This window comes from Sminthopsis crassicaudata, chromosome 2 (assembly GCF_048593235.1).
Source record: "Sminthopsis crassicaudata isolate SCR6 chromosome 2, ASM4859323v1, whole genome shotgun sequence".
Lineage (NCBI taxonomy): Eukaryota > Metazoa > Chordata > Mammalia > Dasyuromorphia > Dasyuridae > Sminthopsis > Sminthopsis crassicaudata.
Window position 1 is genome coordinate 629587015 of NC_133618.1, and position 72089 is coordinate 629659103.

Sequence of the window (72089 nt, forward strand, 5' to 3'; positions counted from 1 at the left end):
TTGAAAAGTGCAAACTAGTAAGGCTTTTGTAAGGATATTTTATGGATCTTCCTCTGAAACCTAACATTGCAACTGAGGATATGAATTAGAGGATGACTGGAGCATGGGTTGCACATAAATGCCTATAAGACAACACCTATTATGTAATGACATACAAGGTAGTCTATTTGCTTCTCTTGTCTTTGGAAATTAAGATCCATTTTAATCAAAAGGTGAAATGTTTCCTTCCTTCAAGAAGATTCCAGCAAAAAAAAATCAGAATTTTGAATCCAGAAGGTAATGCCAACTGGCTAATTTTTCCAGTCAAGTTTGTGTTCTTTTCTTTAACGAGGAGGAAAGCATAGTTTATAAAATGGTGGAAGGTTGGTGAATGCAACCTTTTTGGTCTTGATGCTGATTTCATTTGGATCTCCAACTGATTTGAGAGTGAAGTTCTGTAGAATTGTGGTAAAGAACAAAAACAACTCCATTCTTGCCAGGCCCTCTCCAAGACAAGACCTTTTTCCTGAAAAGAAATAAAAATTTACATAGAAAACTTCACATGATATGATAGTGTCAACCAAAGTGAAACAGACTCATGGGACCTAGACATTTGTGGGGGGAAAGAGAAGGATGCAGATATGCAGAAATGAAATCTATGATTGTGACATATATTTCAATCATTAACTGTCATTAGGGGCAGAAAGGAATTCCCTCTTCATACCATTCTTTCCACTGTGAGCCCTTGTGCAGAAGATCATGCAATGGAGTCATAGTTCCATAAAGAAGAAGATAAGTGAGCAGCCATAAGGCTCAGTTCATATGATAAGAACTGGCAGAAGAAGCCAGAGCATAGGAAGACTAGAAAAGAAAGTGTGCCACATGCCATTGTGGGCTGTCCTCAGAAGGACCACTGGGAGGAAGCTCAGTAAGTGGAGGGTTAGAGAGGGAACAGGATTCCCCCATTAGAGTGAGAGGTGCAGGTGGGAAGGGTTTCTTTTTACCAATGGAAAAAGGCATGAAGTAGTCACTTTTTTTGAATTTCCCATTCTTATCCAGGAAGTGTTGAGGGTCAAACCGTTCAGGGTTGGGAAACTCTTTGCTGTCAAACAAGACTGGGAAGAGAAGTGGGAAGATTGTTGTGCCCTAAAGGGAAGAAATTTGAGTCAATTATAATCATGAATACTCTTGCTATGTTAATCCCAAAGACCCTCTTGGGACAGCTCCCTCTTGCCTCTAATACAAAATGCACACTCCTTTTGTATTGTGGCCATTGGGATATTTAGTTATTGAGAATTTGCACAGGTTCTAGTCTAGCTTTTCACATTGATATCTGCGTTATTGTCCCATCATACCTTCCTCATGGTTCTTGCCTAAACTGGTCCAACTGCTATTTCCCATCCACAATGCTCCCTCTCTGCTCTTCATGCCTTTATAATAGTTATAACCCATTGCTAGAAGGCACACCTTGCTCACTTCATCCTTTGAGAATCCCTAGTTTTCTTCACAGATTGACTTTGGGTATCACCAAGGAAGCTTTGACTAAGACTAAAACTCTTTGTGCTCCCTCTCCCCTCAGTTCCATGATCTATGCCCTGTGTTTTCACCTAATGCCTGTGCAACTCTGGGCAAAATAGGAGAAATGCCCGTGTCCCTGGCAATGATGAAAGAAAGTAGGAACATTCCAGACTTCCTGCCCAGGGAGTTTCTTCAACAGAAAGTCATTCTGTCAATCAAATCACAACTTGGATCTGAAGAAGAGAAATGATCCTTTGACTGGAATAAGTTGTGCTTCCTCCAAGAGAAGTCAAGGTTCATAACACTCAAATAACTTTCAATTCTTGTCTGGTGTCAGCAGAATGTGGCCCAGCAATCCTTACACAGGAGATTCTTTCTGAAACCTGAGGATCTGAACTCAACAATGCACTCATTGGGGCATATTAAATGTGAAAGTAGCTGGAATGCTCCCTTCTTTCTTTGAGGGAGAATAATTCTGCTGATCCTATGGTAGGAAAGCTCAATCTAATTCAAATTTACCCAATCAATGTTTTTAGTAACCCTGAAAAGCAGCATTTGGGAATTTAGATCTAGGATTTAATCTTTACTCCATCATTTTTAAATGACCATAGGCAATTCATCTGACTTGAAACTCAGTGTGCCCACCTGCACAATGGGACAGATAATAATATTTCCCCAATGCACTTCATGGTCTAAGAAAAAATGAAGAAATGGAAATTATTTTGAGCAATCTTTCCATTATTTTTCCTGTACATTTGCTTTCTGTGCTGTTGCTGTGGTGATTGAGAGGCAGGAAGAAATAAATTAAGAAATACCTTTTTCTCATTCTTCATTCAGCACTGTATCTAAGTTAGCTGTATCTAACAGAAGACTTCCTATAAGAATGGGACTTGATTTTCTCATGTCTAAAATGAGATCACTGAATCAGATTACATTTGAGATGTCTTCCAAGACTAGATCCATTCCCCCATGATTACTGACCTTGGGGAGGAAATATTGTTGCAACTGGATGTCCTGAGTCACTGAATGAGACAGGTTGAGGGAGGAGGTTAGCAATCTTTGCACTTCGTGTATTACAGCATCCAAATAGGGCATATCTTGTCTGTCCTTTATGGATGGAGCTCGATTATGTCCAATCACACGATCAATTTCCTCATGAATTTTTGCTGCAGGAAAAAACACAGGAATAATCACTGGACTCCCAGATCTTCTCAGAATGTCCAACAGAGCGTGTGTGGAGTGTCTGCCTGATCATATGATCTGCAATGATTCTCAGAGGGGCTCAGGGTTCTGTTTCTCCTCAGGCTTTAGCAGCAGCAATGGGATAATCCTCTGTGCCTCAGTGCATAGGAATCAGGAAGAACTATGTTTGTATTCATTTTTATACATCATCTGTGTCAATTCAGCAAAGTCATCAAGCTTTTCTAAGCCTGATTTTCCTCAGCTGAAAAATGGGCATCATAAACTATGTGTCTTCCGAGATTCTCTATACCTCAAAACCTGTATTTTTTGATTTGTACAATGGATATAATATCTGAATCTCCTTTAGAGGACATCAGATGACATAATATGTCAACTGATGTGCAAACCTTACATCCTTTATATTTGATGCCATTTAGTATTCTGAAAGAAAGTAGATGTCTTCATTTGAATTTGATAGTGCTAGAGATGACATTATCATCTTGATTTAAATCCTTCACCATATATATATATATATATATATATATATATATATATATATATATATATATATATATATATAAGCTTCTGGAACAAAGGATTTTGGCCTTTGAATGACTCATTTTTACCTATGGCCATCAGTGCCTATTATGATATTTCTATAATAGAGATATTATATTATATGCAATATATATCAAAATATGATAGAAACTATATCTGACTGTTGTATGGTTATCTATCTATAGATATAGATAAATGCATGGGACCTAGATAGGGCCATATAGCTGGTAACTGTTAAGTATTAGAGGCTTGATTTGAATTCAGTTTCTCCAGACTCCAGGCCCCCCATTGTCCTATTAATTGTACCATCTAATTCCTCAATAATCGTATTTCTAATGGAATGAACAAAGGTTCAGCAAAATTATGCTTGAGAACCTCCTATAAAGGAGAACTCCTTACCTCCAGGGCAGCTAAATAGCTAAATGAGCTTTGGGAGAACTTTCATGGTTAGCAAGTCTTTCCCTAAATGAAGTTTCCATTTGTCAGTTTGTAACTTCTCTCCCTGGTACCTAGTTCTGCTCCTGCAGAACCAGCACTAGTACTGCTATAAGTATTTTGAGGAAAGGTGGTTTTTCATTTTATTCTTTTTTTGTATTAAGCATAAAGTGCACAGGAGGAATTTTATACATGTTAAAGTGAATTGAATTCCTCTGACAAAACTTCACATATTTAAATAACTAGGTCTTGCCCAAATGTTCTATACTACTGTCTGACCTGTTGCGCTCTTGCGCAAGTCATACAAACTTAAAAGTGGGAAATTGGAATTAACTCTTGAACACAGTATAGAGCTGGGAAAGTAAGTCTGCTCTATAAGCATGGCAATTCTTGTACTTTACCTTGGACCTCAGGATGCTTCAGAATCAGCAGCAGGCCATATCTTAGAGTGCTGCTGGTTGTTTCTGTTCCAGCAACAAATAAGTTTGCTCCAGTCATTACTATCCAAGTCAAATTCAGACTGGGGATTATCTTTTTCCTAGAGCAGAGGTACAAATACATAAGAAATATGTGAGTACATAAGTACATGTCCTCGGAACCCTCCACCACTTCATTGCCAGTAGAGAGTCACAGACAGTGGGGGAATTCTGGCGAGCTTTAAGACCCTTCAGTTCAGAGGGAACCTGCTGACAATGTCTGCTTTGGAGGCCCATCTGCCCTAAGGGCTCTCGGCTTTCTTGAGAAACTAGTATATACTGGGCACATGGGTATTAGAGTATATAAAGGGGAAAGATCTTGGAATAAACGGACTCCATATTTTCACCATCCTTGTGGGTCTCCTGCCTTCTTCACTCCTCCACTAAGAGACAGTTAATTTTGGCACCTCAGCTTGGGGGCTCTAGAAAGCATGCTACAATAGCCAACTCCAAGAGACTAGAACTTGCCTAACACCTTAGGCTTCTACTCTCTAGCCATAGGTTTGCCCTTTTCAGGGAACTTTCTTCCCTTCAAACAATATGGCATAATGGATAGAACACTAGACTTTGAATCAGGAAGAACTGGATCTAAATTTAGCATCAGCTAAGATGCATGTATATGGCCATGGAGAAGTTTTTTAATTCCTTATATGTAACAGGAAAGAGCTGGATCCTTTTCAGTTCTCTATTTAATATCAATGATGTATAAGGTGTGGAAAGGGCCTAATCAAGTAATTCATGCAAAACTGTAATGAACTGGCAAGTTACCCTTTATGCTGATATTTTCACTCTCAAACAGGACAGCATCTTAATAAAACAAGCAGCAGAAGAAGAAATTTCAGATTTTCAAAATGTGAAATTGAGAGAAAATTTTTGCAACAGAGAATACAGAATTTCAAATGTTGTAAGGAAAGTGAATTTCATCCAGTCAACCTGTGAGTGAGCAGAAAATTCCTTTTTACAATCTTCCTTAAGTGGTCATCTAGCCACACCTTGAGGTTCATTAAGCCCTGGACATTATCCCTTTCATGAAGAAATGAATGAGTCTCTATTATTTCAAAGCATTATTATGCATCCTCTTTCCTGGGAGTGTGGAAGCAAAAGTATTCTGATGGATCAGATTTTAAATTATGTGTCTGCAGAAATCCCTTCCAACTCACAGATGCTGTGAAATTTGATGAAATATGCAAGCTCATTGGATTTAGAGTTTGGAAGAATCTTGGAGATCACAACAATGTTATACAAAGGAAATAGAGGCCTAGAAAAATCAAATGATTTTCCCCCCATGATCACACAAGAGAAAATCGAAATGGGTGGATGATGGAATATAGGAGAACACTTAATACCAGGTGACCTGAAATATAAATCAAGCTCCCAAAGTGTAATTTTTTTAAAGGCTGAGGCAAACTTTGGGCAACAGACAATTTCTACCCAGCTCAACTAGCATGGAGTGGAGAAATGAGCGAATTATTTAGACCTGGATATTAAAAAAGTGAATATAGATGATGTAATCAAGAATAACTATACAAACATCTCTAATAAAACAGAAAACAATGCAGTAAACATTACAGGAATCTCACAAATAAAGGCACAATACCATAGAGATAGGTAGATAGCACAATGGATGGAGCATTGGACTTGGAGTTAGGAAGATCTGAGTTCAAATCTAACTGCAAACTTCTCTAACTTTGTGACTCTGAGCCAGTTATTTCATTTCTGTATGAATCTATTTTCTCATCTCTAAAATGGTAACAATAATAGCAACTACCTCCTATTTTAGAAGTATTGAAGCCTGATATAAATACTATAGCTATTATTATTATAATTGTGTTTCACAAAGAAAAAAGAATTAAAAAAAGAAAAAAAGGATGAAGAGTGAGCTAAACAACCTGTCTCAAAAGTTAAAAAGTGAATAAACAATTAAGAACATATAATAGATAATTTATCTAAAACTATAAATTCTTTTAAGATAAAACTTAGATATTTGGTACTAGAAAATAAAGAAATTTTGACATAAAATGTAAAGATAACAATATTGGAAGAACATATTGGCTCTCTACAAACCAAAAGAATGTAAAAGTAATAGAAAATTAAAATAGGAAATTAAGTACCTAATATTTAAATAATGGAAAATGCATAATTGTTAAAAAAAATTGAGGGCAAAGTATAGATATATAGAATTCAGAGGCTATCCAAGAGAAAGAAGCATCAAGTCTAACACTTTAGTGCTCAAAAATTAGATGTTAAACATTAAAGAAGTATTTTTGGGCAAAGAAAGTCCTACACCTCTTCAGGACTACTCCTCTCTGAAAAATCAGAGATTAGAAAACATCAAAATCAAAGTAGATTAGGTTGTATTCATAAGTAAGTTATCCTATAAATATGAGCTTGATCATATATGAAAGAAGATTGGCTTATATACATCAATGTTGTAAAAATGAACAATTGTGAAAGAATAATCAACTCATCAGTTCAAGTGCAGATGATAAAGAATGCTATCTGCCTTCAGAAAGAGACAATTGTTGGATTACTGTGCAAAATGGGACACATATTTTTTGATGTTTATTTGATGAAATTTATTCTTCTTGATTGTGATTATGTGATAATGAGGATTTTATCTCATCTTCACTGGGTGGGAGGAAATAAATATTTCATTTTTAAAAAGTATCTTGGAAGAGAGAAAAAAGTGTTTTTCAGGCATTTCCTAAAAGGAATCTCAGTGAGTAAGATATTTGACTTGGAAAACTTCAAACTAGACAAGCATAAAGTAAATACATTAATTAGGAAGATTAAACAGTGGAATCAATACTCATGCTTTTATGTCAATTCACTATTTAAAAAACCCATTGGCTCTGAACCACTGAAAGAAAGGTAAAAAATAAAGAGGCAGATGGAACAAAGTAACATTATATCTAGGTAGGGAGTTAAAGGAGTCTTGATATTAACCTGGAATAAAGTTTCTAGTGAACATTTTAATAAAATATATTTAATTCTGTGCTGTTTAACATCTTTATCCACATGTTACATCCCTCAGTTGACAAATATGCAAGATATCTCCACTAAATGTGAGGTAGAGTGCTAGGTTGTAGTGACATAAAGGCAAAGGACAAAAATAAGACAGAGTTTACATCCTATTGGAAGTCTAGAACACATTTAGAGATAAGCATGTGTGAGATGTATACAAAATAATTACCCTGAGATCTCTGGGTGGGACAGGAACAATAGAAGCAATAAAGGAAGGCTCCTTGAAGAAGTTAGCAGCTGAGTGTAGAAGAATATTATGGATACTAAGAGTTGAGGAAAGAGAATGACAGAATTCCAGGCATGGGAGCCAAACTGCATAAGGGCAAAGAGGGAAAAAAAATGGAATACTTTTTATTGGAAACAGCAAGCAGGCCAGTTTGGCTGCAGCATAGAGGCTGTGAGAGGGGAAATGCAACACCAGTCTAGAAAGAAAGAATGCCGCTACATAGTGAAGGGTGCTAAAAGCCAAATACATGAATTTGCATTGTATCTGAAAGCCCTAAAGCATCTTGCTCATGGAAAGGATTCAATGATTCTCACACTTTATGCATCTTAAATTCGCAGATTTGTGAAGAAAGGACTGAGAATCTTGATGCTTGGAGAACTGTTAACGGTGAGTTATTTTCTGGATGAGTGATGATGCTGAACCAAAATAGGATGGCTGTGCTATTAATAAAGGGCAGAATAGAGTTAATGATTGCTGCTATGACTGGGAGATTGGGGAGGGAAGGGCAAAAGACATTTATTTTCTACTCTTCCCAACTATACTCCCCTTCCCCAATGACATGAGTTATTGGACAGCTCAGATCCAATGGGAAAAAGCATTGCTTGCTCAACATTTCCCAAATGATTATTCCTTCTAGACAAATGTAGATTATTGGATGAGACTATGAAGGAAAGAAGGAAAGACGCATTTATCAGGCACATGCTATGTGCCATGTTCTGTACAAATATACCATTTGATCTTTATAATGACTCTGGGAAGTAAAGGGTATTGTTATTTTCACTTCAGAGTTGAAAGAATAGAGGCAGACAGATATGAAGTGACTTAATCAGGATTATACTGTTATAAAGTGTCTGACTCCATATTTGAATATAAGTCTTTCTGACTTCAGGCTCAATACTCTATCCATGGCATTCCCAGCTCCCTCTATCAGTCTGAGTGGAACTATGTACAATGGGAATATAGCTTGAGGATTAAATGCAATGTTGGACTGATATCCTAGAACAACCTGAGTAAAATTTTATGATCAGGGGAAAGAATAGGATACTATAAGTCCTTTATTTATTTTCTGAATTTATTTGCACATTTTTTGGGGGCTTTCATATCTTTTTCATTTTTTCTGTGGAGCAAGCACCTAGTTATAACTATCATTTATAATAGTAGCTAGCATGTATATGCTTACAGGTTTGTGGTCTGTTGCTGTTCAGTTATTTCAGTCATGTCTGATCCTTCCTAAATCCATTTAATCTTTTCTTGGCAAAGACATTTGGAGTGGTTGGCCTTTCCTTCTCCAGTGGATCCATTTTCAGGCAATCAGAAGTTAAATGACTTACATATGATCACTCTGATTAACAGTGTCTGAGAATGGATTTGAATTTGGGTCTTTCTTAATCCAGGCCCAGTGTTCAATTCACTGAGCCATGTGCTACCTGTATTTTAAAGTTAACAATATGCTTTGCAAACATATCATTTTATCCTCACAATCACCCTGGGAAATAAATGCTATGATCCTCAATTTAAAGATGAGGAAACTGAGGGAGTCAATGGTGATATAATTTGCCCAGGACTACATAGCTAGTATCTGAAGTCTCATGTCATTTTTTCCTATTTAGAGCTTGCTTTGTTATATATTTTTTTGTGTATTATCTCTCCCATTTAATTGTAAGCTCCTTGTGCTCAGGGACTATCTTTTGCCTCTGTTGTGTCTTCAGCACTATCTGGCACATAATAGGGTCTTGCTAAATATTTGTTGATTGATACTCCAATATAATATCTTCTTCCAAAAAGGAAAGCCTAGATCATGTAGTCAACTTCTAGCAATTCAGAACTCTTCTAATTTCCCTTACAATGTTCATAGAAGAGATGAATAGAAAGCCAATGGACACCTTAGGGAAAATGGATGCCTTGATATTTTCTAATCATCCTTCCAATGGTTTTCTGTGGAATTATGTGTGTGAAGATACTCTCATAGGGATATATATTAGCCTTAAACTATCCTTCAGTTGTGGCTTGACACTTTATAATAATAAATAGCTATAGTTGAAAAGTTGCAGTTGTTTGTCCCCACTTGTTTCCCACCACCTCTTATTAATTAGCATTTAAGTATCTCTTTTAAAGGAAATTTATTCTTTTGATTCTGGGTTAGATTTCCACAATTAAAATGTAACCCTGGATATAATGGGGAAAATGGGAAAAAGACCACGCTAGGGGGGGTTCAGAGGTGTGGGGGCTTTGGGGATTTCTGCATTCAGGCTATTTAATCTGGTGCTTTGCAATTTATGCTTTGCTCTCCTTTTGCTGACAAATACCTCATCAGGTACAAATGCTCTTTCCCATGAGAATGTAATAAACCAAGGCTTTTTCTTACTCAGAGACTCTCTGATTTTTTATGATCAATATTGTCCCACATAGTTTGAAGAGTGTGACTTGTAAGAATCTTGAAATATCAGTTTTGTTCAAAGAGCAAGGTGCTTCCCCATGCACCCTACCTGCTGCATTTTGGAGAGGTAGCAGTCAATGAAATCTTGAGGGTTGGTGGGGTCTAGTATTTTTTGATGTTCCTTCACTCTTTCCAAAATGAAATGTTGCATTTCTTCCACATTTAAAAAAACTTTTTTATGTTTTCCAGGGAGGTACACTCTGAATCTTGGTAAAAAGTTGTAGAGCTACATCGCCCCCCCCCCCCCCAAATCCAAGCAAACACATGTGAGTTTAGTCATAAAGAGACAACTCTACATTTCTAATTATAAACTATTCTATTCTATTTATTTTTATTGACAAAGAGTGTTTCCTCTCTTGTCTTCTCTATACACTGAACAAAAAAGAAAAATAAACCCCTTGAAACATGTATACATAGTCAAGCAAAACAAAGTCCCTCCCTGGCAATAGCCAGAAAAACATTTTATGTTTTGAGTCCATCATCTCTCTATCAGAAGAGTAGCATGTTTCATTTTGGTTCCTCTGGAATCATGGTGGGTTTTTATATCAATTGAATTACATTAGCCTTGCATGATATTTATCTTTCCATTGTTTTTGTCATTGTACAAATTGGTTCTACTCGCTTTTTTTTGGCAGCCATTTGTAAAGTCTTCCCATGTGTACAACTGTACCTCTCATCATTTCTTAAAATATAAAATTCTATTATATTCATATCCCAGAATTTATTTAGTTATTCCCAATTAATGAAAAGCCTCTTAGTTTCCAGTACTTTGAAAATTTTCAGTTCTTTTTTGATTTTTTTTTTTTTTGGTATACTGACCAAATAATGGTATCGCTAGTTCATAAGACAGATATGATTTACTAACTTGAGAGTGACAGATCTAAATTGCTTTCCAGGTTATCTGAACAATCCAAAGCTACACCAACAGTTTTTCAATATGCTAGTTTTCCCACAACAAATTTTTTGACATTTACCATTATTTAAATACATCTTGAAATACTTGTGAGAAAAAATTAAGACTTTCCTACTTCTTTGAGAATGCTATTTTAGACCAATGTTTTCACACAATCTTTACAGTAAAATAGCAGTGTGTGTGTGTGTGTGTGTGTGTGTGTGTGTGTGTTCTGAAAGCATCCATTCAAAAAAGATTTACTTTTGATTTGAAAAAAAGGGAGAATTTCTACCAGCTATCAATAAACAAAACATCTTATCCTATTTGGACAGAATAAATTTCAAGATAATATACAATATACAATAGAACTAGGAAAATCAGAAGCCATTCAATTTCAGAAAGTAGCAGTCTCATTTCTCTGACATGGATCAGAGAGCGAAACCTGGAGAGGAGACAATGCTTGTTTGTCCTCTGGTCATGGGACACCTCCAGTTATGATTAATAAAGTATAATATAGTTAAATTCTAGTAAGACTGGTGATTATGACTGGGGAGCGGGGCAACTAATTAGAGACTAGAACATGTAAGGGCAGTTTGGCACTTGAAGTGAGAGGAAGAGGCACTTAGTGGGTAGAAGGAGAAGGAATAAGGATCCTTCATTCTGGTCCTTAGTTTTGGTTTCAATGAATGACATCTTTGATCCTACACACCAATCCTTTGTAGAGACTAACCCATAATACTTCCAAAATCTGTAGGTTACTTGCCTAAGCTTTTGCCAGCTATCCTCCCTAATCCTTTAAGAATGATTTGGACAAGCTCTTTGTTAATAACTACTTTACTTACTCACATCTATGAGCATTATCATACTTGGAATATCCTAAAATCTAATCAGGCAATTCTCTCTATTTCTTAAATATTTGTGTTGCCTAGAAATAGTTCACAGAATACTGGGAAAAGACTATCTCATTTCAGAGCCAAAGATATTACATGATGTTATTGTCCTTGAGTGCATAATTTATGAAGTGTGTGTGTTCCTGTGTAGTGAAAACCTTGCTAAGAGTTGAGAGTCTATGGTATATTGGTCCTGTTGCTGAAACTGAGCAAATAGCAATGTAATATGAAGACATTATTGGTTTTACCTGTGCCCATCGTGAATTAAAGAGCTGAAAATTTTCATTTAACAATTTCATCAGATATAGAAATTTCTCATCATTGGACTTGAATCGATCATGGAAGAGGATAGAACAGATCACATTACATGGGGCACAGCCAAGGATGAAGGTGGGATCAGTGGGCTAACCTATCATAGAGTAAAGTGAACAAAAGGGAAAGAAAACAAGTTTAACAAAAATGTTCCAATTATGTAGAAACTGGACATTTCTTCTCCCCATGCCATGTTTATTTCCTATAATGTTATTCCTCCTGGACAATTTCCTTTACCCATGTAGAAAACTACACTAACTTGTGATATTAGAGTATAGGAAGAGAGAAGGGAGTGTTCTGGCCCAGCACAGTAATTGCCTTTTCAGTGGACAGAGGCAAACATATAGAATGACTGTCAAAGTAAATAGTATATAAGCCTATGGATTCCATTGGACTTCCTATCCCCAGGGAGAAAAACAAAAACAAAAAACAAAAAAACAAAAAACAACCCTTTGTTTTCCTGAGTTCTTCCACCAGACATTGAGCTTCTTCTTGAACTCTTTCTTCAATGCTTCTTTTTCCCATCCCAAAGTTCCTTAGGGTAATAAGGGAAAATCTACGCATTTGTTTCCAACTCTCTCCATCATTGAAAACAATTCTTAGACAAAAGAGAAGAACAGGACATTGGTCCTTCTAACACTGAAGGTGGTGGAGAGCACAATGTACATGGTGGCTGTGGGATTTTGGCCTAATTCATTGATCAAATTTAATTTTTCCATTGAAACCAAAATGCAATGCTGCTACATTTAGTCCAAGTACTACCACATGAAGGCTTTGTCTTAAGTGCTGAAAATAGACATTAAAAATCAAACCATTTTCTATGCTCAGAATTGAAGTATTCCATTCTACTAGATATATTCTGATAAACCCTTTTGCTTTTCAGTCACTCTTTTGAATAAATTAAACTTACTTTTCTTTTGAACACATCTTCAAATATCGGAACATTTCCTCTGTCCACAAAACCATCTCCTTGATCAATTAGAGCTTCTTTCATTATTTTATATCCATGTAGTACCACAATACGCTGACTGCCGAAATAAAGAGTATAGATGGGGCCATATTTTTCAGTCAGCTGTGAAAAGAATGCCAAGAAAGAAGAAACATTCAGTGTAAACATTTAGAATTTTGGACTTTACCCCCATAACTACCTCATGATGTTCCATGTGCATGTGTACATATGTGTACCTATATGTTAGGTTCTTACTAAGTGCTAAGTCGGTACTTAACAATTCTCAGACTTCTGGGGAGGAGTTTACATGTTTAAGAGGAGCAAGTTCATTGGTTGAAGTATTTTTCCCACAAGCCCCTGAGTTATCCCACACCTATTCTCTGGGAGGATAAAGAAGACAACATTGAGCAAGGAAGGGGACTCTACTCTATGTCAGAGTTGGGACGGCTCTCTACAGGAAGAAGAATCTGGCCGGGAGATTGAGTTGAGACAACAGATCTCCTCCCAGAGAGCAATTGGCAGTTTCTGGAGACAAGAGAACATTACATTTTGGCATCCACAACGTGGGGCAAGGACTTTTGCTTATCCTGACAAGGACTTATTCTGAGCCCTTCAGAGGAGCTAGCCCGGACCTTTGCATTTTGGCGCCTGAACAGGGACTGACAAGATCCTGATTCCAGTGGAAAAGCCTCTGATCCAGATTTCAGTAGAAAAGTCTCTCTGACCCAGAAGTGTGAGTAACAAGGAAACTTTGTTAAACTTTTGTTAAACTTTGTTTAACTTTGTTAAAGAGCTAAAGTAGAATTTTAGTGAAATGGGACAAATGCCTTATGTTCAAGGAAAATGTTTAGGGAGCATTATCAAGGTTATGAAAAGCCAAGGATTGATTATAATTTTGGAGTAGATTACTGAACTTTTAAAAACTGTGCAGGTCATATGTCCTTGTTTTTCTCTGGAAAAAGAATTGGATCCAGATGAGTGGAAATTAGTAGGAGAGCAATTAGGTGAACACTACAATTCCAAACCAAACTTAATTTCCAAAGATACACTTCATACCTACAATTTAATCCACATGGCTTTAAACATTGTTATTCTAAAGGAAAAAAAGAAGGAGCAAAATGGGGAGGTGTCAACTAAACTAGGTGAAAAGGATGAATCAGATAACAATGAAGTTAAATACAATTCTGAGCAACAGGAGCATTTCCCATCTCCTCCCTCAATTAACCCTTCAGGGGTGGAGCAAAAAGGATGAGGGGAAAAGGCAGAAGTACAAACAGAATTGCCTATTAAGCATCCTATGACAAGAAGAAAAAGCATTGGTTAAAGCTAAAAGAGAAGGACAGGATATAAGTGATATACATGCATATCCTGTGATTGAAGATATTGACTCTGTAGGTCAAAAAAGGAGAAGATATACACCTTTAGATTTGAATAACATTAAAGATTTGAAAAAAAGTTGTACCCTTTATGGGGCTACATCAGCTTATGTTAAAATGTTACCAGATGGTTTGTCTTATGAAGGCCTAACCCCGAATGACTGGAAATCCATAGCAAGGACATGTTCAGAAAGTGGATAAAACCTGTTGTGGCTTGCGGAGTTTCATGAATTATGTAACATCCAAGTCAGATGCAATTTGGAAACAGGAGTTAATACACAATTCACTTTTGAACACTTAGCTGGTGAAGGTCTGTATGGAGAGAATTCAGAACAGATTAATTATCCCATGACAGTGTATGAGTAAATTGCTAAGGCTGCAATAAAAGCTTGGGGTTCCCTCCCCAGACAGAAAGAAAGGGGAGAGGCTTTCACTAAAATAGAGCAAGGTCGGACTTCCGGCCAAGATGGCGGCGTGGAGGCAGACAGCTGCTTGAGCTCCTCGTTTTCTCTCAGAACTTACTTCATGACAAGCCTCTGACTTAATGCTTGACCCAGAAAGAAATCCACAAATTATCACCAAGAGAAGACATCCTTGAAAGTCGCCAGAAAAGGTCTGTGTTTGTTCGGGGGAGGGTCAATCAGACTGGGCGCAGACTGAGGGCAGACAGCCAGAGCAAGACAGGCAGCTCACACAGCTCAGACCGGAGGGGGAGGGGTGTGATCTCTGCCATTTCTGTGAAAGGGCTTTTGCCCCAGTGTGGATGCTCCGTCTTGGCAGCAAGCCAGGAGCGGTGGAGAGGGTGTAAACACCGGAGGTGAAGATTAAAACCCCAGAAAGCCAGCCTCTCTCAGACCCCGGCCACCCCCAACCCCCACCTGGACTGACTCAGTGCGTTCTCGGAGCCTCAGAGCCCAGACTCAATACAGTCATTGCTGTTCTGTTAGTGGCTCTCTGCTGCCCTACCCCCAGTCTGTAGAGGAAGCCCATTAATAACATCCAGCCCCATCCCCCGCAAAACAGACCAATTGTTTCTCTTGTCAGTTTGTTTTCTTTGATTCCTACTCTGACAAAATGAACAAAAAATTCAAAAGGGCTCTAACCATTGACAGCTTCTGTGTGGAGAGGGAGCAGACTTCAAATGCTGAGGAGACTAGGAACAGACTGTCCCCAGATGTATCCCCTGGGAGGGATATAAGCTGCTCCTCAATACAAAAGAACCTCATAGAGGAAATCAAAAAGGCTCTCACAAGAGAGCTGGAAGAGAAATGGGAAAAGGAAAGGGAAGCTTGGCAAGAGAGCCTGGAGAAGTCATCCCATGCATTCAAAGACAGAATGGATAAAGAAATCAAATCATTGAGAAACAAGATTAGTGAGCTAGAAAAGGTAAACAACTCCAAGGAAAACAGGATTAGTGAGCTGGAAAAGGTAAACAACTCTAAGGAAAACAGGATTAGAGAGCTGGAAAAAGAAATCAGCTCTCTAAAAAATAAAATGGATAAAATGGAAAAAAATTCCATAGAAGATAAAAACTCAATTGGACAATTACAAAGAGATATAAAAAAAGTGAGTGAAGAAAATACATCATTAAAAATTAGACTGGAACAAGTAGAAATGAATGACTCAAGGAGAAACCAAGAGGGAGTCAAGCAAAACCAGAGAAATGAAACAATTGAAAAGACTGTCAAGTACCTTACCAGAAAGACAACAGACCTGGAAAACAGATCCAGGAGAGACAATTTGAGAATAATCGGACTCCCTGAAAAATGGGAGGAAAAAAAGAGCTTGGACACCATTTTCGAGGAAATTATCAAAGAGAACTGCCCAGACGTTTTGGAAACAGAGGGTAAAATAGACATTGAGAAAATTCATCGATCACCTACTGAAAGGGACCCTAAAATCAAAACGCCAAGAAATATAGTGACCAAGTTCAAGAACCATCAGACAAAGGAAAAGATATTGGAAGCTGCTAGAAAAAAACAATTCAGATATGGAGGATCCACAATAAGGATAACACAGGATCTAGCAGCGTCCACATTAAAAGAACGCAGGGCCTGGAACATGATATTCCGAAAGGCTAAGGAACTTGGTATGCAGCCAAGAATAACTTACCCAGCAAGAATGAGCATCGTTTTCCAGGGAAGAAGATGGACATTTAACGAAATAAATGAATTCCATCTATTTTTGATGAAAAAACCAGACCTACATAAGAGGTTTGATCTTCAAATACAGAACTCAAGAGACTTCTAAAAAAGGTAAAAAGAAATCTTGAGAACTATACTTCTGTCAAAAAAATATGTAAAGAACATATGTACAATTTGTCTTAGAAAATAGAGGTGGAAAGGAGATTATATCATAAAAAAGTACAAAGTGGTGGTACTACATCTCATGAAGAGGCAAAGGTAACCTATTATATCTGAGAGAAAGAAAGGAGGGAGATGAACATAGCGTGTATCAATAGACATATTCGATTTATGGTGAAACTTCTTCCACTTCATTGAAAAGTGAAAGGGAAGGAGTAAGCTAAGGGGAAGGGAATACAGTAATTTCGAGGAAAAGGGGTAAAATAAGGGGAGGATCTTTAAGGTGGGGGAGGGATCCTAAAAAGGGAGGGCTGTGAAAAGCAAGTGGTGTTTACCAGTTTAATACTGGATAGGAGGGTAAAAGGCAAGGAAAGGGGAAAAGCATAAGCAGGGGTTAATAGGATGGCAAGCAATATAGAATTAGTCCTTCTAACCATAAATGTGAATGGGGCAAACTGCCTCATAAAGAGGAAGCAGTTAGCAGACTGGATTAAAAGTCAGAATCCTACTATATGTTGTTTACAGGAAACACACTTGAAACAGGGTGAGAAATTCAAACTAAAAGTAAAAGGGTGGAGCAGAATCTATTATGCTTCAGGCAAAACCAAAAAAGCAGGAGTAGCCATCCTCATCTCAGATCAAGCAAAAACAAAAATTGATCTAATTAAAAGAGATAAGGAAGGGCATTATATCCTGCTAAAGGGAAGCATCAATAGTGAAGCAGTATCAATATTAAACATGTATGCACCAAGTGGTGCAGCATCTAAATTCTTAAAAGAGAAATTAAGAGAGCTGCAAGAGGAAATAGATAGCAAAACTATAATAGCGGGAGATCTCAACCTTGCACTATCAGAATTAGATAAATCAAACCACAAAATAAATAAGAAAGAAGTCAAAGAGGTAAATAGAATACTAGAAAAGTTTGATATGATAGATCTTTGGCGAAAGCTAAATGGAGACAGAAAGGAATATACTTTCTTCTCAGCAGTTCATGGAACCTATACAAAAATTGATCATATACTAGGGCATAAAAACCTCAAAATCAAATGCAGTAAGGCAGAAATAGTAAATGCATCCTTTTCAGACCATAATGCAATCAAAATAACATTTAATAAAAAGCCAGGGGAAAATAGACCAAAAAATAATTGGAAACTAAATAATCTTATACTAAAGAATGATTGGGTAAAACAGCAAATCATAGACATAATTAATAACTTCACCCAAGAAAATGACAATAATGAGACATCATACCAAAATGTGTGGGATACAGCCAAAGCAGTAATTAGGGGAAGTTTTATATCTCTACAGGCCTACTTGCATAAAATAGAGAAAGAGAGGGCCAACGAATTGGGTTTACAACTAAAATTGCTAGAAAAGGAACAAATTAAAAACCCCCAGACAAACACAAAACTTGAAATTCAAAAAATAAAAGGTGAGATTAATAAAATTGAAAGTAAAAAAACTATTGAATTAATTAATAAAACTAAGAGTTGGTTTTATGAAAAAACCAACAAAATAGACAAACCCTTAGTAAACCTGATTAAAAAAAGGAAAGAGAAAAAGCAAATTGATAGTCTTGAAAATGAAAAGGGTGAACTCACCACTAATGAAGAGGAAATTAGAACAATAGTTAGGAGCTACTTTGCTCAACTTTATGCCGATAAATTCGATAACTTAAATGAAATGGAAGAATACCTTCAAAAATATAACTTGCCCAGATTAACAGAGGAAGAAGTAAGTAGTCTAAATAGTCCCATCTCAGAAAAAGAACTAGACCAAGCTATTAACCAACTTCCTAAGAAAAAGTCCCCAGGAGCAGATGGATTTACAGGTGAATTCTACCAAACATTTAAAGAACAACTAACTCCAATGCTATGTAAACTATTTGAAAAAATAGGGATTGAAGGAGTCCTACCAAATTCCTTCTATGACACAGACATGGTACTGATACCTAAACCAGGTAGATCAAAAACTGAGAAAGAAAACTATAGACCAATTTCCTTAATGAATATTGATGCTAAAATCTTAAATAAGATATTAGCAAATAGACTTCAGAAAATCATCCCCAGGATAATACACTATGACCAAGTGGGATTTATACCAGGAATGCAGGGCTGGTTTAATATTCGGAAAACTATTAGTATAATTGACCATATTAATAATCAAATTAATAAAAACCATATGATCATCTCAATAGATGCAGAAAAGGCATTTGATAAAATCCAACATCCATTCCTACTAAAAACGCTTGAGAGTATAGGAATAAATGGACTATTCCTTAAAATAATAAGGAGCATATATTTAAAACCTTCAGTAAACATCATATGTAATGGTGATAAACTAGAACCTTTCCCTGTAAGATCAGGAGTGAAACAAGGTTGCCCACTATCACCATTACTATTCAATATAGTACTAGAAACTCTAGCCTTGGCAATAAGAGCCGAGAAAGAGATCCAAGGAATTAGAGTAGGAAATGAAGAAATCAAATTGTCACTTTTCGCAGATGACATGATGGTATACTTAGAGAACCCCAAAGACTCTGCTAAAAAGCTATTAGAAATAATTCAGAATTTTAGCAAAGTCGCAGGATACAAAATAAATCCACATAAATCCTCAGGATTTTTATACATTACCAACACAATCCAACAGCAAGAGATACAAAGAGAAATTCCATTCAAAATAACAGTCGATAGTATCAAATATTTGGGAATATATCTACCAAAGGAGAGTCAGGAATTATATGAGCAAAATTACAAAACACTTGCCACAAAAATAAAGTCAGATTTAAATAATTGGAAAGACATTCAATGTTCTTGGATAGGCCGAGCGAATATAATAAAGATGACAATACTCCCCAAACTAATCTATTTATTTAGTGCTATACCAATCAGACTCCCAAGAAACTATTTTAATGACCTAGAAAAAATAACAACAAAATTCATATGGAAGAATAAAAGGTCGAGAATTGCAAGGGAACTAATGAAAAAAAAGTCAGAGGAAGGTGGTCTAAGTGTACCTGATTTAAAGCTATATTATAAAGCAACAGTCACCAAAACCATTTGGTATTGGCTAAGAAATAGACTAGTTGATCAGTGGCATAGGTTAGGTTCACAGGACAAGATAGTGAATAAAAATAGCAATCTAATCTTTGACAAACCCAAAGATCCCAAATTTTGGGATAAGAATTCATTATTTGACAAAAACTGCTGGGAAAACTGGAAATTAGTATGGCAGAAACTAGGCATGGACCCACATTTAACACCACATACTAAGATTAGATCAAAATGGGTCCAAGATTTAGGCATAAAGAATGAAATCATAAATAAATTGGAGGAACAAGGGATGGTTTACCTCTCAGACTTGTGGAAGAGGAAGGAGTTTGTGTCCAAGGGAGAACTAGAGACCATTATTGATCACAAAATAGAACATTTTGATTACACCAAATTAAAAAGTTTCTGCACAAACAAAACTAATGCAAACAAGATTAGAAGGGAAGTAACAAATTGGGAAAAAATTTTTACAGTTAAAGATTCTGATAAAGGCCTCATCTCCAAAATATACAGAGAATTGACTTTAATTTATAAGAAATCAAGCCATTCTCCAATTGATAAATGGTCAAAGGATATGAACAGACAATTTTCAGATGATGAAATTAAAACTATTTCCACTCATATGAAAGAGTGTTCCAAATCACTATTGATCAGAGAAATGCAAATTAAGACAACTCTGAGGTATCATTACACACCTGTCAGATTGGCTAAGATGACAGGAACAAATAATGATGAATGTTGGAGGAGCTGTGGGAAAACTGGGACACTGATGCATTGTTGGTGGAGTTGTGAAAGAATCCAACCATTCTGGAGAGCAATCTGGAATTATGCCCAAAAAGTTATCAAAATGTGCATACCCTTTGACCCAGCCATACTACTACTGGGCTTATACCCCAAGGAACTACTAGAGAAGGGAAAGGGACCTGTATGTGCCAAAATGTTTGTGGCAGCCCTTTTCATAGTGGCTAGAAGCTGGAAGATGAATGGATGTCCATCAATTGGAGAATGGTTGGGTAAACTATGGTATATGAATGTTATGGAATATTATTGTTCTATAAGAAATGACCAACAGGAGAAATACAGAGAGGCTTGGAGAGACTTACATCAACTGATGCTGAGTGAAACGAGCAGAACCAGAAGATCATTATACACTTCAACAATGATACTGTACGAGGATGTATGCTGATGGAAGTGGATTTCTTCAACATAGAGAAGAGCTAATCCAATTCCAATTGATTAATGATGGACAGAACCAGCTACATCCAGAAAAGGAACACTGGGAAATGAATGTAAACTGTTATTTTTACCTTCTGAATCCAATTCTTCATGTGCAACAAAAAATTCGGTTCTACACACATATATTGTATCTAAATTATACTGTAATATATTTAACATATATAAGACTGCTTGCCATCTGGGGGAGGGGGTTGGGGGAGGAAGGGAAAAAATCTGAATAGAAGTAAATGCAAGGGATAATGTTGTAAAAAATTACCCATGCATATGTACTGTCAAAAAATGTTATAATTATAAAATAAAATAAAAAATTAAAAAAAAAAATAGAGCAAGGTCCCAATGAACCTTTTGCAGATTTTGTGGGACGTTTGCAAACTGCTGTCAAAAGAACTATTGGAGAAAATGCAGCTACAGAAATAATGACCAGACATCTGGCTAAGGAAAATGCCAATGAGATTTGCAAAAGAATTATATGGGAATTAGACAAAGATGCTCCTTTAGAGGAGATCATAAGATGATGTGCTACAGTGGGAACAAGTGCTTTTTACACTCAGACTATGATGAACATGGAAAGACAGGGTCCCTCCTGGCAAGGGACTTCTAGAGAAATTAGTTGATATTTCCAATGTGAAAAAATTGGACATCTAAGAGCTCAATGTAGATATGGAGATAGAATGAGAAGACAGGGTGAAAGAAGACCTAAAACTCCATGTCCAAAATGTCACTGGGCCTTAGAATGCAGATTGACCCAGGGAAAGGAGAAGTGGGGCCCAGCTCCAAGATATCAATCAAAGGATAGGTGGGGCATGACTGCAACTGAGGTTACACCCTAAGAGCCTGTAGAAGGTCAGGACTCTGATTTGATCAACCAGCAGAAAAGCAATCATATGGAAGAAAGGGATTACCTGATCAGTCAGCCAAAAGGCAATCAGATTGCAAAAATGGATTACACTTGGGGAGAATACAGGCATTTTAAACCAACAGGATTGTGCCAGTGCAAACAACTCCAATGTAATTGCCAGATGATGAGAAGAGATTTAGAAAGTGGTAAATAGAAGGAAATTAGATAGGTTAACTGCCTGGGAGAGAGGGTTTGCTTATATTTTAACAGACAGAAGGAAACAGATGAAGAAGGAAACAGGTGGCAACAAGCACCTAGAGAGAGACAGAAAAAGAGAAAAACATCAAAACAAAGGAGAAAATCTAAGAAACATCTGACACTGAAAGAGAATGGCTAATAAGATGACTGTTAAAGAACTTTAAAACCAGCAGGAATAGTTGGATTTCCTAACAAAAGATGAGACTAATGGACAATGGACTTATGGACATTTATAAATTCTCAATTTATGATTATTTAATCATGTTATTTGTTTCATACTTCTAGCATGTATTATGTTACTATGTTACTATGTTATTATGTTACTATGTATTTATATAATTTATGTAATTATGTGTAATACCTCCCATATTGATGGATTTATGTTTCAAGGTTATGACCACTCTATGTTCTAAATCAAAAGAAAGGGGGAGAAGTTAGGTTCTTACTAAGTGCTAAGTTGATACTTAACAATTCTCAGACTTCTGGGGAGGAGTTTACTTGTTTAAGAGGAGCAAGTTGATTGGTTGAAGTATTTTTCCCACAAGCCCCTGAGTTATCCCATGCCCATTCTCTGGGAGGATAAAAGAAGACAATATTGACCAAGGAAGGGGAGTCTATTCTAGGTCAGAGTTGGGATGGCTCTCTACAAGAAGAAGAATCTGGCTGGGAGATTGAGTTGAGACAGCAAATCTCCTCCCAGAAAGCAATTGGCAGTTTCTGGAGACAACAGAACATTACACCTATACATGCATGGGACAATATGTTGTAAATGAATCCTGAATACAAAAAGACATAAGCTGTGAGATAACAAAGTTGTGTTCTCATTTCTTTTAGTTTGCTTTTTGGAAATCCTTGTTATTACATGGCACAGAATTTTTTTCAGTTTGCTCCATTGGAGCCTATCTTGGGTAAAAATGTTGTAAAAAGGCCTGCATTTGATTTTGGGTAGTTTACCCATGGAAGATTGATAGCAAGACATGGCAAAATGCCATATAAAATGGAGAGGAAATTGCTATCTCCTAACAAAAAGCTATCTAGTAGTGTTACCTCTCCTCTCCTTTTGAAATGTTTGTAGTCATCAACTTCTCACTTCCAACTAACATCTCTGATTACTAATAATCTCAGTTTGGCCAATTTTGACGGCCTTACTTCAATTCACATTTTCTATATCTCTTTACAACATTTTGCTCTTTTGATTATTTTCTTTTCTCTTTACTCTCTTCTCTCTGGATTTCTGTAATCCTTCTCTCTTTGCCTCCCTGTCCCTCTTTCTCTGTCTCTGTATATATCCTTTCCCATTCCCTTTCCTTTTCTCATTTCCATTTATTAATCTCCTTTGCTGAATTATAGTCCATATTTAACCACACATCCATTAGTTTTCCCCATAGTATTGTTCTGGGCCATCTTCTCTTTCTGTACTCTTATGCTTGGTCATCTCATAATTACTATTATCATAATTACTATAGATCTTTATGTCTTGGATTAATATCATCCCTGAGTATACATAGGAATTCTACACCAAAAAAAGTATAAAATATAATTCTTTATCCTTACAACAAAATCATCCAAATTTCCTTACCTATGGCTAAGATCCCAGTATATAAGAATAGGTTTGACCTCATAATTAACAAACTTCAATGGTTCCCTATTATCTCTGGGATCAAATGTAACTTTTAAAAATATTTAACATCCTTTACAACCCAGCTAGAATCCACCTATTCACTGTCCTTATCCTTCTTCATCGATTTTATGGTTCAGACTAACTGGTACTCTTGATGCACTCTGTGCTACAAGGCTTTTGTAGTTCCTATGCTTAGGATCCATTTCTTCCTTGCCTCTTAGAAGTCACAATCTTCACAAAGCTTAACTTAAATGACACTTTCTTTGCAGGTTTTCCCTAGACTTTCCCCCAATTGTGTGTGCTTTGCCGTACACATATATTATCTTACATTTATTTTCAACAAATTTTTATAAGCTTCCTTTGGAAATTGTTTCATTGATGTATTGGCTCACTTCCCCATTCTGTGTCCATACTAGAAGTTTGGGTCCTCAAAGGGGTGGCTACTAAATCTCTCTAAGTTCTATAAGAAGAGAATGAACCTTTGCAGTGAGACATATATGCAGGGAAATATGTACTTTGAACAACTTACAACTCTGGAATCTTTTGGAATTTACCTTCACAGAGGTTAGAAGGTGGAGTTATTGATAAGTTGAGTTGCTCTGAGAAACTTTCCCTGAATCATTGAAATATCATACTATTGCTAAGCCAGACTGCTCCTCCACTGCAGGTTAGGCACACATTTGATCCTTCCTAACATCAGGGGATAAATTTGGGGAAGAAAAGGGTGGACAAATTTGTTTGTTCACAGGTCTAAAGATCACTAAAAGCTTTCATAAAATCCATGATCAAAACATTTCCCACAAGTGTAGAATCCCATATTGTCATAAATTTGGATGGTTTCAGAGAAAGATAATAGAAAGAATGAATCTTCCATATGACTATCTGATACTAAACTGAAATTAAGTGTAAGGGAAGTAGAGTGAGAAGGACTAAGCAAGCTATACCATTTAGAAAAAAATCCCTTTATCTAAAAAAAGATTAACCTAACACCTAGTCCTGACAATGTTAGACTTGTGGACCTTGCAGAAAAGACCCAGGAGAACAGATAAGATAAGGTGATGGTTATGGAATGGTGACTCACCAAGGAGAAAATAGTGAAATCATAGATGAATCAGCATTGCCTTTTTCCTATGTGAAGGCACTAAGAGTGACATATTACTGAAAAAAGAATTGAAGAGTCAAAATTATAGTTCTTTTATGTCTGGACATTAGAGCAAAGGCAACTATTGTTCAAAAATGGGGGAGAAAGTGGAGGGAGGCATGGGTATCTCAAATTATAGGAACAGATCTAAAGAGAGAAGAAACTTTGGAAGTCCTCTTGTTTCCTAGAAGAAGGCACTAGAGCCCAGTGATATAAAGAGATGGGGCCATAGTTCCAAAAGTAGCAAAGCACAGAGGACTTCTGACACTAGACCTAGTGTTCTATCCACTGTAACACACAATCTTTCTCAGTTTTTAACATGTCAGATAAAAAAATCTATCAACATGCAATGCTTCCACTTCTTTTGACCATTTTACTACAAAACCTCTCAGTTTTTTGTAAAATCTGAACCCAACTAAGAATTTGATAATCTGAATTGAACATCTGTTTAATTTTAACATCAATTTAATGGTAAAAGACTTTCATCCAAGCCCTTGAGAAGTAATTACTTGTAGTTAGGAGGGTCTTTGGTAAGCCTTGTTTGTAGCTTCCTCCCCTACACTTCCTGGATTAGAGTATGACCTCTTGACCTTCTAAAAGAATAAAAAATGTATTGGAACTTTTTATAAGCATCCTAGTAGCATTATTGGAATAATGATGGTAAGGTCTACCTCTTGATTCATGGACATGACTTAATAAAGAAGAAGAAGAAGAAGAAGAAGAAGAAGAAGAAGAAGAAGAAGAAGAAGAAGAAGAAGAAGAAGAAGAAGAAGAAGAAGAAGAAGAAGAAGAAGAAGAAGAAGAAGAAGAAGAAGAAGAAGAAGAAGAAGAAGAAAGAGAAAAGAAAAAGAAGAAGAAGAAGAAGGAGGAGGAGGAGGAGGAGGAGGAAGAGGAGGAAGAGGAGGAGGAAAAAGGAAAACAAGAAGAACAAGGACAAGGATAAGAAGTAGAACAAGAAGAAAAAGAAGTAGAACAAGAACAAGAACAAGAGAGAAGTAGGAGGAGTAGGAGTGGGACAGAGGAGGACCAGGATGAGGAAGACAATGATGAAGAAGAAGAGGAGCAGGAGGAGGATAAAGAGGGGAACAGATCTACATTCCCATATACATTTGCAGTGGAAATATATTTGAAGCTCAAACTATGGTTCCAATAAGTAACATTGAGTCTCCTCTTTTTCCTATGTAAAAGATATCCCATTATTGCATATTCTATGTAATTGTGGCAGTTGAAGAGGTGTCATTTTCTTAACTTTGTCAAAGGATATGAGGTTAACCTGGAATTTTCTGTGCTTGAAGAAGATAGGATGACTCACTGTCATCACTGTGTCCCTTCCTCAATGTTTGCTAAACATCTTTTGATGTAAATTGCATTTGCCTTTATTTTACAAAGTATTTTTTCCCTTTTTTTTTTTTAACATTTAGTTTGGAATGACTTGAAACTAATGGCTCTATAAGACATCAAGAAGTAATGAAACAAAAGTCAAAATCCCCCCAAACAATGGAGGGAGGATGAAGTAGGAGCTTGGATAATCAAGAAATATTAGGAGTCCTATTTCTTCTTGGTTTCTATGAAACTTGTCTCTTCTGTTTCTTCTGCTACATGTCTGGCTGCTTATTGTCAATTCTCATTGCTGGATCATTATACTTCTCCTGACTACAAAGATTCATTGTATGGGCTCTCTTTTCTCTCTACTCCCTTGAAGATCTCATGAACTGCCAAACACTTTCTAACTAGATTATCTCAGCACCTATGGCCTCAGTGATTATTTCCAAGCTGAAGACTCCCAGAACTAGAACTTAGAATATAGAACTAGAATTTATCATTTTTGAATTCCACATAACCAGTGGTTTAGAAGTACTCAAAATGGATGTCCTAGTGGCATTGCAAGTGATATATACATAATTCAACTAACTACTTTTCTATAAAACTACTTCTTTCCCCAAACTTACCCATTTCCCTTGAGAATACCCAAGAGGTAGACTATCCTTGAAGATAATTCCATTAATCCTGAATTACAGACTTCTGGCCAAGATGGCGGCGTGGAGGCAGACAGCTGCTTGAGCTCCTCGTTTTCTCTCAGAACTTACTTCATGACAAGCCTCTGACTTAATGCTTGACCCAGAAAGAAATCCACAAATTATCACCAAGAGAAGACATCCTTGAAAGTCGCCAGAAAAGGTCTGTGTTTGTTCGGGGGAGGGTCAATCAGACTGGGCGCAGACTGAGGGCAGACAGCCAGAGCAAGACAGGCAGCTCACACAGCTCAGACCGGAGGGGGAGGGGTGTGATCTCTGCCATTTCTGTGAAAGGGCTTTTGCCCCAGTGTGGATGCTCCGTCTTGGCAGCAAGCCAGGAGCGGTGGAGAGGGTGTAAACACCGGAGGTGAAGATTAAAACCCCAGAAAGCCAGCCTCTCTCAGACCCCGGCCACCCCCAACCCCCACCTGGACTGACTCAGTGCGTTCTCGGAGCCTCAGAGCCCAGACTCAATACAGTCATTGCTGTTCTGTTAGTGGCTCTCTGCTGCCCTACCCCCAGTCTGTAGAGGAAGCCCATTAATAACATCCAGCCCCATCCCCCGCAAAACAGACCAATTGTTTCTCTTGTCAGTTTGTTTTCTTTGATTCCTACTCTGACAAAATGAACAAAAAATTCAAAAGGGCTCTAACCATTGACAGCTTCTGTGTGGAGAGGGAGCAGACTTCAAATGCTGAGGAGACTAGGAACAGACTGTCCCCAGATGTATCCCCTGGGAGGGATATAAGCTGCTCCTCAATACAAAAGAACCTCATAGAGGAAATCAAAAAGGCTCTCACAAGAGAGCTGGAAGAGAAATGGGAAAAGGAAAGGGAAGCTTGGCAAGAGAGCCTGGAGAAGTCATCCCATGCATTCAAAGACAGAATGGATAAAGAAATCAAATCATTGAGAAACAAGATTAGTGAGCTAGAAAAGGTAAACAACTCCAAGGAAAACAGGATTAGTGAGCTGGAAAAGGTAAACAACTCTAAGGAAAACAGGATTAGAGAGCTGGAAAAAGAAATCAGCTCTCTAAAAAATAAAATGGATAAAATGGAAAAAAATTCCATAGAAGATAAAAACTCAATTGGACAATTACAAAGAGATATAAAAAAAGTGAGTGAAGAAAATACATCATTGAAAATTAGACTGGAACAAGTAGAAATGAATGACTCAAGGAGAAACCAAGAGGGAGTCAAGCAAAACCAGAGAAATGAAACAATTGAAAAGACTGTCAAGTACCTTACCAGAAAGACAACAGACCTGGAAAACAGATCCAGGAGAGAAAATTTGAGAATAATCGGACTCCCTGAAAAATGGGAGGAAAAAAAGAGCTTGGACACCATTTTCGAGGAAATTATCAAAGAGAACTGCCCAGACGTTTTGGAAACAGAGGGTGAAATAGACATTGAGAAAATTCATCGATCACCTACTGAAAGGGACCCTAAAATCAAAACGCCAAGAAATATAGTGGCCAAGTTCAAGAACCATCAGACAAAGGAAAAGATATTGGAAGCTGCTAGAAAAAAACAATTCAGATATGGAGGATCCACAATAAGGATAACACAGGATCTAGCAGCATCCACATTAAAAGAACGCAGGGCCTGGAACATGATATTCCGAAAGGCTAAGGAACTTGGTATGCAGCCAAGAATAACTTACCCAGCAAGAATGAGCATCGTTTCCAGATGGACATTTAATGAAATAAATGAATTCCATCTATTTTTGATGAAAAAACCAGACCTACATAAGAGGTTTGATCTTCAAATACAGAACTCAAGAGACTTCTAAAAAAGGTAAAAAGAAATCTTGAGAACTATACTTCTGTCAAAAAAATATGTAAAGAACATATGTACAATTTGTCTTAGAAACTAGAGGTGGAAAGGAGATTATATCATAAAAAAGTATAAAGTGGTGGTACTACATCTCATGAAGAGGCAAAGGTAACCTATTATATCTGAGAGAAAGAAAGGAGGGAAATGAACATAGCGTGTATCAATAGACATATTCGATTTATGGTGAAACTTCTTCCACTTCATTGAAAAGTGAAAGGGAAGGAGTAAGCTAAGGGGAAGGGAATACAGTAATTTCGAGGAAAAGGGGTAAAACAAGGGGAGGATCTTTAAGGTGGGGGAGGGATCCTAAAAAGGGAGGGCTGTGAAAAGCAAGTGGTGTTTACCAGGTTAATACTGGATAGGAGGGTAAAAGGGAAGGAAAGGGGAAAAGCATAAGCAGGGGTTAATAGGATGGCAAGCAATATAGAATTAGTCCTTCTAACCATAAATGTGAATGGGGCAAACTGCCTCATAAAGAGGAAGCAGTTAGCAGACTGGATTAAAAGTCAGAATCCTACTATATGTTGTTTACAGGAAACACACCTGAAACAGGATGAGACATTCAAACTAAAAGTAAAAGGGTGGAGCAGAATCTATTATGCTTCAGGCAAAACCAAAAAAGCAGGAGTAGCCATCCTCATCTCAGATCAAGCAAAAACAAAAATTGATCTAATTAAAAGAGATAAGGAAGGGCATTATATCCTGCTAAAGGGAAGCATCAATAGTGAAGCAGTATCAATATTAAACATATATGCACCAAGTGGTGCAGCATCTAAATTCTTAAAAGAGAAATTAAGAGAGCTGCAAGAGGAAATAGATAGCAAAACTATAATAGCGGGAGATCTCAACCTTGCACTCTCAGAATTAGATAAATCAAACCACAAAATAAATAAGAAAGAAGTCAAAGAGGTAAATAGAATACTAGAAAAGTTTGATATGATAGATCTTTGGCGAAAGCTAAATGGAGACAGAAAGGAATATACTTTCTTCTCAGCAGTTCATGGAACCTATACAAAAATTGATCATATACGAGGGCATAAAAACCTCAAAATCAAATGCAGTAAGGCAGAAATAGTAAATGCATCCTTTTCAGACCATAATGCAATCAAAATAACATTTAATAAAAAGCCAGGGGAAAATAGACCAAAAAATAATTGGAAACTAAATAATCTTATACTAAAGAATGATTGGGTAAAACAGCAAATCATAGACATAATTAATAACTTCACCCAAGAAAATGACAATAATGAGACATCATACCAAAATGTGTGGGATACAGCCAAAGCAGTAATTAGGGGAAGTTTTATATCTCTACAGGCCTACCTGCATAAAATAGAGAAAGAGAGGGCCAACGAATTGGGTTTACAACTAAAATTGCTAGAAAAGGAACAAATTAAAAACCCCCAGACAAACACAAAACTTGAAATTCAAAAAATAAAAGGTGAGATTAATAAAATTGAAAGTAAAAAAACTATTGAATTAATTAATAAAACTAAGAGTTGGTTTTATGAAAAAACCAACAAAATAGACAAACCCTTAGTAAACCTGATTAAAAAAAGGAAAGAGAAAAAGCAAATTGATAGTCTTGAAAATGAAAAGGGTGAACTCACCACTAATGAAGAGGAAATTAGAACAATAGTTAGGAGCTACTTTGCTCAACTTTATGCCGATAAATTCGATAACTTAAATGAAATGGAAGAATACCTTCAAAAATATAGCTTGCCCAGATTAACAGAGGAAGAAGTAAGTAGTCTAAATAGTCCCATCTCAGAAAAAGAAATAGACCAAGCTATTAACCAACTTCCTAAGAAAAAGTCCCCAGGAGCAGATGGATTTACAGGTGAATTCTACCAAACATTTAAACAACAACTAACTCCAATGCTATGTAAACTATTTGAAAAAATAGGGATTGAAGGAGTCCTACCAAATTCCTTCTATGACACAGACATGGTACTGATACCTAAACCAGGTAGATCAAAAACTGAGAAAGAAAACTATAGACCAATTTCCTTAATGAATATTGATGCTAAAATCTTAAATAAGATATTAGCAAATAGACTTCAGAAAATCATCCCCAGGATAATACACTATGACCAAGTGGGATTTATACCAGGAATGCAGGGCTGGTTTAATATTCGGAAAACTATTAGTATAATTGACCATATTAATAATCAAATTAATAAAAACCATATGATCATCTCAATAGATGCAGAAAAGGCATTTGATAAAATCCAACATCCATTCCTACTAAAAACGCTTAAGAGTATAGGAATAAATGGACTATTCCTTAAAATAATAAGGAGCATATATTTAAAACCTTCAGTAAACATCATATGTAATGGTGATAAACTAGAACCTTTCCCTGTAAGATCAGGAGTGAAACAAGGTTGCCCACTATCACCATTACTATTCAATATAGTACTAGAAACTCTAGCCTTGGCAATAAGAGCTGAGAAAGAGATCCAAGGAATTAGAGTAGGAAATGAAGAAATCAAATTGTCACTTTTCGCAGATGACATGATGGTATACTTAGAGAACCCCAAAGACTCTGCTAAAAAGCTATTAGAAATAATTCAGAATTTTAGCAAAGTCGCAGGATACAAAATAAATCCACATAAATCCTCAGGATTTTTATACATTACCAACACAATCCAACAGCAAGAGATACAAAGAGAAATTCCATTCAAAATAACAGTCCATAGTATAAAATATTTGGGAATATATCTACCAAAGGAGAGTCAGGAATTATATGAGCAAAATTACAAAACACTTGCCACAAAAATAAAGTCAGATTTAAATAATTGGAAAGACATTCAATGTTCTTGGATAGGCCGAGCGAATATAATAAAGATGACAATACTCCCCAAACTAATCTATTTATTTAGTGCTATACCAATCAGACTCCTAAGAAACTATTTTAATGACCTAGAAAAAATAACAACAAAATTCATATGGAAGAATAAAAGGTCGAGAATTGCAAGGGAACTAATGAAAAAAAAGTCAGAGGAAGGTGGTCTAAGTGTACCTGATTTAAAGCTATATTATAAAGCAACAGTCACCAAAACCATTTGGCATTGGCTAAGAAATAGACTAGTTGATCAGTGGCATAGGTTAGGTGCACAGGGCAAGATAGTGAATAAAAATAGCAATCTAATCTTTGACAAACCCAAAGATCCCAAATTTTGGGATAAGAATTCATTATTTGACAAAAACTGCTGGGAAAACTGGAAATTAGTATGGCAGAAACTAGGCATGGACCCACATTTAACACCACATACTAAGATTAGATCAAAATGGGTCCAAGATTTAGGCATAAAGAACGAAATCATAAATAAATTGGAGGAACATGGGATGGTTTACCTCTCAGACTTGTGGAGGAGGAAGGAGTTTGTGTCCAAGGGAGAACTAGAGACCATTATTGATCACAAAATAGAACATTTTGATTACACCAAATTAAAAAGTTTCTGCACAAACAAAACTAATGCAAACAAGATTAGAAGGGAAGTAACAAATTGGGAAAAAATTTTTACAGTTAAAGGTTCTGATAAAGGCCTCATCTCCAAAATATACAGAGAATTGACTTTAATTTATAAGAAATCAAGCCATTCTCCAATTGATAAATGGTCAAAGGATATGAACAGACAATTTTCAGATGATGAAATTAAAACTATTTCCACTCATATGAAAGAGTGTTCCAAATCACTATTGATCAGAGAAATGCAAATTAAGACAACTCTGAGGTATCATTACACACCTGTCAGATTGGCTAAGATGACAGGAACAAATAACGATGAATGTTGGAGGGGCTGTGGGAAAACTGGGACACTGATGCATTGTTGGTGGAGTTGTGAAAGAATCCAACCATTCTGGAGAGCAATCTGGAATTATGCCCAAAAAGTTATCAAAATGTGCATACCCTTTGACCCAGCCATACTACTATTGGGCTTATACCCCAAGGAACTACTAGAGAAGGGAAAGGGTCCTGTATGTGCCAAATTGTTTGTGGCAGCCCTTTTCATAGTGGCTAGAAGCTGGAAGATGAATGGATGTCCATCAATTGGAGAATGGTTGGGTAAACTATGGTATATGAATGTTATGGAATATTATTGTTCTATAAGAAATGACCAACAGGAGAAATACAGAGAGGCTTGGAGAGACTTACATCAACTGATGCTGAGTGAAACGAGCAGAACCAGAAGATCATTATACACTTCAACAATGATACTGTACGAGGATGTATGCTGATGGAAGTGGATTTCTTCAACATAGAGAAGAACTAATCCAATTCCAATTGATTAATGATGGACAGAACCAGCTACATCCAGAAAAGGAACACTGGGAAATGAGTGTAAACTGTTATTTTTACCTTCTGAATCCAATTCTTCCTGTGCAACAAAAAAAATTCGGTTCTACACACATATATTGTATCTAAATTATACTGTAATATATTTAACATATATAAGACTGCTTGCCATCTGGGGGAGGGGGTTGGGGGAGGAAGGGAAAAAATCTGAATAGAAGTGCAAGGGATAATGTTGTAAAAAATTACCCATGCATATGTACTGTCAAAAAATGTTATAATTATAAAATAAAATTAAAAAAATTAAAAAAAAAATCCTGAATTACAGTCATGGATTTACATTTGACTTAATTCTTATTTATATTTATATGTACTTGTAATAATATATGGTCAAGTTGGATAGATTCTATCTTCAGGTCCCCACATCTATTCCATCTTGCTTCATGACATGTTTGCTGACCCCCACCTTGCTTAAACTACTGTAATAGATTGGTGAGACAGGCAACCAAACAAGTTAAACGAATAAGTCACTCCAAGAGAAAGAGAAGACGGAATATGACAGGAAAGTAAAAACACCATCAAGTTCCCTTGGAAATGGATATAGGCCACAACTGTTACTCAAGAGCTTTTGTGATCCATCTTTTCATGTCAATGACTCCTGCCCCAAGACCATTGAATTTGCTTTGCTTTCAGCACAGGCCAAACAGCCCTCCTTAAAATGAGTAGGAATCATTAGGGAAAAGGGACCCACCTTTCTCACCACCACCACTACCAGTTACTAAACAGCTGACTCTAGCAAGAAGGTAAAACCAAAATTCCCTGGAGTGGCCGCCCTACCTTCAGATAACTGTACTTGCATCCCAGCTTTTCACACATTAGTCCTGGAAGCACAACCCTGACAACTTCTTCTGTAAGTGCTGAAACCTCAGCTACTGAACACTAGAAAAGAAAAACAGGGTCACTGTTGAATGGTTCAATATCAGAAAAGATAGGGTTTTTATCAGTAGAATTGACATTAAATGCTCTGATTTTCTATGTGTTTTGTTACACAAGGTCTTTCCATCTGAAATCTCTTACTCTTTTATCTTCACAATACTGAGCACATAATAAGCACTTGATAAATGATATTTTTATCCATTCTTTCATTAACCTCCAAGATCAATCTCTTCCTTCAAGTATTTCACATCTGTAATGAATAATCCTCTTGAATAATTCACACAACTAACAACATAATATTCCCAGTTCTGACTACTTCAATTCAAAAAGTCTACACTAACTTGACACTTAAATGCTTCCATAGTTGGCTCCAACTTAAGTGATTAGATTTACTTTATATTCCCCTTCATCCCAAAATTTGCCCTGCTAGCTATATTATCTTCCAACTCTATCTTTATCCAAACTGTCTACAATACCTGGAATTCATTCCCACCATCTTTTCCAATAAGAATTTGTTCCTTCCTTCAAGATCCAGTTCACTAATGAGCAGAACCAGGAGATCACTATACACTTCAACAATGATACTGTATGGGGATGTATTCTGATGGAAGTGGATATCTTCAACATAGAGAAGAGCTCATCCAATTCCAATTGATCAATGATGGACAGAAACAACTACACCCAGAGAAGGAACACTGGGAATTTAATGTAAAATATTAGCACTACTGTCTATCTACCCATGTTACTTATACCTTTGGAATCCAGTACTTAACTTGCAACAAGAAAATTGGATTTACACACATATATTATGTCTAGGTTATACTGTAACACATGTAAAATGTATGGGATTGCCTGTCATTTAGGGGAGGGAGTAGAGGGAGGGAGGGGATAATCTGGAAAAATGAATACAAGGGATAATGTTATAAAAAAATTACTCATGCATATATACTGTCAGAAATTTATAATTATAAAATTAAAAAAAAAGATCCAGTTCACTTTTGGGGTTCCCAGATTATGAATTCTTTGTCTGTCCTCTAATTACTTTCTACTTACTTGTCTATGAATTTGTTGTATCCCTCATGGAGAACATAAGCTTCTGGAAGACAGAAACTATTTTCTTTTATGGATAGATTGTTTTATTCTCCATACATTTCTCTCCTGTCACAGTGCCTGGCATAGAGGTGCCAAAGAAGTTCTCATTAATAGAGTGATTAATTTTTACTTTGTTTATATATAGTGTAAGGCATTACACATAGTAAATATTGATTTTCTTCTGCTGCTACCAACGTTTTGACAAAACAATTAATGCCTACATCATTGTTAATGGAGATAGCACTCAGAACATTCATGAGCTAGGACCCTAAATCTCCATGAGTCCTGATTTAAAGATACATTTGAAGCCTTTGTATCTCCCTCCATAACGCAATTAGGTGGAATTCAAACCCCAAATCCAGCTCCTTTACCTGTGAGAATGATGCAGTTATGTTCTTCAAATCCAATTGCAGGAGGTTGCCAAGAAATGGAAGAGGAGTAGGACCTGGTGGGAGCTTTCCCTTTTTGAGTCCCTAACTCCATTGAGATAAGAAGATCAACAAAAGAACACAAGCCAGGAGGACAGAAGTGGTGAGTCCCCAAGGGTCCATTGCTCTTAGAGATGATCCTACATCTCTCAGAGGTACCAGCTCAAGTATTAGATTTTTATAATCATTGATAGAAAACAAAGGGTGGCGATGCCCAGCCAATAACTGGATAGTTTTACAGGCAGATATGGTTAGTTTTCCATTAACCAAGTCAATAAGAGGTGATTAAGGAAATGTCTGGATGTTTGCTGCTTTGGAATCAGTTCCTAATCTGAACCTGGTACTAAATCACACAGGGACAGTTGGGGCAGGGAAGGATTTTGTCTCATTTTTTGGAGGTTCATTGGCTATCAACAATGAAATTTCTGTGAGCCTATGAGGCTGTGTTGAGCTAAGGAAAGAGCAAATATCCAAATTCAGTCTGAGAGGAGGTGGTTAAGGAATCCAGATTCTAAAGTTCTGCAACCTTGATCTCACAGTAGAGGTCAGGTGATATCTTCTTAACTCCGAAACTACACTGGGATTAATTGATATGCTTGCTTTTTCTATCCCTTGAAGAACATTCTGTTTGAGAAAAGAAAGGAGCAATCAAATACGTATTGACATGCCTTATGTCCTTTCTATCTCTTTAAGCAGTGACCCAGTACTTTAGTGGTCCTGTATTATATTTATTCTTTTCTTATTCTTCTTGATGAAACCTTTAGTGACTCCAGCTATTTTTCATCCCTCAATGTCTTCTGAGCTTTTAGTCTTCCTGACCCTGATGTTTCAGATTAATGTCTTTTCTGGTATCAATCCTTGATGAGACTCTCCCTTTGTCCATCTGTGATATATGTTCTTATCTACTAATGATACTTCATGCTAAACATGAACCCATCTCTCTCAGACCTCCCTATCTTAGCTTGGAGAAAAAAACACAGACCTCAGCTTATTATGACTGTAGATACTTTTATTCTTTCTAGTCCTCTCACTTGAATTGAAATGGAGCCTATTTCTCTATTCATAATGACCTCTACTTTCATCTCATATGCAGGACTCTGAGCATCACATCAGAATGTATGTCTTCCCCTATGTTTGATTTGCTCACATATCTTTAAATTTCCAAAGATAGCTTAGTGTATCGTCAATGGTCAGTGGAAAGAGAGGTAGGATCTCAGCTAATCACTATTCAGTTATTGGCTCCTGTCTTCCATTCACAGAAAGACTATTGCCTGGAAAGTTTGTCTAAATGTGCTATTTTATAAAATCTTTTTGCTTTTTTGGCACAAAGGAGATTGATAGATTCAGAAAGAAAATAAAAACATAAAGAAATAAGATTCTTTCCCAAAGGTTTGCTGGAGCTAACTAAGTCCCTCTCAAGGAAACTTGCTGTTAAATTCTATATGTGCAAATAATCTCCTTGGACATCTGACAAATACCACAAATCATGGTATGATTTTTGTTTCATGATCCGGTGACAAAGAAAATGTTACTTGTGCAGATTCAACTTAACAGTGTAACATATATTTTTTTTCCCTAAGCAGCTGGCTGTTAACAAATTGTTATCCTTCATGCTGCCTCTGTGGATGAATACTTAAATAAGAACTGTCTATCTTTCAAAAGTGTGATTGGCTTGCCTTTTCCATTGTTAGAGTCAGTTCCTTCACTGACATAATCACAGAACTTTTGATGTGTGCAATAATAATAATAATAATATTAAAGTTTGACAATTTCTATGTCCAGGCTTTTTGCTAAAAAACCAAACCAAAACAAACCAAACAAAAAAAAAACTTCATGAGCTTTGTCTCATTTTAATGCTCACTGCCACACATCTAAATAGGTACTATTATTAGCTAAATTTGACAGTTATAGAAACAGAACCAAATGATAGTTAAATAATTTGAGAATAATAGCAGAAATATCATCGTGGCTCTTTCCTTGTTATATTTCTGAGCTTGGTGAGGATCCATTATCCCTAGATGTCATTTTCTTTCCCTGATTACTGACAGTGTTGACCTAAAAGATCTTGTTCTCAAATGGTAAACTCCTGTGTCCTGTGATTCCTTCCACTCCCTAATAAATCATCTCCACCCATTTCAAAGATTTGGACATTTGAGCAGAGATCTGAAGATATTTATATAAGGCCACACCCCAATGAATAGCAGGCAGAGCTGAGATCCTGCCTGCACTATGGACTCACTCAAACTGAAATTAAGTTGTTTCTTTATTTATAGAATACACTGACCCTGGTGACATCTCTTTTGAAGCTGGCATGAATTTCTTGACAAGTTTGAATTTCTTTATCTATGTATTTAAACCAACATGGTTATTATTTCATTTCTGCTAATTGGTTTCATACCAATGATTTCACATCTTTTAAGATGGAAGATGCATGATGCAAGGACAGAAAAAAGTATAATGTGGATTCTGGAGGGAGCTTTGAATGAATATTTTGATCAGAATTATCATTGTTGTCGGAGGGATAAATAGCTTGTAGCACTGCAATATCAGAATTCTTCCATTTGCCTTTGCCAGTTTCCATACTTATAAAATGTTAACAATAGCATCTGTTGTTGTGGAGATGAGATGATATTTGTAAAACGCCTCAAAGCATTATATAACTATTATTTATAAATTTTATTTTATTCATCCCTCAGTGTCTCACTGGAATGATTTACATGAACTGATTTGAAAGGAAATTGTTAGGATTACAAGGTGAGAATTCAGGTTGTCTGGGCAATTCTCTAGCTCAGAATTCATACCTTTAGTTCTGGCCTTTAGGGGGAGTTTACACCTTTGAATTTCTGAAAAGGAGTTTACACAACCTTTAAAAGGAGCAAGTTCATTGGTTGAAGTAATTTTCCCACAAACCCCTGAGTTCTCACAAGCCCCTTTAAAAGGAGCAAGTTCATTGGTTGAAGTATTTCCCCAAGCCCCATTGAGTTCTCACTACAATCTCTGAGAGGATAAAAGAGGGCAGCATTGGGTCTGGAGAGCAGGCTGGAAAGAGAGAGTCTGGCTGGGAGATTGAGTTGAGATGGCAGTCCCCAAGGATAACTTAGAGACGACTGGACCTTTACAATTCAAGAACTTTACAATTTGGCACCCAATGTGGGGCACAAACCCACAACTCTGAGATTAAGAGTCTCATGCTCTACAGACTGAGTTAGTCAGGCCCAAAATGGGGCAAGGACTTTTGCTTATCCTGACAAGCACTTATTCTGAGCCCTTCAGAGGAGCTAGCCTTCTGTGGACCTTTGCATTTTGGCGCCCGAACAGGGACATCAGACCGTCAAGATCCTGATTCCAGTGGAAAAGCCTCTGATCCAGATTTCAGTGGAAAATCTCTCTAACCCAGAAGCATGAGTAACTGTAGTGAGCTGTTGTCTCTAGAAGCTGCTGGATCGCTCTCTGGGAAGAGATATGCTGTGTCTACTCAAATCTCTCAGACAGATTCTTCTTCCTGTAACGAACCGTTGTCTCCAGGCAGTTGCTGTTAACTCTTGTCCAAAGAAGTGACTTCCCTTCCTGCAGAGAGCCCCGTCAGGCCTGATGCAATGCAGAGAGTCCTCTTCTATCTCTGAGAGTCCTCTTTTATTCTCCCAGAGAATGGGCGTGGGATAATGCAAGGGCTTCTGGGAAGAACCACCCCAGCCAATGAGCTTGCCCCCTCTTATCAAGTCAACCTGAGTTCTCACCTTGTAATTATCCAGAAAACCTGAATTCTCACCTTGTCACCCTCCAGACAACCTGAGTTCTCACTTAGTAATCCTAACATCTCCCCCTTTCTTTTGATTTAGAACATAGGACAGTCATGACCTTGAAACATAAATCCATCAATATGGGAAGTATTACAGATAATTACATAAATGACCTTGAAACATAAATCCATCAATATGGGAAGTATTACAGATAATTACATGAATTACATAAGCACATAGTAACATAGTAACATAACACATGCTAGAAGTATATAACATAATCATAAATTGAAAATTTATAAATGTCCATAAGTCCATTGTCCATTAGTCTCATCTTGTGTGAGGAAGTCCAATGGCTCTTTCAGTGTCAGATGTTTCTTAGATCTTCTCCTTTATTTTGAGATCTTTCTCTTTTTCTGTCTCTCTCTGATGGACAAGGCGAATATGACTCGTTGGCACCCATCTGATTCCTTCTCCTGCTGAAGAAATACAAGCAAACCCTCTCCCCCAGGCAGTTAACCTATCTGGTCCCTTCCATTCACCACTTTCTGGATCTCTCCACATCACCTGGCGATTATCTAAGGACAGTGGAGATGCTCTCACTGGACACTGCCCTTCTGGTGGGTTATAAAACCTGTCTGCTGGAGCCAGTGCATCTTTGTCAAAAATTAGAAAATTAATGGTATAGAGAACTAAATTTAGAAGTTCCCTAGGGCTACCTGTGGCTCCCCCTTTCTTTTGTTTTTGGAGGAGTGTCTTAATATCTCTGTTTCTTCTCTCTACTATTGCCTGTCCTTGAGGATTAAAGGGTATGCCCGTGGTATGTAAAATCTTATACTGTGCACAAAAGTGTGTAAAATGTTTGGACGTATATGCAGGTCCATTGTCTGTTTTTATTGCTTGTGGCACACCCATAATTGCAAAAGCCTGTATAAGGAATTCAGTGACCACTCGGGCTGTCTCTTTTGCTGCTGGCATTGCAAATGTGAATCCTGAAAAGGTGTCTACCACTACATGGATAAAAGATAGACGACCAAAAGATTTATAATGGGTCACATCCATTTGCCAGATTTCATTGGGTCTCAAACCACGAGGATTCTTCCCTGGAGGGAGTGTAGGAGCATGGAAAGGAAGACAAGCTGTACAGCTTTTTACTATGCTCCTAGCTTCCTCTCTTGTGATTCCAAATTGTAAACGTAAAGCTCGAGCAGCCTGATGATATTTAGAATGAGATTCTTGTGCTTCCTGAAATAAAGGACTACTGGCTAACATGGTTAGAAGGCTATCTGCCTTTGAATTTCCATCAAAAATGGGACCTGGAAGTCCACTATGTGAGTGGACATGCAAGATATAAATCTTGCCTGGATGTTTTCTCACTTGCTCTTGAAGTTCCTTAAAGAGCTGATAAATATTGGAGGCTGCAAATTTTATTTGGGCTGTGGCAATTCTTTGTACTACACCTACTGAATAGGCTGAATCAGTAATTATATTTACGTCTCCTGGGTAATAAGTGAGAGCTAGCATGATAGCAAATAATTCATTCTGTTGAGTGGATTGAAAAGGAGTCCTGATTACTCTCTTTATGGTTAAATCATGAGAGTATATGGCACAAATATTTTCTTTGGAGGCATCTGTAAAGATTGTTGGTCCTTTAAGAGGAACCTTAGAAACCTTTTCTTCAAAAATCCATTGCCAATTATGTAGTAGCCGGGTAATCTTTAATGGAGATCCATGTGCAAAATTTGGAGCGGTGGCCAATAAAATTTGCCATTCTGGGATGGTCTCACAGCATACATTAATTTGTGCGTTAGTATAGAATGTGTATATTTTTTCAGGACTTATCCCAGATAATTGTATTACTCTCTTAATAGCCTTTAATAAAATCCTAGCCACAAGCACTGGGTAAGGTGTAAGGCTTTGTTCTGGTTGTGCTGGGAGGTTCACCCACTCAATCACTCTGTCTCCTTGATGAAGGACTGCTGTGGGTGCCTCTTTTGTAGCAAAAACTGATATTTCCAAGGGTTTTTGAGTGACTCTTTCAACCACATTGGATAAAGCCAGTTCAACTTCTCTCAAAGCCTTTTGTGCTTCTTTTGTAAGCTGGCGTGGTGAATTTAAAGCACTGTCTCCCCTTAAAATGTCATATAGTGGTTGTAGTTGATTGGTAGTTAAGCCTAACACTGGACGCATCCATTGGATATCTCCTATTAATTTTTGAAAGTTATTTAAGGTGTTCAACTTCTCTGTTCTTAAAGAAAGCTTTTGTACTGTGAGTGTCTTAGGATATACTTCATATCCTAAATATTGAAAAGGAGCATGTCTTTGAATTTTTTCTGTAGCTATATGCAGTTTGTAGTACTTTAATGTTTCCATGGTCCTTTGTAGACATGCCTCTAACATTTGTTCCTCAGGTGCACATCCCAAAATATCATCCATATAATGTAACAATATTACTTTTGGAAAGGCTTTTCTTACTGGAGCAAGAGCAGCTGCAACATACATTTGGCACATAGTAGGGCTGTTTTTCATTCCCTGTGGCAAAACTGTCCATTCATATCTTTTATAAGGCTCAGCCAAATTAACACTAGGCACTGAAAAAGCAAATCTTTTCATATCCTCCTTATCTAGAGGAATAGAATAGAAACAATCCTTAATGTCTATAACCCATAGAGGCCATTCTCTTGGCAACTGAGTAGGAGATGGAAGTCCAGGCTGAAGAGTTCCCATAGTTTCCATCTGTTCATTTACTCTTCTTAGATCAGTTAACATCCTCCATTTTCCAGATTTCTTTTTCACCACAAATACTGGGGAATTCCAAGGACTTAGAGAAGGCCGCAAGTGTCCTTGGTCAAGTTGTTCTTGCACTATGTCTAATAAGGCCTGAATTTTATCACTTCTTAAGGGCCACTGTTCTACCCACACTGGTGAATCAGTCTTCCACTGAATAGGAACTGGTGAAAGTGCAGGTAGGCCTTCAACAGCAGCCCTGCCTAAAAAGCCGAAGTGCTTATTTGTAATCCTATCTGCTGTAAAATGTCTCTTCCCCACAGATTGATGGGGATTTTTTCAACCACAAAAGGAGTAAAAGCTCCTGTTTCTCCTTCAAATACCCATCTCAAAGGCCTAGCACTAACTTCTGCTGCTATTGATCCTCCCACCCCAGACATATAGGTGTCTGCTTTAATCTTTGGCCAGTGACCGGGCCAATTGACACCTCTAATAACTGTACGATCTGCACCCGTGTCTACCAATCCTTCAAATGGTATTCCGTTTATATAAATAGTAAGCATAGGTCGGTCAGCTGTCACAGCTGCTGTCCAATATATTCCTGGATTTTGTTCATTGGAGTCAAAATCTAGGCGACTATCACTAGGTTGCTTATTAGGGGTCCGTAACAATAAGCCTGATGCTACTACTTCTCCTGGTTGATAAATCACACGTTGTCTGCCTGTGTTAGTGACTGGGATATTAGATACACGTTCTCCAGTCTCCCACATCAGTGTATGGATAGACACTGTTTTGTAGGCACTCTCAGAAGGTGAAATGGTCAAGCCTACTGTGCCTGGAGGCAAAGGATCCATAGGCTCAACAGGAACAGATTTCACTTCTCCAGGGAGTATCTCGGTAGTCTCTACTGCACACAACTCTATTTTTCCTAATTTCAATCCCTTTCTTCCATCTGATTGCCTTTTGGCTGATTGATCGTGTCTTAAAATTCTCTGGATGTAACCTCGGCTGCCATCATGCCCCACTTGGGGGGCTGAAGCTGGGCCCCACCTGTCATTTCCCTGTGTCAATCTACATTCGGAGGCCCAGTGGAGGCCCTTGTGACATTTTGGACATGGAGTTTTAGGTCTTCTCTCACCCTGTCTTCTCACTGTATCTCCATATCTACACTGAGCTCTTAGATGCCCAATTTTTCCACATTGAAAACATCGCCGAGTTTCTCTAGAAGGCCCTTGCCATGAGGGACCCTGTCTTTCCACATTCATCATTGTCCGGGTGTAAAAAGCATTTGTTCCCACTGTAGCACAGCGTCTTATGATCTCCTCTAAAGGAGCATCTTTGTCTAATCCCCATATAATTCTTTTGCAAATCTCGTTGGCATTTTCCTTAGCCAGATGTCTGGTCATTATTTCTGTAGCTGAATTTTCTCCAATAGTTCTTTTGACAGCAGTTTGCAAACGTCCCACAAAATCTGCAAAAGGTTCATTGGGACCTTGCTGTATTTTAGTGAAAGCCTCTCCACGATCTTTCTGTCCAGGAAGGACACCCCAAGCTTTTATTGCAGCCTTAGCAATTTGTTCATATATCGTCATGGTATAATTAATCTGTTCCGAATTCTCTCCATACTGACCTTCACCAGCTAAGTGCTCAAAAGTGAATTGTGTGTTAACTCCTATTTCCAAATTGCATCTGACTTGAATTTTACATAATTCATGAAATTCCGCAAGCCATAATAAATTTTCTCCAGGTTCCAGACATGTCCTTGCTATGGATTTCCAATCATTCGGGGTTAGGACTTCATAAGACAAACCATCTAGTAACATTTTGACATAAGCTGATGTAGCCCCATAAAGGGTACAACCTTTTTTCAAATCCTTAATTGTATTCAAATCTAAAGGTGCATATCTTCTCCTTTTTTTACCTACAGAGTCAGTATTTTCAATCACAGGATATGCATGTATAAAATCACTTATATCCTGTCCTTCTCTCTTAGCTTTAACCAATGCTTTTTCTAATCTTGTCATAGGCTTAGGCTTCTTCACAGGCAATTCTGTTTGTGTTTCTGCCTCTTCCCCTCTTTCTTCCTCCATCTCTGAAGGTGGGGTTGATGTGGGCCTGTCAATAATCTGTTCTCTAGGCAGGGTTGAAGCTTCTTCAAGAGAATCATACCATAATTCCTCATTTAAATCCTCTTGCTCTAGGGAAAGATCTTGATCTTTCCTTTTTTCCTCACACTTCCTCCTCTGTTCATTTTTAGAACTTTTCCTTCTCCTACAACTTGCTTGATAGTTTAAGGCTAATTGAACTATGTTGTAGATATAAAATACTTCTGCAGAAATTGAACGAGGCCCATTTTTTGCTTGAAATTCTTTCATTTCATATCCCACTAGCTTCCATTTATCTACATCTATCTTTTCTTCCTCTAAGAACCAAGGGGATGTGCGTCTTAATGCAGCCAAGAGTTTAGCAATCTGTACCCAGGTTACAAGTAAACTCTGCTCCTCAATTATCTTGATTATACTCTCTATAGTACCACTCCTGAATGGAGCTGAGGTTGCTTCTGGGGCTGGGGTTGAGTCGGCTGAGGTCTAGGGATTGAATATAGCTAACATCTGCCCCATTTCAGCTATAAGAGATTCCTGGTTTAGCCCTTAACAAATTAAGTTCCTTATTTATCTATTAGCACGCTCACTTAATCTTTAACAAAGTTTCCTCGTTACTCACGGTTCTGGGTCAGAGAGACTGAGATCTAGATCGGAAGCTTTTCCACTGGAATCAGGACCGTGTCTGTCCCTGTTCGGGTGCCAAATTGCGAAGGTCTGGTCTAGCTCCTCTTGTCAGAATAAGCAAAAGTCCTTGCCCCACGTGTGGACGCCAATTGTAGTGAGCTGTTGTCTCTAGAAGCTGCTGGATCGCTCTCTGGGAAGAGATATGCTGTGTCTACTCAAATCTCTCAGACAGATTCTTCTTCCTGTAGCGAACCGTTGTCTCCAGGCAGTTGCTGTTAACTCTTGTCCAAAGAAGTGACTTCCCTTCCTGCAGAGAGCCCCGTCAGGCCTGATGCAATGCAGAGAGTCCTCTTCTATCTCTGAGAGTCCTCTTTTATTCTCCCAGAGAATGGGCGTGGGATAATGCAAGGGCTTCTGGGAAGAACCACCCCAGCCAATGAGCTTGCCCCCTCTTATCAAGTCAACCTGAGTTCTCACCTTGTAATTATCCAGAAAACCTGAATTCTCACCTTGTCACCCTCCAGACAACCTGAGTTCTCACTTAGTAATCCTAACAAGTAACAAGGAAACTTTTTTAAAGAGCTAAAGTAGAATTTCAGAGAAATGGGCCAAATGCCTTCTGTTCAAGGAAAATGTTTAGAGAGCATTATCAAGGTTATAAAAAGCCATGGATTGAATATAATTTTGGAGGAGATTACTGAACTTTTAAAAACTGTGCAGGTCATATGTCCTTGTTTTTCTCTGGAAAAAGAATTGGATCCAGATGAGTGGAATTTAGTAGGAGAGCAATTAGGTGAACACTACAATTCCAAACCAAACTTAATTTCCAAAGATACACTTCATACCTACAATTTAATCCAAATGGCTTTAAAAATTGTCAGACTAAAGGAGCTAGAGGGGGAGGATCCAACTAAACTAGGTGAAGAGGATGAATCAGATAACAATGGAGTTAAGTACAATTCTGAGCAACAGTAGCATTTCCCATCTCCTCCTTCAATTAACCCTTCAGGGGTGGAGCAAGAAGGAGGAGGGGAAGAGGCAGAAACACAAACAGAATTGCCTGTTAAGCATCCTATGACAAGATTAGAAAAAGCATTGGTTAAAGCTAAGAGAGAAGGACAGGATATAAGTGATTTTATACATGCATATCCTGTGATTGAAGATATTGATTCTGTAGGTCAAAAAAGGAGACGATATATATCTTTAGATTTGAATAAAATTAAAGATTTGAAAAAAGGTTGTACCCTTTATGAGGCTACATCAGCTTATGTTAAAATGTTACTAGATGGTTTCTCTTAACTCTGAGAAACCACTAAACACCTGCCAGATAGGCTAAGATGACAGGAACAAATAATGATGAATGTTGGAGGGGATGTGGGAAAACTGGGATGCTAATACATTGTTGGTGGAGCTGTGAAAGAATCCAGCCATTCTGGAGAGCAATTTGTAACTATGCCCCAAAAGTTATCAAATTGTGCGTAGCCTTTGATCCAGCAGTGCTGCTATTGGGCTTATATTCCAAAGAAATACTGAGGAGGGGAAAGGGACCTGTATTGCCAAAATGTTTGTGGCAACCCTTTTCGTAGTGGCTAGAAACTGGAAGATGAATGGATGTCCATCAATTGGAGAATGGCTGGGTAAATTATGGTATATGAAGGTTATGGAATATTATTGCTCTGTAAGAAATGACCAGCAGGATGAATTCAGAAAGGCTTGGAGAGACTTACATGAACTGATGCTGAGTGAAGTGAGCAGAACCAGGATATCATTATACACTTCAACAACAATGCTGTATGAAGATGTGTTCTGATGGAAGTGGATATCTTCAACATAAAGAAGATCCAACTCACTTCCAGTTGATCAATGATGGACAGAAACAACTACACCCAAAGAAGGAACATTGGGAAATGAATGTAAAATATTAGCACTACTGTCTATCTACACAGGTTACTTATACCTCAGAATCTAATACTCAGCGTGCAACAAGAAAATTGGATTTATACACATATATTGTACCTAGGTTATACTGTAACACATGTAAAATGTATGGGATTGCCTGTCATCTAGGGGAGCGAGTAGAGGGAGGGAGGGGAAAATTTGGAAAAATGAATACAAGGGATAACGTTATAAAAAAAAAATTACTCATGCAAAAAAAAAAAAAAAAAAAAAAAAAAAAGATGGTTTGTCTTATGAAGGCCTAACCCAGAATGACTGGAAATTCATAGCAAGGACATGTTTAGAAAGTGAACAAAATCTGTTGTGGCTTGCAGAGTTTCATGAATTATGTAAAATCCAAGTCAGATGTAATTTGGAAATAGGAGTTAACACACAATTCACTTTTGAACACTTAGCTGATGAAGGTCAGTATGGAGAGAATTCAGAACAGATTAAGTATCCCATGACAGTGTATGAGCAAATTGCTAAGGCTGCAATAAAAGCTTGGGGTTCTCTCCCTGGACAGAAAGATTGGGGAGAGGCTTTCACTAAAATAGAGCAAGGTCCGAGTGAACGTTTTGCATATTTTGTGGGACGTTTCCAAACTGCTGTCAAAAGAACTTTTGGAGAAAATGCAGCTACAGAAATAATGACCAGATATCTGGCTTAGGAAAATGCCAGTGAGATTTGCAAGAGAATTATATGGGGATTAGACAAAGATGCTCCTTTAGAGAAGATCATAAGACAATGTGCTACAGTGGAAACAAATACTTCTTACACCCAGACTGTGATGAACATGGAAAGACAGGGTCCCTCCTGGCAAAGGACTTCTAGAGAAACTCAGCGATGTTTTCAATGTGGAAAAATTGGACATCTAAGAACACAGTGTAGATATGGAGATAGAGTGAGAAGACAGGGTGAGAGAAGACCTAAAACTCCATGCCCAAAATGTCACAAAGGCTTCCATTGGGCCTCAGAATGCTGATTGACCCAGGGAAAGGAGAAGTGGGGTCCAGCTCCAAGATATCAATCAAAAGATAGGTGGGGCATGATTGCAACTGAGGTTACACCCAAAGAGCCTTTAGAAGGTCAGGACTCTGATGTGATCTATCAGCTGAAAAGTAATCACATGGAAGAAAGGGATTACCTGATAAGTCAACCAAAAAGCAATCAGATAGCAGAAATGGATTACATTTGGAAAGTATACAGGCCTTTTAAACCAATAGGGCAGTGTCCAATGCAAACATCTCTAATTTAATTGCCAGATGATGAAAAGAGATTTAGAAAGTGGTAAATAGGAGGAAATTATATAGGTTAATGGCTTGGGGGAGAGGTTTTGCTTGTATTTCTTCAGATGGAGAAGGAATCAGATGGGTGCCTATGAGTCATATGCACCTTGTCCATCAAAGAGAGACAGAAAAAGAGAAAGACCTCAAAACAAAGGAGAAAATCTAAGAAACAGCTGACACTGAAAGAGCACGGCTAATAAGAAGACTGTTAAAGAACTTTAAAACCAGCAGGAATCATTGGATTTTCTAACACAAGATGAGATTAATAGACAATGGACAGTTATAAATTCTCAATTTATGTTATTTGTTACATCACTTCTAGCATGTGTTATGTTACTACGTATTTATGTAATTTATGTAATTATGTGTAATACCTCCCATATTGATGGATTTATGCTTCAAGGTCATGGCCCCCCTATGTTCTAAATCAAAAGAAAGGGGGAGATGTTAGGATTACAAGGTAAGAACTCAGGTTGTCTGGGCAATTCTCTAGCTCAGGATTCACACCTTTAGTTCTGGCCTTTAGGGAGAGTTTACACCTTTGAATTTCTGAAAAGGAGTTTACACAACTTTTAAAAGGAGCAAGTTCATTGGTTGAAGTATTTCCCCAAGCCCCATTGAGTTCTCACTACAATCTCTGAGAGGATAAAAGAAGGCAGCATTGGGTCTGGAGAGCAGGCTGGAAAGGGAGAATCTAGCTGGGAGATTGAGTTGAGATGGTAGTCCCCAAGGATAACTTAGAGACGACTGGACCTTTATAATTCAAGAACTTTACAGGAAATGACAAGAACAAGTGAAATATATGACAAAATAATGGCAATATTCTACAATGATCAATTGTTATTGACTTAACTTTTCTCATCAATACAATGATCCAATACAATTCTAAAAAATTCATGATGAAAAATATCATTCACTTCCAGAGAAAGAAGTGATGGATTGTAAAAAGGATATTTTTTAAACTTTCTTTATTTTCCTGTTTGGGTTTTTTTTTTTTAAGTCTGCATTTTCAATCATCACAAGACTAATATGAAAATGTGATTTATATAATTGCTCATGTATAACATATCAAATTGTTTTGCATCACTGGGTTGGGGAGGAAGGGAAGCTGTAATTCAGATTTTAAACTGATTTGAAATAAATGGCATAAAAATAATTGGAAAAAATAAAATTCTATTAAAAAAATTTAAATTTTGACATCTGGCCTGCATGTTAAAGTTTTAACTAAAGTTTCTTGGGACACAAAAAGACTAAGTGATTTGTCCGGGTCAAATGGAAAATATGCATTAAAAGGATGTATAAAACTTGAAGCCAAGTTTTTCCTGACTTCACTATATTGTGCTGCTTCCTGAGGTGCTGCTCTTATCTGTCTGACCCCTCTCAAGTTTCCTTTGCTGGATCTTCATGTGGGATGTGTTTATATATACACACACACACACACACATACATATACACATATATGTATACATATATGTGTGTATGTATATATATATATATACATATATAATATGTATGTATGTATTTGTTTGTCACTGAACCACTCAATATCTGCGTTTTTGCATTTAAACAAGATGAGTAACACTTATGTACTTCACCTAATTTATGTTCAAGAGGATTAAGGAAAATGAAGTCTATAAAGAGTTTCATAAACCATAAAGTGTTAAGAGAGTCAGAGGATCATAGGTTTAGAACTGGGTGGAAGCATGACAACCATTGAGTCTACTGGCTTCATTTGAACTATGAGCATATGAAGCCCTACTTGGGGCAAGTGACTTTGCCAAGGTTACATAAGTATTAATTAGCAAAGCTGGGATTTTAAACCAGATCCCCTGATTTCAAATCTAAGTACCTTCCCAGGATGCCAACTATGTTCACTGTTATCCCCAAAGAAGGTTAACCCCTGGAAGACCTCAAATTATATGGTATCCTTCTGGCTGTTCATGAGCATGTGTCTCCTTGATAATAATGATCAAAACTGACATTGAAAGTCAGTTCTCTCTCTCCAGAATTCATGTGACTTTCTTGTCCATGTACCAAGCATCTTCCATCTTCTATCCATGTGTGAGAAACTAGTTACCAAGAATTGAATAGTAACAGTGCTGAATTAGGTACATAGAGAAATTTTAAAGAAATTTGAGTCACCTCAAGAGTCCATGTCAAGTTCAACAGAGTCCATGAGATTTCACCAAGAGCCATGTCTCCTATAAACACAGAAAAAAAGTTCATAGTTTGATGTGAGTCCATAATTCGGGCAGAAATCATCTACAGGTGCAGAATTCAGGGGTGAACTGGTATAAAACATATATCTCTCACATTTATAAGTGGAACCTGCACTATTAACATTTTCTTCATCACATTTAAAACAAATCAAACTATGAGTTGTGGCATTTGTCAGAAGTCCAAGGTATAAATGGTCACATTTAGAATGTAAGGACCGTGCCTCTTGAGATGGATTGAGTTGGCTCTAGCATACTTTTGGGCAGGAATCTCATTTCTTTATTTTCTTTCTAAAGTTCTCAAAATATCTTTTGTCCCAAAAGAGCAAGAGATTATTGTAGAATAGCACCTTTAGACACACTTTCTGTAAAAGGACAAGATAGTGATGAGTGAATTCTAATTAGTTGCATAGAATCATTCTTAAATTGACTTGTGTGTTCTGACCATTGAGGACACATTATATTAATTTGGAATCTTAGATATCTATGGGCAAGGCAAAGATAGGCAAGGCATAAATTGTAATGAGATGCACCTGACTTGAACGCAAATATAAACAAAGGAATGTTCAAGAAAGAATAACAATAGCTATGGTCACAGCCTTGATCTCTTGTTATTCTGTAAGCTAGAATGGGGCAGCTAATCCATGGAGGTCTGTGAGAGAGATGGATTATTCCTGTTCTGCTTAAAATGTCATTATTATATGAGGGCATCAAGCATGGTCAGAAATTGAGTATAATCAAATATTGATACTAGCCTACAAAAGGCACTAATATAAAAGTTCAGGTTTAGGAAGACTAAAGCTCAAAAAACATTCAGGTATGTAAAAATGATAGGATGTTCAGACCAAAGGTAACAAAAATACAAATTGTGAAAATATTAAAGGTTCTGATAAAGGCCTCATTTCCAAAATATGTAGAGAACTGACTCTAATTTATAAGAAATCAAACCATTCTCCAATTGATAAATGGTCAAAGGATATGAACAGACAATTCTCAGATGATGAAATTGAAACTATATCCACTCATATGAAAGTGTTCCAAATCACTACTGATCAGAGAAATGCAAATTAAGACAACTCCGAGATACCACTACATGCCTGTCAGATTGGCTAGAATGACAGGAACAAATAATGAAGAATGTTGGAGGGGATGTGGGAAAAGTGGGACACTGATACATTGTTGGTGGAGCTGTGAAAGAATCCAGCCATTCTGGAGAGCAATTTGGAACTATGCCCAAAAAGTTATCAAACTGTGCATACCCTTTGCTCCAGCAGTGCTACTACAGGGCTTATATCCCAAAGAAATACTAAAGAAGGGAAAAGAACCTGTATGTGCCAAAATGTTTGTGGCAGCCCTTTTTGTAGTGGCTAGAAACTGGAAAATGAATGGATGTCCATCAATTGGAGAATAGTTGGGTAAATTATGGTATATGAATGTTATGGAATATTATTGTTCTGTAAGAAATGACCAGCAGGATGAATACAGAGAGGCTTGGAGAGACATGAACTGATGCTGAGTGAAATGAGCAGAACCAGGAAATCACTATACACTTCAACAATGATATTGTATGAAGATATATTCTAATTGAAGTGGATATCTTCAACATAGAGAAGATCCAATTCAGTTCCAGTTGACCAATGATGCACAGAAACAGCTACACCCAGGGAAGGAACACTGGGAAATGAGTATAAAATGTTTGCATTATTGTCTTTCTACCCAGATTACTTATACCTTTGGAATCCAATTGTTACCGTGCAACAAGAAATTTGGTTTTACACACATATATTGTATCTAGGATATACTGTAACACATTTATTATGTATGGGATTGCCTGTCATCTAGGGGAGGGAGTAGGAGGGAAGGGAAAATTTGGAAAAGTGACTATAAGGGATAATGTAAAAAAAATTACCCATGCATATGTACTGTCAAAAAATTATAATTATAAAATTAATTTAAAAAAGGAAAAAAAAAACAAGTAAAGGGGCTGTATTTGAGGCTTGGATCCTAGCTTTGGGGTTGTAACAAGAGACACAAGGATTTCAATCTCAATCCGAACTCAAAGTGATTTAGAGTACTAAGTCATGGATGATATTTAAGGACTCTATGAGTGATATCTCCATTAGCAATGATATCAGGACTACATTGATTATTTTGCCAAAACTGGTAGCAGCAGAAGAAATTCAACAATATAACCAAATATGAGCTATGTGTAATGCATCATACTCAGCTCTGGGGATATAACAACAAAAATAAATCATTTAATTAAGGAAACCTATTTTAGTACCTACTATGTGCCAGGCGTTGCTCCAGGCATGAGAGAAACCTATGGGGATTAAAACAATTTTTCCTTGAGAGGCATTATTTCCTGTCCCATAGGAGTTTATGTTCTACCAGAGGTTACAATCATAGGCACTCAAGTGGAAAGTAACTAAAGGATAGAGAAAGCACTTGTAATTATTGGACACCAAAAAAATTACAAGGAGGAGAGACACTTGAGCTAGATATTTTTACACAAGATAGGTACCAATTAAACACAATCTACTTGAGAAAAAATGCTGTGTTTTATAATGATAGGGATTCCCAAAGAGAAACCTAAAAGGAATGAAACTAGTACTTTGCTATCCAATAGCTTATGCTTTTTATACTTAGAATTCATTTCCTACATAGTCTCTTATGAACACATAGGTATACACATGTAAACATTCATATGGCATATTATGAAGCAGTTCCGGGGATAAATTCCAACTTTCTAAAGTTTCACATTGAATTTCATCCTATTTATTGATATTCTTTTCATAGCTGGCTACAAATTATAGCCCCATCTATATTCTTTAAATAGGAACTCAGCACGTTGTCATGCTTTATGGGTATTACATCATCAATGAAGCTCTAGTTGAACAAGGAGATGTTTTTATACAGAGAAAAGATGGACCAATAGTTAAAAATTTCCTGGTTTGGGGCAAATATGGATTCTCTTCTGGTACCTGGAATGCCTCAGCCCATCAGTATATGACACTTCAATACTTTGCCAATTTATAATTTCTTTGAAGTCTTTCATCCACCATTAGTCTTTTCCATTTAGTAGATAAGTCACATTCACTATTCATACAGTTTTCCTCATCTGTTTATTCTGCATCAGTTCAAGTTTTTCTCAGTTTTGCCATTCCAGAATTCAATTTGACACATTATTTTAATTTGTTTGGAGGGCATGTTGAAGTGTTCCTTGACGAATGCTGCCTCTACTCCACCTCACCTTTGTAACCTGCTTCATACACATCCCTTTCTCTCCTCTGACATTCCCATCATGCAGAGCAGGCCTTCAGCACTTCATACCTAGAAAATTGTATGTAGATTGTTGTTGGTTCTGCCTGCCTCAACTCTCTCCCCTCTTCAATCCATCCTCCACTCAATGGGAGAGATTTTCCTAAAGTAATTTTCCTAAAATGTTGGTCTAACCAGGTAATACTCTCTCTCTCTCTCTCTCTCTCTCTCTCTCTCTCTCTCTCTCTCTCTCTCTCTCTCTCTCTCTCTCTCTCACACACACACACACACACACACTCTCTCTCTCTCTCTCTCTCTGTCTCTCTGTCTCTCTCTCTCTCAAACACACACACACACACTCATACTACTAAATGAATTTCAGTGGCTTTTTATGACCTCTATGATTAAATACCATCTAATCCAGTGGTTCTCAAACTTTTTAAATAGGGCCAGTTCACTGTCCCTCATACTATGGGAGGGCTGGACTATAGTAAAAACAAAAACTGGCATTCTGTCTCCACCCCTCAGCCCCTTTGCCATAACAGGCAGGCCGTATGAACATCCTCAGCACCGCATCTGGCCCGTGGGCCATAGTTTGAGAACTCCTCGTCTAATTTCTTTGCCATTCAAAGCCCATCAAAATCTAGCTTTTCTTGACTTTCCGGCCTTCTTATACCATACTCGCTACACATATATTCTTTGATCCAGTTACACTGGTTTTCTGGATATTCAATAAAGCTGATACTATCTCAGCTCCAGGCAACTCTTCTGGCTATTCCACTATTCCTTTCTCATCTCCATCTATTGTCTTTTTTTCTTCATTGAGGTCCTAGATAAATTCCTATCTGTTACAGAAAGCTTTTCCAAATTTCTCTTAGCTGTAGAGCTTCCCTATGATAATTTTTCCTATTTATACTAAAGATAGGCTGTGTGTGTGTGTGTGTGTGTGTGTGTATGTGTGTGTATGGGTTTGTGTGTGTGTGTGTGTGTGTGTGTGTGTTTGTGTGTGCTTGTAAGTTCTTTCAGGGTAGAAAGGAATTGTCTTTTATTTACTTTTATATCTTCAGCACTTAGCATAGTACCTGGCACATACTAGGTGCTTAAGAACTATTTATTGACTGAATGACTGATTACAGACAGGGGAATGAAAAATGAGAAGATTGGAAATATAGGAAAAGATGAGGAAGTTATGGACCTTAAAAGTCAAACAGAACATTTTATATTTGAATTGCAGTTCTTTATACATATGATCAAACTTGTAATTTATGAAATCTATTTGTCAGTGGGTATTGTCTGGAGAATGTTTGCTATTAGTTTCCTTGGGGTTGAAAACCTGCTTTCTTTCTGTATACAAGCTATCAGTCATTCTTTTGATTTTGTTACTCATTTTTTAAAAAGCCTTTAGGGTCTGCCTCCAGGGCAAAGACGTTACCAGCTTCCTCTGCAGAGCAAGGATGGGTATGACAGCAGCTATCCTCTCAATGGGCTGCAAAGAGTGGAGAGCTATGGGAGTGCTCTGGGAAGAGCTCCACACAGGAAGTGACTAGGCCCAGGGATTGTGGAAGTGCCCTGTGAGGAGCCCCACTGTGAGGATTAGCAACTGCCTTGGGGCTAGAGGCTGAGCAACAAAATTATCATCGCCCTTTGCAAAAGCCCACATTGGGTATTAGCAGTCTCCCAGCAAACTGCAGGGCACTGGAAGTGTCTCTGCCTGGGGAGTGTAGTGCATTTGGGGAAATTCCACTGCCACAAGCAGAGCCCCCCAATGTGCAGATTAAAGGCTGCCCCTGGCTGTGCCCCTGCCATGCAGGTTTGTGACTTACCCCTGTGAAAGCCCCTAGCTGAAGAATGCCATTGCAAAGCTGTATTATGGCCTGCACTGAGTCCCTTCTGGTCCTGGGTGGGCACAGCTGTTAGGCTGTGGCGTCCTGCAGAATACCCTCTACCCTAGGCTCTAATTTCTCTGCTGGTCCACTATTCGGCAACCAAAGCAAAGCAGTCAGCCTATGGTAGAGCATTCTCTGTAAACCTTCCAACCACAAACACTGCCTCACTCCCTGTCCACTGCAAATGCCAGCCTCTGGCTCTATCTCTGCCCACATGGGTCTGTTCCCCATTGTTTAAGACAAACCTTTTCTGGTGATCTTCCAGATTACCTTTAGCTGGTAAGTTGTTACACTTCCAATCTTCCTGAATTTCACCAGTTAGTGCTATTTATGAGGCTGAATTTAATAATTGGTAGTGAGGGTATGAGAGAGGTTCAGAAAGTCATGTGTGCCTTCTCCACCATCTTGGCTCTGCCCCACCCACCGACAATAGCTTCTTTATGAGAGAGTCATGAATAGAGTATACTAATGTTATAGCTAATGTGAGCCAGAGAGGGCTTTATTTCAAGACACTACCTTAGAGAGAGTGAGAATATTGGTATTCTTAGAGATCTTAGAGATTAGTTCACAAGATCAATTGACTAACAGGCAGCTAGGAGCTGCCATCTGTCTCTTGACAAAATGACTCTAGCACATTGGCACTCCTTTTAGGTTTGATGTCTATCTATTACCTACTCCAGTGGTGTCTTCTGCAGTTTCCCAATTACCCTGTCTTTTCATTAAAAATGCAATTTTCTGGTCAGTTCAAAGTGTTTTTGAAGACACTTGGCACTTCTGTCTCTTATATCAGAATTGTGAATGATAGTTCTGAGTATTTCTGTGATATAACTAAAACAGCTAAAAGAGTATTTGTCATAGGCTACTGCCCCCACTCATCTCCCACCCTTACTGGTCATAAAATTCCTAGAGCATAGATTTCTGTTTCAAGTGATCTTCACCACAATGGGAAGGCAGGGATGAGGATGAAGAGATCTAGAAGAGAGAGAGAGTGTCAAGAAAATCCAAGACATCTACTGACTCAGAAGGAGAGTATCGCCAATAATATCAAATATTTAATGGAAGCCAAAAGATAAAGACATTAAAGACACAGAATTTTTTTTTAATAAAACACACTTTAATGTCAGTGAGACCAGTTATTTTTAGGAAAGAAAATTAAATAATTTCATTTTTTTTTCAGAGAAATATTGAATTCAGTTTTTTGGTAAGAAGACTGGGGATGATGTGAGAGGTATTTGTAGGAAAAAAGACACCTTAGAATAGATGCTAAAGAGAGGGAGGCTGAGAGTAAAAGAAGGATTCTGTTCTCAGTAGTAAGAATGTAGAAACAGAGAAGGCAAGTGGAAGGAATAATACATGTCTTCATAGGGCAAGGGAACAAGGAAGGTTTGCATGGAGATCAATTTAAGATGGAGAAACTTCTCTCTTGGATCAAGAGGCTGAAAGGAAGAAAATGATGAAAGAGATGGAGTGAGGATCTGGGAAAACATGGAGGTATAAAAAGAGAAAAGTATGGATGCAGAAGGTGTGAGCCTTAGGAAAAGGAGGCAATGTGATATAGTGAATAGAATGCTGAACTCGGAGCATCAGAAATATAGGTCTGGATTCTGCTTAGCATGCTGTAAAGCTGTGTGGCCACAGGCAAGTCACATGATGCCCAAGATGATTAGTCAAGTATCTCAGATTTTTTGATTGCAGGTTAGCTGCATTTTGACCAGCTCTGGGATTTCATTAATACAATCATAATTCCTTGGCAGATTGATGTATTATGTTGAGTTATAGAATGAATGGTTGTTGGGCCCTAAACTGTAGAAGATTTTGCAAAACTAGAAATCTATGGATCCATCAATGCACAATGACATAGTCACCTAGTGACCATCTTAGTCATAGAAATCTATCACCATTGTGTTCTCCTTTGACCCTTAAAAATGGTCCACTAGGCACAGATAGTTGCACTGATTATGTCCACAGGTCATGGATGGGGAGTCAGTAGGGAACGCTGAGCCCATGTGAAGTGACTTGTCCAAAGTCACCCAAGTTGATAACATTACACGTAGGAAATGATCCAGTTCCTCTGCCCCAAAGGTTAAGTCTCTCTTCATGTTACCATGCTGCTTCTGAAGTCATGATCCTCAATGTGTGCAAGTGCAGGCACACATTTTCATATCACAGAGTTATTAGCAACAAAACTTTTTTATTGTATACCAAATTCACAAAGAAAAGTTATAAGATACAGAATTATATTATCCTTGGGATTATTTGAAAAGAACAAACTAATACAGGTTTTGGAAGGATATTTTCTAGACCTTCCTCAGAAACCTAACATTGAAATTAATGATATGAATTAGAACATGGTTGGAGGCATTAATGAGAAGGTTGCCCATGAATGTCTATAAAGCAACATCTAATATGTACTGACATTGAAGATATTCTACTAGCTTTTCTTGTTTTTGGAAATTAAGATCCATTTTAAAAAATAGATAGGAATGATTCTTTGCTTGAAGGAGATTACAGCAAAAAATATGAGAATTTTGAATCCATAGGGTAACGCCAACTGGCTAATTTTCCAAATCAATTTTATATTCCTTTTTTTTTTCTTTAGCGAGGAAGAAAACGTAGTTCATAAAATGGTGGACGGTCGATGATTCCAACCAGCTTGTTATCGATGCTAATTTCATTTGGATCTCCAACTAATTTGAGAGTGAATTTCTGTAGAATTGTCGCAAAGAACAAAAACAACTCCATTCTTGCCAGGCCTTCTCCAAGACAAGACCTTTTTCCTGAAAAGAAATAAAATTACACATAGAAATTTTCACACAATATCATAGTGTCAGCCAAAGTGAAACAGACTCATTGGACCTAGACATTTGTGGGGGGAAATTAAAAGAGAAGGATGCAGATATGCAGAAATGGTGAAATCTATGATTGTGACATATATTTCAATCATTAACTGTCACTAGGGGCAGAAAGGAATTCCCTCTTCACACCATTCTTCCCATGGTGAGCCCTTGTGGAGAAGATCATGCAACGGAGTCATAGTTCCATAAAGAAGAAGATAGAAGAGCAGCCAAGAGATTCAGCTCATCTGGTGAGAACTGACAGAAGAAGTCAGGGCATGGAAGAGTAGAAAAGAAAGTGTGCAGCATGCCATAGAGGGCTGTCCTCAGAAGGACCACTGGGAGGAAGCTCAGTAAGTGGAGGGTTAGAGAGGGAACAGGATTCTCCCATTAGAGTGAGAGGTGCAGATGGGAAGGGTTTCTTTTTACCAATGGAAAAAGCCATGAAGTAGTCACTTTTTTTGAATTTCCCATTCTTATCCAGGAAGTGTTGGGGGTCAAACCGTTCAGGATTGGGAAACTCTTTGCTGTCAAATAAGATTGGGAAGAGAAGTGGGAAGACTGTTGTGCCCTAAAGGGAAGAAATTTGAGTCAATGATAACCATGAATACCTTTGCTATGTCAATCCCAAGGATCTTCAGTGGCTCCCTTCTGTCTCTAGTACAAAATGCACACTCCTTTCATATGGTGACCATTGGGATATCTAGCTATTGAGAATTTGCACAGGTTCTATTCTAGCTTTTCACATTGGTATCTGCATTATTGTCCCCATCACACCTTCTTTCTGGTTCTAGTTTAAACTGGTCCAACTGCTATTTCCCATCCACAATGCTCCCTCTCTGCTCTTTATGCCTTTATAATAGTTATGGCCCATTGCTAGAAGGCACACCTTGCTCACTTTATCTTTTGAGAATCTGTAGTTTTCCTCACAGATTGACTTTGGGTATCACCAAGGAAGCTTTGACTAAGACTAAAACTCTTTGTGCTCCCTCTCCCCTCATTACCATGATCTATGCACTGTGTGTTCACCTAATATCTGTGCAACTCTGCGCAAAATAGGAGAAATGCCCGTGTTCCTGGCAATGATGAAAGAAAGTAGGAAAAGACGAGACTTTCTGCCGAGGGGTTTCTTCAACAGCAAGTCACTCTGTGAATCAAGTCACAACTTGGATCTGAAGAAGAGAATCGATCCTTTGACTGGAACTTTCTGTGCTAAATTGTGCTTTCTCCAAGAGAAGCCTAGGTCCTCAATAGTCAAACCACCTTCAATTCTTGTCTGGTGTCAGCAGAATGTGGCCCAGCAATCCTTACACAGGAGATTCTTCCTGAAACCTGAGGATTTGAACTCAACAATGCACTCATTGGGGTATATTAAATGTGAAAGTAGCTGGAATGTTTTTTTTTTCTTTCTTTGAGGGAGAATAATTTTGCTGATCCACTGGTAGGAAAGCTCAATCTAATTCCAGTTCACCCAATCAATGTTTTTAGTAACCCTGAAAAGCAGCATTTTGGAATTTAGATCTAGGATTTAATCTTTACTCCAACATTTTAAAATGACCATAGGCAATTCATCTTCTTTGAACCTCAGTGTGCCCACCTGCACAATAGGACAGATAATAATATTTCCCCAATCCACTTCACTGTCTAGTCAGAAGAAATGAAAAAAATGGAAATCATTTTGACCAATCTTTCCATTATTTTCCCTCCATGATTACTTACCTTGGGGAGAAAATATTGTTGTAAGTGGATGTCCCGAGTCACTGCATGGGCCAGGTTGATAGATGTAATGCCAGAAAATCTTTGCACTTCGTGTATTACAGCATCCAAATAGGGCATATCTTGTCTGTCCTTTATGGAAGGATCTCGATTATGTCCAATCACACGATCAATTTCCTCATGAATTTTTGCTGCAGGAAAAAACACAGGAATAATCACTGGACTCCCAGATCTTCTCAGAATGTCCAACAGAGCGTGTGTGGAGTGTCTGCCTGATCATATGATCTGCAATGATTCTCAGAGGGGCTCAGGGTTCTGTTTCTCCTCAGGCTTTAGCAGCAGCAATGGGATAATCCTTTGTAGCTCAGTGCATAGGAATCATGAAGAACTATGTTTGTATTCCTCTTTATACATCATCTGTGTCAATTCAGCCACATCATTAAGCTTTTCTAATCATGATTTTCCTCAGCTGAATAATGGGGGTTATAAATTATGTGTCTACCAAGATTCTTTTTATCTCAAATTCTATCATGTTATGATTTGTGCAATGGAGATAATAGCTGCATCTCCCTTAGAGGACATCAGATGAAATAATATGTCAAGTGATTTACAAACTTTATATCCTTTATATTAATGCCATTTAGCATGCTCAATCAAAGTAAATGGCTACATTTGAATTTGATCGTTTTGGAGATGACATTTACATCTCAATTTAACCCATTCACCAGATAAATATATACATATATATATATATATATATATATATATATATATATATATATATATATATATATATTTTTTTTTTTTTTTTTTTTTTTTTTTTTTTTTTCGTTCCTGACTCAACATGTAAGTTTTTGAGAAACAGAATTTCAGCATTTGAAGTGGCTCATTTTCCCTATGGCCAATCATGTCTGTTATGCTGTTATCTATCTATAGATACTGATAACTGCATTTTTAAAAGGAATTGGAATTAAGTGACTTACCTAGGACCATACAGCTAGTAAGTAAGTGTTAAGTGTTAGAGTCTGGATTTGAACTCACATCCTCCTGACTCCAGAGCCAGTGTCCTGTTAATTGTACCATCTAATTCCCCAGTAATCCTGTTTCTTATGGAATAAACAAAGGATCATTGAAGTTTTGCCTGAGAACCTCCTGTAAAGGAGAACCTCCTATAAAGGAGAATTCATTACCTCCAGGGCAGCTAACCAACTACATGGGCTTTGGGAAAACTTTCATAGTTAGCAAGCCTTTCCCTAAATGAAGTTTCCATTTGTCAGTTTGTAACTTCTCTCCCTGGTACCCAGTTCTGCTCCCACAGATCCAGCGCTGGTAGAATATAAGTCATTTGAGTAAAGGAGGTCTTTTATTTTATTCTTTTTTTCTTAAGCATAGAGTCAATGTGCACACTAGATACTTCATATATTTGTTAAAGTGAATTGAATTCCCCATGACAGAACTTCCTATATTTAATTAACTAAGTCTTGCATAAGTGTTCTATGCTACTGTTTGACCTGTTGGTGCTCTGTGTGGAAGTCATACAAACACAAAAAGTAAGAAAACGGGGCTAGCCCCTGAGCAAGGTACAGGGCTGGGAAAGTCAGCCTGGTCTATAAGCCTGGCAATTCTTGTACTTACCTTGGGCCTCAGGATGCTTCAGAATCAGCAGCAGGCCATATCTTAGAGTGCTGCTGGTTGTGTCTGTTCCAGCAACAAATAAATTTATTCCAGTCATTAGTAGATTCTCTAAGTCAAATTCGGAGTGGGGATTATCTTTTTCCTAGAATGGAGGAACAAATTGATGAAATGAATGAGAAATAGCAGGAAAAGTCATTAGCAAACATAAGAAATATGTGAGTACATAAGTACATGTCCTAGGAGCCCTCACCCGCCTTCATTGCCAACTGCAAGAGACTATAACCTGCTTAATGCCCCTACGCTTCCACTGCCCAACCATAGATCTGTCCTTCCCAGGAAACCTTTTTCCCCTCAAATAATATGGCATATGGATAGAGCAAGAGCCTTTAAATCAGGATGAACTGGATCTAAATTTAGCCTTAGTTAAGGTGCAAGTATATAGCCATGGGAAAGTCACTTAATTACTTATATGTAACAAGAAAGAGCTGAATCCTTTTCAGTTCTCTAATATCAATGATGTATAAGGTGTGGAAACAGCCTAATCAAGTAATTCATGCAACATTGTAATGAACTAGTAAGTGATCCCTCATACTGATATTTTCACTCCCAAACAGGACAACATCTCAATAAAACAAGAAGCAACAGAAAATTTTCAGATTTTCAAAGTGTGAAATTGAGAGAAAAGTTTATGGCAGAGAATACAGAATTTCAACTAATTGTGTAGCATAAAGTAAATATATTAATAAGGAAGACAAAGCAATGCAATCTTATGTTTTCATATCAATTCACTATTTAAAAAGCCCATTGGCTCTCAGTCACTGAAAGAAAGGTAAAAAATATAGAGGCAGAAAGAATAAAGTAGGTAGGGAGCTAAAGGAGTCTTGATATCAAGCTTGGAATAAAGTTTCTAGTGAACATTTTAATAAAATATATTTAATCCTGTGCTGTTTAACATGTTTATCCATATATTACATCCCTGAATCGGCAAATATGTAAGATATCTCCATTAAATATGAGGCAAAGTTTTAGGTAGTAGTGACATAAAGGCAAAGGACAAAAATAAGACAGAATTTACATCCTGCTGGAGATCTAGAACATATTCAGAGATAAGTATGTGTGCCATGTATACAAAATAAATACACAGATATTTCTGGGTGGGACAGAAACAGTGGGAGGAATAAGGGAAGGCTCCTTGAAGGAGTTAGTAGATAAGTGTAGAAGAATATTATGGCTACTAAGTGTTGAGGAAAGAGAATGAAAGAATTCCGGGCATGGAAACCACACTGCATAAAGGCAAAGAGGGAAAAATGGAATACATTTATTGGAACCAGCAAGCAGGCCAGTTTGGCTGAAACATAGAGGCTCTAAAGGGGGAAATGCATCACCAGTCTAGAAAGAAAGGCTGCAGTTACAGAGTGAAAGGTGTTAAAAGCCAAACAGATGTATGTGCATTGTATCTGAAAGCCCTAAAGCTTCTTGCTCATGGGAAGGATTCAATGATTTCCATGCTTTGTGCAGGTTAAATTCGAAGATTTGTGAAAAATGGACTGAGAGTCTTGATGCTTGGAGAACTGTTAAGAGGGAGTTATTTTCTGTGTGAGAGAGATGATGCTGAGCTGAAATAAGATGGCTGTGCTATGAACAGAGGGCAGAATACAGTTAATGATTGCTGCCATGACTGGGATGTTGGGGAGAGAAGGGCAGTAGACATTTACTTTCTCCTCTTCTCTACTACACTCCCCTTCCCCAATGACATGAGTTATTGGACAGCTCAGATCCAGGGGGGAAAAGCATTGCTTGCTCAACACTCCCCCAATGATCGTTCCTTCTAAGGAAGTTTAGTCTATTGAGTGAGACTAGGAAGGAATGAAGAACATAAGCATTTATCAGGCATATGCTATGTGCCATATCCTATAAAATATATCATTTGATCTTTACAATGGCACTGGGAATTAGAGGGTATTATTATTTTCATTATAGAGTTTAAGGAATTAAGGCAGACAGATATGAAGTGACTTAGGATTACGCTGCTATAAAGTGTCTTATTCCATATTTGAACAAAAATATTTCTGATTTCAGGCTCAATACTCTATCCACGCATCCCCAGCTCCCTCTATCAGTCTGAGTGGAACTATGTACAATGGGAATATAGTTTGAGGATTAAATGCAATGTTGGACTGATATCTTGGAACAATCTGAGTAAAATTTTATTATCAGGGGAAAGAATAGGATACTATAAGTGCTTTATTTGTTTTCTGAATTTTTTACACATTTTTTGGAGGAGGTTTTTTTATTTTTCTGTGGAGCAAGTTAAAGGTCATCATATAACTGAAAATAATTACTTATGAGTGCTTTTGTGGCAGCTAGTTATAGCCAGCATTTATAATAGTAGCTAGCATGTATATGCTTACAGGTTTGTGGTCTGTTGCTGTTCAGTTATTTCAGTCATGTCTGATCCTTCCTAAATCCATTTAATCTTTTCCTGGCAAAGACATTGGGGTGGTTGGCCTTTCCTTCTCCAGTGGATCCATTTTCAGGCAATCAGAGGTTAAATGACTTCCACATGAAATGTCTGAGAATGGATTTGCATTTGGGTCTTTCTTCATCCAGGCCCAGTGTTCAATTCACTGAACCATCTGCTACCTGTATTTTAAAGTTAACAATATGCTTTACAAACATATCATTTTATCGTCACAATCACCCTGGGAAATAAATGTTATTATAACGATGAGGTAACTGAAGCAGTCAGTAGTGGTAAAACTTGCCCAGGACTATAGAGCTAGTATCTGAAGTTGACTTTGATCTCATGATGTCATTTTTTCCTATTTAGAGTTTGCTTTGTTATATATTTTTTGCATATTATCTCTCCCATTTAATTGTAAACTCCTTGTGCTCAGGGACTATCTTTTGTCTTTTTTGTGTCTTCAGCACTATCTGGCACATAGTAGGGTCTTGCTAAATATTTATTAATTGATTCCTATTATTATTCTCCAATATAATATCTTTTTCCAAATAGGAAAGCCTAGATCATGAGTTCATTTTTTAGAAATTCAGAATTTTTATAATTTCCCTTACAGTGTTCATTTAAGAGGCAGACATATACCAAAGAGACCAATAGAAAGCCAGTGGACACCTTAGGGAAAATGGATGCCTTGACATTTTCTAATGTTCTTTCCAATGGTTTTCTGTGGAATTTTATGAGTGAAGATACTCTCATGGGAATATATATTAGCTTTAAAGTATACTTCCATTGTGACTTGACACTTTATAACAATAAATAGTTGTAGCTGCAAAGTTGCGGGGCCTTTGTCCCCACCTGTTTCCCACCACCTCTTATTAATTAGCATTTAAGTATCTCTTTTAAAGGGAATTTATTCTTTTGGTTCTGGGTTAGATTTCCACAATTTAAATGTAACCCCAGACTCCTCCAAGCAATGACAAAAAAACCATGCTGGGGGGGAGGGGTTAGAGGTGTCAGGGCTTTGGGGATTTCTGCATTCAGGCTATTTAATCTGGTGTTTTGCAATTTATGCTTTGCACTCCTTTTTGCTAACAAATACCTTGTCAGGTACAGATGCCCTTTCCCATGAGAATGTAATAAACCAAGGCTTTTTCTTTTTCAGAGGGTCTCTGTATTATGATCAATAGTGTCCCATATATTTTGAAGAGGGTGACCTGTAAGAATCTTGAAATATCAGCTTTGTTCAAAGAGCAAGGTGCTTCCCCATGCATCCTACCTGCTGCATTTTGGAGAGGTAGCAGTCAATGAAGTCTTGAGGGTTGGTGGGATCTAGTACTTTTTGATGCTCCTTTACTCTTTCCAAAATGAAATGTTTCAGTTCTTTCACAATGTTAAAATGCACTTTATGTTTTCCAGGGAGATAAACTCTGAATCCTGGTAATAAGTTGTAGAGCTACAGCCAGCAAAAACACAAGCAAACACATGTGAGTTTACGGTCATAAAGAGTCACCTCTATATTTCTACTTATAAACTATTCTATTCTATTTATTTTTATTGACAAAGACTGTTGTCTCTCATCTTCACACACTGAACAAAAAAGAAAAATAAAGGCCTTGAAACATGTATACATAGTCAAGCAAAACAAATCCCCTCCTTGGCAATAGCCAGAAACATGCATCACATTTTATATTTTTAATCCATCACTTCTCTGTCAGCAGGAGAACACCGTGTTTCCTTTTGGTTCCTCTGGAATCATGGTGGATTTTTATATCAATTAAAGTACATTAGCTATACCTTTCATCATTTCTCAAAACATAAAATTCTGTTATATTCATTTTCAAGAATTTATTCCGTTATTCCCAATTAATGAAAAGCCCATTTGTTTCTAGTCCTTTGAAGCTCCCTAAAAACTTCTATTAATTTTTTTTGCATATAACTTTCAGTTTTACACACTTTCTTAAAATTTTTTTTGGTATACTGGCCAAATAATGGTATTGCTAGTTCATATGACAGATATGATTTACTAATTTGGGAGTGACAGATCTAAATTGCTTACCAGGTTACCTGAATAATTCAAAGATAAATCAACAGTTTGTCAATATGCTAGTTTTCCCACAACAATTTTTTTTGGACATTTACCTTTATTTACATATATTTTGAAATACTTGTGAGGAAAAATTAGGTCTTCCATACTTTTTTGAGAATGCTATTTGAAACCAATTTTTCACACAATCTTTACAGTAAAATAGCACTGTGGTGTGTGTGTGTGTGTGTGTGTGTGTGTGTGTGTGTGTGTGTGTGTGTGTTTGTGTGTGTGTTTAAGGCATCCATTGAGAAAGGACTTGGTATAGATTTGAAAAAAGGGAGAATTTATACCAGCCATCAGCGAACAAAACATCATATCCTAATTAAACAGAACAAATTTCAGGATAATATTCAATAGAATTAGGGAAAGTTAGAAGCCAAATCTGGATTAGGATACAATGCTTCTTGGACTCCAGATATAATTAGCAAAGGATAATGTAGTTAAATTCGAGTAGAACTGGTGATGAAGAGCTGGGGAGAAGAGCAATTAATTAGAGTCCAAAAAATGTTGGGAAAGGTCAGTACTTGAAGTGAGAGGAACAGGCACCCTTAGTGAGGCAGGAGAAGGATGAAGAATCGTTAGTTCTGGTTTTAGCGAATGACAGCCTTTCATCCTACATGCCCATCCATTGTAAAGACTAACCCATAACACTTCCAGAATCTGTAGGTTACTTGCCTAAGCTTTGGCCAACTATCCTCCCTAATCTTTTAAGAATGATTTGGACAGGCTCCTTGTTAATAACTACTTTAATTGTCCATATATATATGAGCATTATCATACTTGGAATATCTTAAAATCTAATCAGACAGTTCTCTCTTTTCTTAAATATTTGTATTGCCTAGAAGTAGTTCACAGAATACTGGGAAAAGACTTTCTAATTTCAGAGCCAAAGATACTACATGACATTATTGTCCTTACATGCATAAAGCAGGAAGTGTGTGTGTGTTCCTGTGTGATGAAAACCTTGCTAAGAGTTGAGAATCCATGGTATATTGGTCCTGTTGCTAAAACTGAGCAAACAGCCATGTAATATGAAGACATTGTTGGTTTTACCTGTACCCATCGTGAATTAAGGATCTGAAAGAATTCATTTATCAACTTCATCAGGTATTGAAATTTCTCATCATTGTACTTGAATCGATCATGGAAGAGGATAGAACAGATCACATTGCATGGGGCCCAGCCAAGGATGAAGGTGGGATCAGTGGGCTGACCTAATGTAGAGAAAAGTGAATAAAAGGAAAAAAAAAGTTTAACAAAAATGTTCCAATTATGTAGAAACTGAACATTTCTTCTAAGGTTAGAAGATGTTGTTCTACTGAACACTTTCCCTTATCCTTATAGAAAACTAAATTAACTTATGATATTAGAGTATGAGAAGAGAGAAGGAAGTTTTCTGGTCCAGCACAGTGATTGCCTTTTCAGTGGACCAACAATAGAATGATTGCCAAAGCAAATAGTATTTAGACCTAGGGATGCTTAATTGGACTCCACATCCCCAGGGGAAAGCAAAGAAAACCAACCCTTTGTTTTCCTGAGTTCCTCCACCAGACATTGGGCTTCTTCTTGAACTCTTTCTTCAATGCTTCTTTTCCCCATCCCAAAGTTCCTTAGGGTCATAAGGGAAAATCTACGCATTTGTTTCCAAGTCTCTCCATCACTAAAAACAATTCCTAGACAAAAGGGGAAAACAGGACATTGGTCATTCTAAAACTGACGGTGGTGGAAAGAACAGCGTACATGGCGGCTGAAAGATTTTGGACTAATTCTTTGATCAAATTTAATTTTATTCAATTTAAACCAAAATGTGATGCTACTGCATTTAGCATAAGTACTACTATATAAATGATTTGTCTTAAGTGCTGAAAATAGACATTAAAAATCAAACCTATAACTATGCTCAGGATTAAAGTATTCCATTCTACTAGAAACATTCTGATATACTCTTTTGCTTTTTAGTCACTCTTTTGAATAAACTAAAATTACCTTTTTTTTTAAATGTATCATCAAATATTGGAGTACTTCCTCTGTCTAAAAAACCATCTCCTTGATCAATTAGAGCTTCTTTCATAATTTTATATCCATATAGCACCACAATACGCTGACTTCCAAAATAAAGAGTATAGATGGAGCCATACTTTTCAGCCAGCTGTGAAAAGAATGCCAAGAAAGAAGAAATATTCAGTGTAAATTTTTAGAGTTATAATTTTCCCCCCACAACTACCTTATGATGTTCCATATGCATGTGTACATATGCATACATGTACATGCATGGGACAATATGTTGTAAATGAATCCCAAATATAAAAGGACATAAGCTGTGGGATAACAAAGTTTTATTCTCATTCTTTTTAGTTTGCTTTTTAGAAATCCTTTTTATTACATGGCACACAATTTTTTCAGTTAGACTTTACTTCATTGGTACCTATCTTGAGTAAAAATGTTTTAAAAAGCCCTGCATTTGATTTTGGGTAGTTTACCTATGGAAGATTTATAGTAAGACATGGCAAAATGCCATCCAAAATGGAGAGGGAATTGCCCTCACCTACCAAAAGCTATCTATTATTGTTGCCTCTCCTCTCCTTTTGAAATATTTGGAGTAATTTTGCAGTCATCAGCACTTACTTCCAACTACCCTCACCAATTACTAATAGTCTTAGTTTACCCAAATTTATGGCTTTACCTTAATTCACATTCTTCTACACCTCTTTACAACATTTTACTCTTTTGACTACCTTCTTTTCTCTTTACTCTTTTCTCTCTGGGTTTCTATAATCCTTCTCTCTTTACCTCCCTGTCCCTCTTTCTCTGTCTCTGTCTGTATCTTTTCCAATTCCCTTTCCCTTTCTCATTTCCACTTATCAATCTCCTTTGCTGGATTGTAGTCTATATTTAACCAAACATCCATTAGTTGCATGGGCCATTTCTCTTCTTTTTCTTTACTCTATGCTTGGTCATCTCATAATTATTATGTGCATAGCTCACATATCTATACATCTTGAACTAAGATCATCCTATACATAGGAATTCTACACTAAAAAAGTACTAAATAGGGCAGAACCAAAATGGTGGAGAAGACACAAGTGTCATTCTAAGGTCCTCTTCTACCCTCACTACTAATTATCCAATTCAGCCTCAGAAATAGTGCTTGATGGGCAAAATCCATAAATACTTGGAGTACAACAAGTTACCAGCTGAAAATAATCTGGAAGATTGCCAGAATAGGTTTGTCCTCATTGTCAAGAGCAGGCCAGTGCAGGCAGGGAGGTAGAACACAGAGTCTAGCACACTGAATGGAAGGGGTCAGGTGGAGATTTTACATGGAAGACTCTACCACAAGCTTTGATTGCAAAGCCATAGAGCAGCAGAGAAGTTACAAGAAGACCAAAAGTAGAATGTACTCCAAAAAACACCAGAATCTAAAAGGATCTGGCTACACTCATCCAGCTCAGTGACTCAGCATGGACCACAGCACAACTTTACAGCTTCATTCTGCAGCTCTGGGCTTTTGCTTTTGGCAGCCACAAATCTGTTCAGCAGGGGGGCTCTGCCTGGGGCAGCTACAAATCTGCAGGATGGGGGCCACTCTACCAGACACAGTGGAACTTCCTCAGTGCAGCCTTGCTTCCCAGGGCAGAGATACTTCTATTGCAGGGCTCTTCCGGAGCACTTCTGCAGCTCAGTCTCTCTTTGCAGCCCATTTGCAGGACAGCTTCTGTATATCTATCTATACCTATTCTGCAGAGGAAGCTGGTAACTTCTTTGCCCTGAAGGCAGAACCTAAGGACTTTTTAAAAATGAGTAAAAAAGCCATGCAAACTCTAACCATTGATAGATTCTATATAGAAAGAGAGCAAGTTTTCAGTCCCAAGAAAACTAATAGCAGACAATCTCCAGACAAAATCCCAAAGGGGGATGTAACCTCATCCCCATCACACAAGGCTCTCTTAGAAGAAATTACAAAAAAAAAATCTTAAAAGAGAGCTAGAAGAAAAAGGGGGAAAGAAAAGAGAAGCTCTGCAAGAGAGTACAGAAAAATGATTATTAAAAAAAAAAGAAAGAAAAGAAAAAACCAGAGTTAAACAAAAAATTTGACCTCCAATTATAGGACTCAAGAGAAACAGAAAAAGATCACTTGAGGACTGTATTTATGGTATGGACATACATAAAGAATGCATGTATAATTTGATTTTACTGATATAATATAAAAATGGAAATAGAAATGGAATGGGGATAGTAACAGAAAAAGGAAAAATAGGAGATAAAAAGAGGGAAATTATATTTCATGAAGAAGCAAAAGAAGTCTATCATATCTGAGGGAATTTAGGTAGAAGGAGAGACATTGTGTGAATTTTAATCTCATCAGATTTGGTTCAAAGAAAACATAATAGACATATTTGATTTACAGAGAAAACTCTCTCACTTCATTAAAAAATGGAAGAGGGAAAGGGGAAAGGAAAAGAGTAATAAAGGAAAGGTATAATAAAGGGGAAGGGATTCAAAGGAATGGAAGGGATTCTAAATAGGGAAAGCTGTGTGAGGGAAGTGGTGCCCATAAGTTTAATACTGGGGAGAGAGATATGGGGGGAAAGAAAAAGAAAAGCATAATCTGGGAATAATATTATGGCAGGAAATACAATTAGTAATTTTAACCATAAATGTGAAGGGGATGAATTCTCCCATAAAGTGGAGACAAATAGCAGACTAGATCAAAAGCCAGAACCCTACAATATGTTGTTTACAGGAAACACATTTAAAGCAGGGAGATACATATAGAGTAAAGGTAAAAGGCTAGAGCAGAATCTATTATGGTTCAGGTGAAGTCAAAAAAGCATCCTTATCTCAGATCAAGCAAAAGAAAAAATTGATCTATTTAAAAGAGATAAGGAAGGAAACTATATCTTGCTAAAGGGTAGTATAGAAAATTAAGCAATATCAATACTAAACATATATGCACCAAGTAGTATAGGATCTGACTTCCTAAAAGAGAAGTTAAGAGAGTTGCAAGAAGAAATAGACAGCAAAACTATAATAGTGGGAGATCTCAACCTTACACTCAGAATTAGATAAATCAAACTACAAAACAAATAAGAAAGATATTAAGAAGTAAATAGAATGGTATAAAAGGTAGGTATGATATATTTTTAAATTTTTTTTTATTAATTTTATAATTATAAATTTTTTTTTGACAGTACAGGTGCATAGGCAATTTTTTACAACATTATCCCTTGTACTCCCTTCTGTTCTGAATTCTTCCCGTCCTTCCCTCCACCCCCTTCCCTAGATGGCAGGCATTCCCATACATATTAAATATGTTATATTATATCCTAGGTACAATATATATGTGCAGAACTTAATTTTGTTGTTGTTGTTATTGCAAAGGAAAAATTGGATTCAGAAGGTAAAAAATAATCTGGGGAGAAAAACAAAAAATGCTAACAGGTTATACTCGTTTCCCTGTGTTACTTTTCTGTGTATAGCTGATTCTGTCCATCATTGATCAATTGGAATTGGATTAGTGTTAGATTCTTACTAAGTGCTAAGGAGATAATGAGATATTAGGTTCTTACTAAGTGCTAAGTCGGTACTTAACAATTCTCTGGTTTTGCGCCTTAAGGGGATTTTTACCCCCTTTGAACTTCTGGGGAGGAGCTTAATGTTTTAAAGAAGCAAGTTCATTGGTAGAAGTAATTTTCCCACAAGCCTTTGCATTATCCCATGCCCATTCTCTGGGAGGACAAAAGAGGGAGCACTCTGGAGGAGGAGAGTCTACTGTAGGTCAGAGTTGACGGCTCTCAATAGGAAGAAGAATCTGGCCAAGACATTGAGTTGAGACAGCAGATCTCCTCCCAGAGAGCGATCGGCAGTTTCTGGAGATGACAGGACATTACAGATTAACTCTTCTCTATGCTGAAGATATCCACTTCCATCAGAATATAGTATCATTGTTGAAGTGTATAATGATCTCCTAGTTCTGCTCGTTTCACTCAGCATCAGTTGATGTAAGTCTCTCCAAGACTCTCTGTATTCCTCCTGTTGGTCATTTCTTACAGAACAATAATATTCCATAACATTCATATACCATAATTTACCCAACCATTCTCCAATTGATGGGCATCCATTTATTTTCCAGTTTCTAGCCGCTACAAAAAGGGCTACCACAAACATTTTGGCACATACAGGCCCCTTTCCCTTCTTTAGTATTTCCTTGCGATTTCTGGATCAAAGGGTATGCACAGTTTGATAACTTTTTGGGCATAATTCCAG

General features: G+C 37.4%; 1 protein-coding gene and 1 pseudogene across 1 annotated transcript in view; both read right to left on the reverse strand.

The window, feature by feature from the left end:
* Positions 1-317: 317 nt before the first annotated feature.
* On the reverse strand, positions 318-35430 carry LOC141553803 (cytochrome P450 2C23-like; annotated as a pseudogene).
* Positions 35431-57261: 21831 nt separating this feature from the next.
* Positions 57262-72089, reverse strand: part of LOC141558747 (cytochrome P450 2C23-like) — a 19079-nt gene continuing 4251 nt past the window's right edge. The window contains exons 2-9 of the mRNA XM_074296421.1: positions 67809-67971; positions 67346-67495; positions 66876-67036; positions 65013-65189; positions 61276-61417; positions 59644-59831; positions 58354-58495; positions 57262-57867 (exon numbers count right to left, since the gene is read on the reverse strand). Of these exons, the coding sequence (XP_074152522.1) occupies positions 57686-57867; positions 58354-58495; positions 59644-59831; positions 61276-61417; positions 65013-65189; positions 66876-67036; positions 67346-67495; positions 67809-67971 (1305 nt within the window). The 3' untranslated portion in view covers positions 57262-57685. The remainder of the gene's footprint in view (positions 57868-58353; positions 58496-59643; positions 59832-61275; positions 61418-65012; positions 65190-66875; positions 67037-67345; positions 67496-67808; positions 67972-72089) is intronic.